The 70,837-nt window shown below is 47.3% G+C and overlaps 2 protein-coding genes across 2 annotated transcripts; one reads left to right on the top strand and one right to left on the bottom strand.

Annotated features, from left to right (window-relative positions):
- The first annotated feature begins 6,109 nt into the window (after window positions 1-6,109).
- MYBL2 (MYB proto-oncogene like 2) lies at window positions 6,110-38,075 on the top strand. The gene is made up of 14 exons (XM_058287124.2): window positions 6,110-6,348; window positions 10,547-10,640; window positions 13,872-13,943; window positions 14,728-14,820; window positions 16,237-16,457; window positions 21,779-21,941; window positions 24,053-24,340; window positions 26,473-26,886; window positions 28,583-28,722; window positions 33,061-33,157; window positions 34,031-34,144; window positions 35,532-35,636; window positions 36,874-37,023; window positions 37,568-38,075. Exons 1-14 carry the CDS (start codon window positions 6,329-6,331, stop codon window positions 37,694-37,696), a joined length of 2,100 nt encoding a protein of 699 aa, XP_058143107.1. The 5' UTR covers window positions 6,110-6,328; the 3' UTR covers window positions 37,697-38,075.
- An 8,283-nt stretch (window positions 38,076-46,358) lies between these two features.
- GTSF1L (gametocyte specific factor 1 like) lies at window positions 46,359-47,287 on the bottom strand. Its single transcript, XM_004474632.3, has one exon. It carries the CDS (start codon window positions 46,903-46,905, stop codon window positions 46,444-46,446), a length of 462 nt encoding a protein of 153 aa, XP_004474689.1. The 5' UTR covers window positions 46,906-47,287; the 3' UTR covers window positions 46,359-46,443.
- Window positions 47,288-70,837: the final 23,550 nt, after the last annotated feature.

Here is a 70,837-nt window from a genome sequence, read left to right on the forward strand (position 1 = left end):
TTCCTGTGCTTATTGGGCATTAATATATATCTTCTTTAGAGGCACTGACTTTTTAAATAGACCAAATTAGGTCTGTTTCAGCGTCCTAGATTTATGTGAGTGTTTCATAATGGTATCTGTTAACTTGTTAAGCTGGATGTTAGGTCTAAAGGCTTGACTAGCTTTGGATTATACTTTTTTGGAAGAAAATTTCACAAGTGATGCTGTGTATAATGCCAGATTATTAGTGAAATTAAGTTTACTCACTTGGTTAAAATGGTGAGTAGGGGCGTTTTTTGATTAAACAGGAGATGCAAATACGCCCCTTTATCCAGGTTGTTGTTCACATAGGCGCATGAATTTATCTTGGCATATGAACTGGTTGAGATAAAAAGTTAACAGACTTTTGAACAAATTGTTTCAACTTCATTCTTTGAAGAAAAAAAAAAAGTTCCAGTCCTAGCAGGTAACTGCATAAAAATAATCCTAGAGTTATTTTGTTGAGTCCAAATAAGGCTCTGATTAGAGAACTTTATTCAAATTGAAGAGGAGGTAACAGAAGGGGTAGGTAAGTGGAAGTGACTGAATCTCCTCTCACCAAGAACAGGGAAAAAAATTTATGTGGCGTCTCGTGCTTCTTGTATCTACTGGGTGCCTGTTGCTAAATTATCATTTACAAAATCAAACTGCCTTATTGAGATTTTATTTTAAATTTATTTTTTAATAAAAAAAAGTTTTAAGTAGTTAATACTTGAGTGGTAACTTAAAGAATGTTGAGGGGTAAAAATCCCATCACTTCAGCTATCCAGTTACCCTCTCTGAAACCAGTGATTCCCTGCCTTCAAGAGATAGGAAGAAATTTATATTTTAAATTAAAAAGAATAACATCTCCTTTAGGTGATATAGTTAAAAAAATATATATGTATATGTATTTTTTAGGTACCAGGGCCAGAGATTGAACCTGGGACCTGTTATGTGGGAAGGGGGCTCTCAACTACTGAACCACACCGGCTCCCCAGAGTTGGTTTTTATCTTTGTTTTTTTAAAAAGAGGTATTGGGATCGAACTGGAACCTCCTACATGGGAAACAGGCGCTCAACCACTTGCCCTATATCAGCTTCACTATACTAAATTTTCATTGTGAAGCCTACCAGTGTTTCATCCTAGGGCTGCCCTCCCCCAGCTCCCAGTCTAAGCGGGAAGAAAGTAAGCTAAGAGTTGCATAAAGTGACAAATAGCATGAAGTAAACTTGCAGTGTTAAGCAGCTTATTCAGGGCCTCTGATCCGTACTGAGGAGTAAGGGACAGCTCGAGGTAGAATGGGGTCAAGGGCAGAAGTGATGGCTGAACACGAACTCCGATTACCAACGTGATGTAGGAGACTAGTGATAGATTGCCCCTGCTCCCGCTTTCCAGAGGCGCAGTCTCTGGAGGCGCGGAGCGAGCCCAAGCTGACAGCAAGACAGCAACAGGAGGGAGCCGGCCGGAACTCCCAAGACCGCAGTCCAGGCTCGCAGCCACACCTCCAGAGCGGGCGCGCCTCGTGACGTCAGGAGGCCGCGAGCCAGCCGGGCGGGGCGGCTCCCGTGATGCCTCGCGCTGCGCCCAAGCCGGCGCGCGGGCTCGAATAGCGCAGCAATCTGGGGTGGGGCGCGGGCTGGTACTAATAGTGAGGCGAAGTGGTCTGACAGCGTGGGTGCTGCTGCCAGCCATGGTGTACGCCTCCTTTCGCTGGGGGGGGACCCTCAAAACAGGTCACCGGTCACAAGCCCCGAGTCACCCGGCAGGTGGCGAGAGACCTGATTTTCCGTCTGTGTGGTTTCCACCGGCCCCTGGACGAAGCCTTGGTGTCCTCTGGAAGGTTCCCTGCCTGTGTGCCTAAATCTACTCTCTCGCGAGCCCTTCCCTACCTGATTGCCGAAAGTGGCCATAACAAGTGTTTGCGAACGACGATGCCCTATAAGGCCTAAGGTAGAGGTAAAGGGTCTGGAGCTGGACGTCGGGTGTTGAACAAAGCACAAGGCATCTGCTGAATGTAAGGGATTTGGATTAAAGGGTTTCTAATAGTACAAGTTTTCACACTTTACAACTGCAGAAAAGAGGACACAGCACAAGCTGACATTAGTCTGGACAACCGCAGGCAAGGTTGCCTATTCTGCTCTGGTCAGTGGCCCCAAAGGACATACAAATTGAACATATCCGTTACCTATCAAAATTTCCTTGTGCCCCTCTGTAATCCTCTCCCCTACCCCACAACCATTGTCACTTTAGATTAGTTTATTACTATAGATTATTTTGCAGTTTTAGAATTTTTAATAAATGGAATCATGCAGTAGGAACTCTTTTTGTCTAGCTTCTTTCACTTAGAATAATTGTTCTGAGATTCATGTATATTGTATCAATAGTTCATTCCTTTTATTGACAAGTAGTATTCCATTGTATGGATATACTACAAATTGTTTATCTAATTACCTATTGATGGACATTTGGGTTTTTCCAGTTTGGAATTATTACATATGAAGCTATTAAGAAGTCTTTGCATGGATGTATGCTTCCATTTCTCTTAGAGAAATGCCTAGGAGTGAAATGGCTGGGTCATATGGTAGTTATATGTTTGTCTTAAGAAACAGCTATTACCACAGTAGTTTTTAACAAACTAAACTTTTTCAAAGTAGTTGTACAATTTTACATTCCCACCAAAATGTTTAAGAATTCTAATTTCTCCCCATCTTCACCAACATTTAGTATAATTAGTCTTTTTAATTTTAGCTATTTTAATAGGTGTATAGATTCCACTGTCATTTTAAATTTGCATTTCCCTAATGACTAATGATGTTAAGTCTCTTTTTATGTGTTTTTTTTTTGCCACTGGATATATATATTAATTTTTAGCATATATATATATATATATATATATTTTTTAGGAGGTAGTGGAGATGGAACCCAGGACCTCATATGTGGGAAGCAGGTTCTCAACTATTTGAACTACATCCACTTATCCGCTCCCCTGGATATATATCTGTGTGTGTGTTCTTTTTATTTTTATTTGTAATTTTTATATATATATATATTTTTAAGATAGAGTTTGAGAGAAAACCGACAGTATTTACAGATGGATCAGATAAGTGATACGAGAGGAAGAGTCAAGGATGACTTGAACTTCTTGCCAATCCTTGAGTACTTCCTAATCCTCCTCCCTACCATGCAGTGGCTGCTCCCTCTGCCTGAAGTGTCATTCCCCACAGTGGCCACCTTGTTTTAAGTTACTTAGCTCCAAAGAGCCTTCAGTGGCTTCCATGGGTGGGCACCCACAGTCCTTGCAGTTTATTTTCACCCTTATAGAGCTAATTTTCTGTTTACCTCTTGTTTTCCCTACCAGCTAATAAGCTTCTGGAGAGTATGGATGGTTTGGATTGTCTAATTATGACAGCCTAGCCTCAAACATTTCAACATATTTTCAGAAACAGTACTTTCCAAATATACATTTCAAATAGTGGGTGCTGTGCTTCAAGCTGTGTGGTCGTGGCAATTTAACATCTTTGTACCTAATTCTCTTTATCTTTAAAACAGGGATCTGAATGGTACTTGCCTCACATAGTGGTGAGCATTAAATAAAAGATGAATGTAAGGCTCTTAGTAGGGTGCCTGCCACATGTTGTCTTCCCAAGTAATAATTGAACTATTTTCTGATCTGAATACTTTGCTGGTCCTTTTCTGGAACTCAGAGATGGGTGCTTTGCAAATAGCGTCTTTCTAAGAAAAGCAGTTCTTTGTTTCCAAGGCTCTCTTGATGTTCTGTATCATACAAGACAAAGTTCAAACTTTAACATTTAAGGTCATCTCAGTTCTGGTCCCTGCCTTCCTTACTCTCCAGCGAAAATATTAGTTTATAACATTGCACTCACTCAAATTTTTAAAAAATGTGCGAAACCCCTTCTGTAAGTACCTGCCAAGAGCCAAGCATTATGATAAAGATCTAAAGCTAAAAATATGAATATGGGGCTGCCTCTGCCCTTGAAAGAGCAGTAAAATTGTGGGTGGAGGAAGTGTGGTGGGAGGACAAGGATGATAAGGTGGGGGCTCAAGAGGTAGAGAGGGAAGACTGGGCAGAGGGCCATAGGATACTACTTAACATAAGTCAGTTTTTATTTTATGTCCAGCTTGTTGCTAGCCCCTGAGATTTAATCCTTATATTTACAATACGGGGGAAGGCCATGGGTTTGGAACCTGGGGTGGAGCAGACTTGTCCTCCAGGGGCAAATTGTGGAATGATCAAGTGGCTGGTGCCTCCCTACTCAAGAAGGGCATGGTTAGGAGCCTCCCAGCAAAGGGCAGCCTGTGTGATGTCAGGCCCAGAGACCATCCTCTGGTGAGGCTGCATCTAGGATGTGGGGAGTCCTTTCTCAGGGGCTGTTGTATGATATTCACTGGAAAGGGCACACTGATAGAGATCACCAGAGCCCACCTGACACCAGGGTAATCTTGCTGCCTGAATGCCGGCACTGACTCCAGGCTCCTCCCACTCCAGTGACTGGCAAAGGGACCCCAGTTCCTGGTTCCAGGTGTATTCGGCTGCTTCCTGCCTCTTGCTTTGGGTAAATATCTTGTCCCAGCTGCCAGGTCTTGTCCCTTCCTGTCCACTTAAGAGTGTGTGCTTGTGTGCAAAGGGTTCCCTGGACCTCAAAAAGACAAATGTGAGGGCTGCTGAAATGTCAGAATTATAGTAATAGCTAATCATAATAGCATACTTACATGCCAGAGACTGTTGTCAGTGCTTTACACATACTAATTTATTCAATCTTACAACCACCTATAAGGTAGGTACCACTAACATGATTAAGAGCATAGATATTAGAGCTAGACAGCATAGGTTTGAATCTCTGCCATTTACTAGCTGTGTTATCTTGGGTGAGTGTCTACCTCAGTTTTCCCATCTGCCAAAAGGGGTTGCTGTGAAGATGAAATGAGTAAATGTTTACAAAGCACACAGAACAGTGTCTGGTGCAGAGTAAAGCCTGCATTTCTGATAAATCCCACTTTTATAGATGAGAAAACAGAGGCATAGAAAAGTGAACTTTTTTTTTTCTTTTTGCCTAAGGTTACACAACTAGTAAGTGGTAGAGCTGGAATTCAAACTCCAAGCTGTCTGACTGAGTAACTGAACTTTTAAATATTATGCGCTACATGAATTACTTTATGAGGGAAGTGCATTGGGGAAGCTCTGAATTAAGTGATGCAGAAGGTTCTAGCACTTGTGAGGTCAGTATTTCTTATGCTTGGTAAATGAAGTTACCTCATTTCCCTGTTGGCCAGGAGTAGATTCTGGAAGGGGTCCGTGGTTTTCACCTGACGGGCAAAGGGGTCCGTGGAACAAAAAAATGTTAACCCCTCCAGTAGACATTTACCTGGGACCTCTGTCAAGTCTTGTGCTGCCAGCCCTGGGAATACTGGGGTAAATTGACAGGCCGCTTTGACCTCAGGATGCTCACAGTTCAAAGGGGGAATCGACCGCCACAAGCGAGCAAGCAGATTGTAGGCAGTGGGCACCAAAGATAAAGAAGAATTAGGCAAGTGGGAGGGGTGGAAAGTGTTTCTCGCCCAAATAATGGCCCAAGGCAAGGAGGAGAGGAATTTTTCTTTGTCCCTGGGCAGGCGGTGATCCGCAGAACACTCTAAGCTTGAATATGGAATAAGGGATTTATCTGGAGGGATAAGAGAGGGGGGTTTAAATTCTGGAGAGGTAAGGTCAAGCTTGCATTTCAGAAGGGTCGTTTGGGCTGCGAGGAGACGCAGAGGCTGGAGAGGAAACGGGACGATGAAGGCACTGCCCTGGTCTAGGTAGCGGCTGTGGGGACCGAGAAGCGCGGCTCGGACTACTGCTTTTGCGCCCAGCGTTGCGCCTCTCTCACCTTCCTCTGTCCTCCTGGGCCGTCCTGGACCTACACTTGGCCTGAGCCAGGCGCCAGTCACACGGCAGGCAGCCAGCGGCGAGACGCACGTCCCCAGTGGCCCTTGCCGCCTCCGCCCTCCCGGAGTCTCTGCGCCTCTGTGGCCCCGCCCAGCCCCGCAGGCCCCGCCCCCACGCACGTCCTCCCGCCCGCGCGCCAGGCCCGGGAGGCGCCGACGCGCTTGGCGCGAGATAGGAAAGTGCTTCTGTGCGCGCCGGCGGCACGGCAGCCCCCATGAGCGGGCGGTGGGACCTGCGGCCACACTGACGGCGCCGAGCCCGCCCGGGGGCCCGGAGCAGCCGGAGCAGCCCGCGTCCTGGCCCCGGCCTCGGCCCGGCTCCCGCGCTGGCTGCGGGCTCAGCCGGCGGGCGGCCGGACGCAGCGCGGCCCGGGCCGGGGGAATGTCTCGGCGGTCGCGCTGGTGAGCGGAGCAGGGCGGTGGGCTGAGGGTCCCCCTCCCCTCCCCCCACCTCCACCCACGCCTTCGCCGTGGCCCCTGGGTGGGGGGAGGGGGTTCCGCGGGAAGTGCTGCCTCCTGGGCGGCCAGAGGCTGGGGCGCGCGCTAAGCCGGGGGGCTTTTGGGGGCCCCTCATTCCGCTCTTCGGGCCTGCTTGGTCTCGGAGTTGGGGCGGGCGGGTCTCCTGGGACCCGGGCCAGGCCCTGCATGATGTCATTTTGTCTCCCGCCTAATTGTGGTGTGGGGGTGGGACGGCCTTTACAGGGGAGGGAGGCGACCCCTGGAGAGGGAAAGTGACCCTCCAAGTCACAGCGGGTGGAGGCTAAAGCCTGGAAAGCACTTGTTCAAAACTAAGTTATAGTGCAAATTTACGGGTAGACTTTTCTCCTTAACATTCGGGTAAGGAGAGCACCCCACGACCTCTTCCGCAGTCTAAGAAGGGTGCTGGCAGGGGGCTCTTTTGTCTCCTCCACCTGGCCTCCGGCCCGGATGGCCTTAGTTTCAGAGACCGTTCTTCCTGTCCCACACGAGAGTTTTGGCTTCTGGGGTTGAAGGTGAGGGGAAGAGAGACTGATGTGTATCAAGACCGCTTTGGGCCAGCATCCCCTGGGGTAAAGGCAGGAACTGCCATCTCTGTTCTACTTATTCCCCAGAGAACAATTGGCAGAGCCCAGCTTGGAGCCAGGTCAGTGGGCTCCAGATCCCTTTGTCACACTTGTGTGCCTGGGCCTGAGCTCTGGGCTTGTTGGCAGTCTGGGAGTCATGGAGGACAGTGGTGTTCTTCCCAATTCCCTCCCTGGATCCATTCAGCACAGATGACGGTAGGCTCTCTTCAGATGATGGTGTTTACCTTCTCGTTCTGAGGATATAGACCTGTAAAGCCCTCAGAGCTAGCTTTCCCAAGAGTGCCTCTCAGCAGGGAAGTCTGATCCCTGGGCAGTGGCAGAGTTGCTGGCTCAGAAACTGTCCTCCTCAGCCACAATTTCCTAGGGCAGTCCCAATTCTCAGGAGTAGTTTTCTGGTTCCCGTAAGTACTGGGGCACTTGTCAGATCCTGCTTTATTTTGGGTTCAGGAAGTGTTACGCCAAGGAATGACTGTCCCCAGATGGCCCCCAGGTTATCCACAGTTTGTTTTTTTTTTTTAAGACTTATTTTTTCTTTATTTCTCTCCCCTCCCCGCCCCCTCCCAGCCCCAGTTGTCTGCTTTCTGTGTCCATTCGCTGTGTCTTCTTCTGTGTCTGCTTATATTCTTGTCAGCTGCAAAAGAATCTGTTTCTCTTTTTTTGTGTGTGTATCATCTTGCTACTTCAGCTCTCCCTGTGTGCGGTGCTACTCCTGGGCAGGCTGCGCTTTTTTCGTACTGGGCTGTTCTCTTTATGGGACGGACTCCTTGCGCGTGGGGCTCCCCTACGCGGGGGGATACCCCTGCGTGGCACGGCATTCCTTGCGTGCATCATCACTGTCTGTGGCTGTCTCAATACACGGGTCCGGAGGCCCTGGGTTTGAACCCTGGACCTCCCATGTGGTAGGCAGATTCTATATCTGTTGAGCCAAATCCACTTCCCCAGGTTATCCACTGTTGATCTCCCCTGGAGCTTAGTGAAGGAACCCCCTCCTGTTTGAGGGATGGGTCTCAGACCCTAATACCCCCACCACTTTATCTGGTTTCTTGGTCATTAGCTGTAACTCTGCCCCGGTGTCCTAGTTCCTGCTTAGCCTCTGACTTACCCTGACCCTGGAACAGAGTTCTGCACATCGAAGAGCAAAAGAAAGGATATGTTAGACTGAAATGGCAAGTGGCTTAACACCATGAACCTCAATTTCCACATCTGTTAAATGGGAATAATGACAACGTGTATGAAGGGGACAGCCAGTACCATGTAAGTGATAGAAGTATATTATCTCCTGGAATTCTACTTCCCAGCCATCTGAGATGCTGTCCCATTAACAGAGCATTGAAGCACCCAAGTGTTCACCCAGACATCTTTCATCCCTGAAGGAACATTTGCTGAGCTTCTCTTAGGAGCCCCATCTTGTGCTGGGTGCTGGGGGAGCAGAGATGGTTTATTTCAACTAGGAGTCTGGGGCAGCTGATTATAAAGCCAGTTTCATTTTGCTTTGCTTTCTTTTTGTCTGCTATGGGCACTCTTTTATTTACATGCAATGTGACCATAGTGGTTTGAACTGTGCTTATCCAAATCCAAATGTGCTTTAGTTTTGAAATCTAAGCAGGATACATGTTCCATTGATTGCTATGGGCTGACTTTCACTTACAATAAATGTGATCATTTTGCTTTTAACATCATGTATATTTTCTGCCTACTTTGCAATGGTGGGTGGGCCCATGTAGTGGGGTGCAAATGATGGGACAAAGCTGATGTAGTTAGGGAAGTTTGCTTCCTCTCCTATTTCTGAAAATTTTACTCGAGCATTTCTTATCAGCTAGTAGACAGCAGCTCTGCACATTTATTCATTCACTTGTGTATCTAGCCATTCCCTGAGCAAACAGTTATTAAGGCTTCCAGTGCCACCCCTCATCGTGGCCCTGCGGATCCAGAGGTGGAGCCTACCAATGATGGTTGTCAAGGACACAAGACAGCTGCAGTATAAGGGCCTACATTCTGAGCTAGGGAGGATTTCCACATGCTGTGGAGTGACTCTAGAAAGTGATGCTGAGTTTTGGAAAAGAAGAAAAAAAGAATGTGGACCTGAAAGGAAGCTTTCTTCCTTCCTTTAAGCACAAGGCCTGTGTTTACCCTGGCCATAGGGAGATATCTTGGCTTTTCTCAGTTTTATCAATGCCTGAGTTAAGAATATATCTAAGGGGAGTGTATGTGGCTCAAGCAGTTGGGTACCCGCCTTCCACATGGGAGCTCCTGGGTTTGGTTCCTGGTATCTGCTAAAGAAAATGAGCAAAAAATACTAAAAACCATTGAATTGTAACACTTAAAATGTGTGAATTACAAGGTTTGTGAACTATATGTCAATAAAATTAAATTTAAAAAAAGAATATACCTCAAAGAGGTGATGTGATGTCGGTCCCTGCTGCCTGGAGTTGGGAGGTTACACGCCTCCTATGCACACCTGATATCCCTGGAGATGGATGGTGTGATCTCCATTTTCCCAACTATAAACCTGATAATTAGGAGCGATTTGGAAAATTACCTGTTATAGAATTTAAAAATCCATAACTCTCTGACTTTCCATAAACTATGCCTGCGTGTAGGATTGAAAGGGGGTATGCAAAAATGGAAATAGTTACTGAGATAATGTAATGTATTTTCCCTAGAGAATTACTATTTTCTTAAAATCCTGTTAAAATCCCAGTGTTAATGATTTTTTAAAAAAAGATTTTATCTTATTTATTTCTCTCCCTTTCCCCCCCCCCCAGTTGTCTGTTCTCTGTGTCCATTTGCTGCGTGTTCTTCTTTGTCCGCTTCTGTTGTTGTCAGCGGCACGGGAATCTGTCTCTCTTTGTTGCATCATCTTGTATCAGCTCTCCGTGTGTGTGGCACCATTCCTGGGCAGGCTGAACTTTCTTTCACACTGGTGGCTCTCCTTACGGGGCGCACTCCTTGCACGTGGGGCTCCCCTATGCGGGGGGGCACCCCTGTGTGGCACAGCACTCCTTGCGTGCACCAGCACTGCGCATGGGCCAGCTCCACACGGGTCAAGGAGGCCCGGGGTTTGAACCACAGACCTCCCATGTGGTAGACAGACACCCTATCCATTGGGCCAAGTCCACTTCCCTGTTAATGATTTCGTACATCATCAGCTTTAATACATACATAATCCGTGCAAAGTAGTGGGTATTCTGAAAGATAAAAAAGTTTGTTATAGCAAAAAGAAAATATTGAGTGGGAATCTGGTTTTGGGTATCAATATTAACATTCTTGGTGAAACCTTTAAATTTTTTGGATACCTTTTGAAATCATTAGGATTTTTAAGAAGAAAGGAAATAGCCTATAACACCATTTCATTAAAATTAAAAATAAAAAAAGTAGGGTAGAAGTACCTACATTTTCAAAGCAGAGAGGAGTAAAAGCCTGTCTCCCCCAAACCTTCCCTTAGAATTGACAGGTCACTGCCAACACAGTGTCCATCCATCAGGTGGCAGTATGTGGAGATACATGCTCTTTACTTTAAGTTGCTCTTTCCACAGCGAGGAGCTGGATGAGCTGCACTACCAGGACACAGATTCAGATGTGCCAGAGCAGCGGGACAGCAAGTGGAAGGTCAAGTGGACCCACGAGGAGGTGAGTGCTGCTGCAGCTTCGGGGGATGATGGCAGCTGAGGGGCTGGATGAGAGCTGAGCCTTGCATGTCCAGCTGATGCCCTGACTGGTGGATGAAGAGGAGAGGGTGAAAGAAGCTGAGGGATCCTCTAGTTCTCCCACATGCCTCTGCTCAGAGAGTTCTTGGGGACTCTCAGTTCTGAGGACCCTCAGGAGGATGTGGTCCTTTGACCTCAGGGACAGCAGTCGCTGTTGTGTCTTCTGAGATGCTGGCCTGTATCTGTGTCATGGATGTTGATTATGCTACTAGTTTGCAGACCACCCCCCCATACACACACTTTTTCTTATTGTATTGGATCTTTTGCCATGAAACTCTGAACAGAGTTTCTTCTGGCCACATCTTTTTTGTTTGTTTTAATCAGTTTTGTTGACGTGTAACCTATATGCAATCAAAGGCAGCCATTTCTAGTGAATGGTTTGATCAATTTTGACAGACGCCTGTATCTGTGTAATCACCATTCTGATTATCCCAAAAAGTTCTCGTCACTCTTTGCTGGCCCAGCCCCAGGCAAGTGCTGATTCAATCAGTTCAGGGGACCCATGTGGCTCAGTGGTTGAGTGCCGGCCTCCCACATCTGAGGTCCAGGGTTCAATCCCCAGCCCCCGTACCAAAAAAAAAAAAAGAGAGAGATTTAAAAAAAAAAATTTCTCAGTTCAGTTAGTTTTGCCTGTTCTTGAACATTCTATAAATGAAATCATATAGCTGTGCTCTTTTGGATTTGCCTTCCTTTGTTGAGCCTAACTCTAGTGTGATTCAGTGATTTGTTCATGTTTATTGCTGAGTAGTTGTCCATTGTTTGGGCATAAAACAATATTTCACTTATTTTTTTGTTTTCCTTTTTTTTAGGAGGTACCGGAGATTGAATCCCGGACCTTGAACAGGGGAGGCAGTCACTCAACGACTGAGCTACATCCACTCCCATATTTCACTTGTTGTTAGACATTTGGGCTATTTCCAGTTTTGGGCTGTTGTGGATAGAGCTGCTTAAAGATTCTGTACATGTCTTTTTGTGGATATGTTTTCATTTGTCTTAGGAAGATAGTTTGGTATGGTAATGAAGTAGGTATGTTTTTTATAGAAACTGCCAGACCATTTTGCAAATTGGTTATAAAATTTTATACTCCTACTGGCCTCATCTTTTTATTTTACTTCCGTTTTTGTAGTTTTAGGTCTAGCAAAAAAAAAATTACTGCACTGAGTTGCAAAATCCTGTTAAATCTTGAAAGATGTTTCTTCAGAGAAGTGCTAAGCAAACCTTTCCTGTTTATCCCTCTGTGGATCAGGGATTATATTCAGCCCTGGGGGCTTAGAAAAATAAGACCAGGTTTCTACCCCAGAGCAGCTCTGCCTGGGATGGAGAGAGAAGATTGTCCATAGCCATGAAAAGTGCTGTAGTCATTCTCAGGGTGGCAGGACCCCACGGGGGCAGGGACATGTGTGTTAGTCTCACCGTTGTACCCCGCTGCCTTACACTAAGTAGGCTGCTGGCACCAACAATTGTTGAATGAAAGGCTATCAAAATACATTTAGAGATTCCTGTTGTCTGAGGAGGTTAGAGAAAGGTTCATAGAGAAAGTGTCTTTTGAGCTACAGATAGAAATTTGAAAAGTCAGCAGTGAGGGGAAACAGCAAAATGTTCTTGAGGGGGAAGAGTGGTAGATAAAGGTGAAAAGAATGATAGTGGTAGATGAAGTTGAAGGGCCTTGAACGTTGTAACATTGTTCAGCTGGCAGTGGGGAGCCATAGATTTTTTTTTTAAGCTAGGGAGTGACATGAATATAACAGGGCTTCAGGGAAGCGAATCTTGTATGTGCAGGATGATAAGTAATGGGGGCAGCCTGGGACTGAAAGATCAGTGTGAGAGGTAGGCAAGGTGCTGCACCTGCTAGGCAGGAGGTGGTGGCCATGGAGAGAATACGGAGAAAGCTTAGGGCAGTGCAGGGATGGAATTGACAGGTGGAGGAGGCCCATGGATATGGGAGGAGCTAGAGATTGGAAACTGTGAAATGTCCATGCCAGGTGTCAGGAAGGATGGTGGTGCTGGAAATGGACATGGGCACACGGGAAGAAGAGCTGGTGTGAGCCCGGCCAGGGTTGGCATGGAGGGGTGCTGGGGATTGGCCGCCCGTCAGTGGGTATGTGGTTGCAGGCTGGCTCAGCTGAAGGATTTGTGAGGACTTTGCCCAGCCTGTGCTAGGCTAGGGCCAAGCTGCAAATGAGGGCCAGGATTCCTATGGTGGACACATGGTGTGTGTGTATGTGTATTTTTAAATCAATCTGATTGCAGTATGCTTTATGTACAATCAGAGACAACCACTTAAAGTACAAGTTGATGAATTTTGACAGATACCTGAAACATTCTTTGTGCCCCTTTGCTATCCATCCTCTGTTCCTGGCTTTGGACAACCACTGATGGGCTTTTGTTCTTTAGATTAGTTTGTATTTTCTAGAATTTCAAATGCATGGAATCATATGGTATGTACTCTTAGGTCTGACTTCTTTCACTCACTATGATTTTGAAAGGTCTCATGGTGTTGTATGAATCAGCAGTTCATTTTCAGAAGATTTTAATAGGTACTGTTTCGCCTTTTAACAGCTCTTGATTCTGCCGTGTCTCCCTTGTTCTGAATCCCTGTCATCTCTGGCCTGGGGGATCCGTGCTGGCCCCCGTCATACACTCTGCCCTGTTACAACCCCTTTCCCACCCTGCAGCAGCCAGAGTGAACTTCATAGCAGGCACGTTTTCCCTCTAGACCAGTGACTTTACCTGCTCTAGAGGCCCACGTCAGTCCTGTGTATGGCTCGGCCTCTGCCGTTCTCTTCAGACTCCTCTTGCATCCCACTCGCCATTTGCTTCCTGCATTCCAGCTACAGTGGACTTGCTTTGAATCTCAGCTCAGTCATCATTTCCTCAAGGAATCTTTCCTGAATATTATTCAGGTCTCCCTGAATAGGTTGTCACTGTGCACCTCATCATCATGCCCCCACACTGGGTGGCTGTATTTGTGTCGTGTGAGCCTTTGATTGGTGTCTCCCTACCTCTAGACGGTCAGCCCCACGAGGTCGGGGCGGCTGTGCTACCCACTGCTGTGTCTAGTGCCTGGCCCATAGCAGGTGCTCTCCTCAAGGCTGAGTGGAGAGGGCTCCGTCGCCAGCAGCAGCAGGGCTTTCTTTCTTTCCGGTGTTGGCAGGATGAGCAGCTGAGGGCCCTGGTCAGGCAGTTTGGACAACAAGACTGGAAGTTCCTGGCCAGCCACTTTCCTGTGAGTATGACCCTTCTGTGGCCCCTCCCCTAGGAGCAGGGCTTCTGGGCTCTGAGTGACCAGACCATGTGCCTTGGACAAACTCTGCCAAGGAGAAGAAAAGGGGAGTTTCTTACCAAGCTTGGCACTCTGCCCCTCTCCCTCCCCTCCCCCCAAAACAAACAAACAAACCACAACACCTTCCTTAGAACCTTCTGTTCTAAACCGGAATTTGAGGTACCCTGACAGAACCTCGTCATGCCTGGTGGTCTATAAGCTCTGTGCCATTTGAAGCATGCAATCAAATTTGCATTTCTTTCTATAAGTCAGGAGTGACTTAGTTGGTTTTCATTTTCTCAACGATGAGACTGAAACCGAGGGGAAATGATACTTTGGCAGGCTTCACAGTGAAGCCTCTGTAGAGCTGGGTGGTGACCCCATATCTGGGCACTTAGAGCCTGTTCTAGAAGAGTCGAGGATCCCTGACTTGCCTTCCACGGTTTTTAAGGGGAGTTCAGGGCTCATGATGGCAGCCCCCTTGTGCTAGGATGGTGGGAGGTGGTTTCCCACAGGTGGCTGAGTTTGCCAGGTTCCATCCTTCCAGACCATCTTTTAGCAGAGGGGAATCATTCACATTCTGGCAGGTGTGCCGGCATGTAGTGTGTGATGCTTGTTGGGAACAGGGCACAGCCCACCCGAGTTATGCCCGGCCCCGGGCCATGGTCACCTGAGCCTGGTGCTCAACCAGGCTCTGCAGTTTCCAAGAGCACTCACGGTTTCCTCCGTGTTCTCCTTCTCATCTCAGAACCGCACTGACCAGCAATGCCAGTACCGGTGGCTGAGAGTGTTGAATCCAGATCTTGTCAAGGGGCCATGGACCAAAGAGGAAGACCAAAAGGTAACCACTAGAGCACCGCCTCACATGCAGTACAATCCAGAGTAGGCCTTTACCCACCTGGTGGTTGACAGGCTGCCCTTCTGTGTTGGCGGAAGTGGAAAGCTGCGTGTTGAGGCATCCTGCTTGTCTGGACATTCCACAGTGCCTCGGCTTTAGCACGGGGTCCTACATCTCAGGGTGTCTCCAGGCCTCACCACTCTAGCTGAGGGCTCTTGGGCAAATTCCCCAGCTTCCCTTTCCTCCTCTGTAAGATGGGAACAGGCGTGTTACGTGCCTTGAAGAGCTATTGCAAGGGTTCGACAAGATGCTGCATGCGAAGCAGTTTGCACAGTGCCTGACTTGTGCTAAGCACTCAGCAGACGGTAGCTATCAGAATCATTTATTATTATAATTCTTACACTATGTCATGCTCTTCACGGCACAAAGCCTCACCTGTCTTTTTATGTTTTGGAGCCCTGTGGCAATCTGGTGAGGTGGGCAGAGGGGAGGTTATTCAGGTTGTTCACGCTGCTTGATCGGGGGGAAACCAGGGTTCCAAGTGGGTCGGGGATGCCCTGAGTTAGGAGGTGTCGGCAGCCTGACCCTGCACTACCTTTTGGCATTTCCTCTCCCTCGGTGGCTTCTCCCGGATGTCTGTTCAGAGGAGACTTTTCCTCTGTGGCAAGCTCAGCTGAGGCAAGTGAAGGAGGGGAAGAGAAGTAGATATTTTTTAATTAGTTCTAAAATCCTCTTATAATTTTATTAAATCAAAGGAATGTGAGCTTGCTATAAGGATTCAAGCCATGCTGACATGAAGCGTAAAGTATTTCCTCAGTCACCTGCTCTTGCCCCAAGTGTCTACCCTGGGTTTAGTCAGACCTGCCTGTGAGCATGTGTGTGTCCAGGGTAGAGGGCCTGCCGTGGGCGGCTGCAGACCTTGTCCTCTGAACCGGGGACCGTGGCTCAGGGCTGCATTCTCCTGGTTTCCATAAAGTGCTGGAGGGGCTCACGGCAGCCCCAGACGTGGCTGGGGGTGGGAGGTCTACCCCTGCCTTACTGCCTGGGGTCCTGCTGGGGGAGTGACCTTGGGTACAGTGAATTTGGCCTCCTGTGGGCAGGTCCTCCTCTGCCCTCTGTTCTCTTACTTAGGGTGTCGGGTGCGTGGGACCTTAAAGCAGGGGGTAGGTCTCCAGGTCCTTGGTACTAGATCTCCACTTGAGGAGTCTCCAGCACTCTTGGCTGTGGTTTATTCAAGGCACTGAGTGCCAGAGACCTATAAGATCTCCAGGCAGGTGCCCGGAGCCACACAGTCATCCTCTGAGCGGCATCACCAACGGTGGCTCCCGTGTCACCCAAGGGGTGGGGTCTGCCACAGACACACGGCCGTGGCTGCGGGAGGGGCAGGCCCCGCTGATTTCACAGAGGCTTTTCTCCAAGGTCATCGAGCTAGTCAAGAAGTACGGCACGAAGCAGTGGACACTGATCGCCAAGCACCTGAAGGGCCGGCTGGGGAAGCAGTGCCGTGAGCGCTGGCACAACCACCTCAACCCTGAGGTGAAGAAGTCTTGCTGGACCGAGGAGGAGGACCGCATCATCTGTGAGGCCCACAAGGTGCTGGGCAACCGCTGGGCCGAGATTGCCAAGATGCTGCCAGGGAGGTATGTGCCTGGCGGGGGCGTGGGGGCCAGGCTGTGCAATCAGTGTTCCCAGGAGCTGCAGTCCATGCTCGTGATGGGTGAGAATCCGAGGGGGATCTCCTCTAGTCCCCTAACTCCAGCTCGGCTGCGGAGGCACGTACAGTAGCGGGGAGGGGAGCATCCCCAGGAAAGTCCTGACCCCCGTCAGCCTGGAAGGACAGGTGGTGCCAAGGGAGGCCTCAGGCAGAGATCAGGAGGAGTTGGGTCACCTTCGGAGGTTCCAGGTGGACATAAATTTTGGGGGGACACTATTCAACCCACAGCCCCTTTGGAAATTATTTTGACTTAGAAGTTTTACTTTCTAAGCACTCTATTCTTATTTTATGGTTATAATAGCTTATTTCTCTCTGGATGTTTCTGGAAAACAGTCTCCCATCCCTCCCACTTCACATTGTCCGTTTCCTCTGCTTTTGTTTGTTTTGCTAGTTAGAGGTTCCCTCCAGCGGCCTGCTGGTCTTTGCCTGTCCACCCACATTTAAGCCACTAAAAGTGGTTTGGGAGCCCACGGTGTACAGGCAGGGCTAATCTGCGATGGGTGTCTCTGCAGGGTGCTTGGGCAACCAGCCGGTCTTTTTGGGGAGACTCTAATCATCCTTCCGTGGGACGCTTGCCTCTGGGGTTGTTCACTCTTCCGGGGATGAATGAAACCCTCAGGCTCTTGGCTGAGATGCCTGGGCCTGGCTGTTGGGAGTTCTGGAGCAGGGTGGGGAGAAGGGGGCCAGGGCCTCCCATTCCACATGCAGGCTTTCATTTGTCCCATCTCAGCTCTGTGCTCCAGCCCTGCTCTGTTCATTTGCCTCTTCATTTTTCTGGAGAATAAACCTCTCTTCTGCCCTCGAGGTTGGGGCCAGGATCTGGGGATCTGAACCATTGCTGTTTTCAGCCCCTGCTTCATCGCCCCTGCCCTGGGCCTGGTCCCTCCCTGCCCTCAGCCTCCCAGGCTTCTATGGGGAGTGCTGGAAGACTTGGGTCCATTCCTACCAGAATCTTCTTCTGTTGTCACTTTGGTTTCATTCCCTACTGTTCTGTGTTGGCTCCTTCCCATCTTCTGAAAACTTGTAAAATATCTGTCTGTATCCTGCTGTCTTTTATCCTGTTCTCCTTGTCCTTTTTTTTACCTTGTTTTTTAAATTTTTTAAAAGTTTTAAAACTTAATTGCCTTTTTTTTCCCCAAAGATACATAGATCACAAAAAATATTACATTAAAAAATATAAGCGGTTCACATATACCCCACCCTCCACCCCTCTCCTCCCACATCAACAACTTCTTTCATCATTGTGGCACATTCATTGCATTTGGTGAATACATTTTGGAGCACTGCTGCACCACATGGATTATAGTTTAAATTGTAGTACACACTTTCCCCCAGTACATTCAGTGGATTATGGCAGGATATGTAATGTCCAGCACCTGTCCCTGCAATATCATTTAGGACAACTCCAAGTCCCCAGAATGACCCTATATCACATCTCTTTTTCCCTCTCCCTGCCCTCAGCAACTTGTGGCCACTGTCTCCACAGCAATGATAGTGTCTTCAATTGTTAAAGTTACAACAGTTATATAGTAGAATACCAGTTAAGTCCACTCTAATCCATATTTTATTCTTCCATTCTGTGGACCCTGGGATGGTGATGTCCACTCCACCTCTATATCAAGAGGGGGCTTAGATCCTACATATTGATGGATGGGATTCTCCTGCTTGCAGTTGTAGGCACTCTTGGCTCCCTGGTGTGGTGGTTGACCATCTTCACCTCCCTGTTAGTTGACCTGGGTAATCCAATGAACCAGAGAGTAGGAGTTGCAACTCTGGTGAGTGCCTATTTGGCTTCTTTGAAGAAACTGCCCTTGCTGCTTTCCTTTCCTACTGCTTTTTATTTTTAATCCTTTCTTCGTCATGTCCCTTTACGTCTGGAATGGTCTAGTTTTAAAACTTAAGCCTGAGTGTATCATCCTTGGGAGTGTATTCCCCTGACTCCTGGGTTGAAGGCACATTCCTTGTTCCCCGTGTGGCCTGGTTGGTTCCAGCTGATACTCCAGCCTCGCCTTGACCCGCCGTCATCCCTGCTTGCTGGTAGAGCTTTAGCCGCTCTGCCCTCCTTTCATTTCCACAAGCACGCTGAGTTCTTTTCTGTCCCAAGAACTTCCTTGTATTATTCTGTTGGCCCGAAACACTCTCCTGCCTTGCTCCTGTTGCGTCGCTAAAGTGTTCTCATCCTTTGGTTCTTGATGGGGTGTTATTTCCTCCGAGAAACTTTCTCTGCCCTTCCAGGCTACGTTCAGTGCCTGGTGTACCTCTCCATAGAGCCTATTCCTGTCTTCTGAGAGTGTGTACCCCAGTTTAGTGAGACATAGTTTAATCCACGTCCCCCACTAGATTAGGCTCTGTAAGTGGCAATAGCCTGTCTTATTTGCTGGTGCATCCCCAATGCCTGGAATAATACCTGCACTTTGTGGGCGCTCATACATAAGCGAGCAAAGAATGGGGCGCATTAGAGCTTGGGATGCCCCAGACTCTGATCTCAGGGTATGGGGGACTGGAAGGTGTTTTGGGTCAGGTTCCTTAGAACCTGTACCTGAGACACAGATTCAGGTACTCATGATTTAATGTGGAATGGCTCTCATTTGTAAGGGAAGGAATGGAAAAGAATTGGGGAAGGACTGAGCAAGGATGGGGCCTCAGATAAGTCCAGCCTTGGCTCACAGTATGCTCTGTGTTTGTGCGGGTCCACACATGTGTGTGTATGTGTTTGCATATTGTGGAGTTGTATCCCTGGAAGTCGGGACTGCTGTGGGCATCTTTGGTTGCATCTTCCCAGGATAGTTCTCCAGAGAAAGTCATAGGTAGAAGCCTGCTCATTTGCTAAAGCTGCTTAAAGTAGATACCATAAAATGGGTTGCTTTTAACAATAGGAATTTATTAGTTTACAAGCTTATAGTTTTGAGGCTGAGGAAAACGGTCAAATCAAGGCATCATTAAGGCGATACTTTCTATCCCTGGCTCCTCTGCCACATGGCAAGGCACATGGCCGTGTCTGCTGGTCTCACCCTTCTCTTCCAGGTTTCATTGCTTTCCCCGTCTTGCTTCCGTGGCTTTCTTTCTCTTCATCTGAATTTCATTTTCTTACAAGGGACTCCAGTAAGAGGATTAAGACCTACCCTGAATGAGGTGGGTCACATCCTAAGATCCTACTCACCAAAAGATGCTACTTATAAAGGGTTTATACCTACATAAGTGGATTAACTTTAAGAACATACTTTTCTGGGTACATACCCCTTCAAACCGTTGCAAAACCATTGGCAACAGCACTCACAGCTGGAAGTCGAGTGCCCTGTGGGTGCGGGGGATCTGGGCGGGCAGCAGCCACACCCCTTGCCCTTCAGCCTCGGGTCCTGGTGCCTGCAGCACAGATGATCACAGCTCCAGGCCTCCTCTTGGACCAGTCACTCAGGGAAACTCTACATCTCTGTTCACATGTCAAGGGAAAAGCACGCAGCTTGGAGCCTCAAGGAAGTGCCTACTGCGTGTCAGTACTTCTTTTTAACTTTATTTTGTACATTTAATAATTGAAAATATAAACAATTAAAAACTAAAAAGAAAACACAGTCGGATAAAACACATTTCTCAATTAAATGTACTGGATACCTATAATTTTTTTTTAATCTTACAATATATTACACAGTATATTTGGTTCATAGTAATGCACTCATACAGTATCTGTCTTTTTGTGTCTGACTTGCTTTGCTCACCATAATGTCCTTCGGATTCATCCACATTGTCATATGCTTTACAACTTCATTTCTTCTTACAGCTGCATAATATTTCATTGTATGAATAGACCACAGTTTGTTTATCCATTCCTCTGTTGATGGGTTTTTCCAACTTTTGGCAGTCGTGAATAATGTTGCTATGAACATCAGTGTACAGGTGTCTGTTCGTGTCACTGCTCTCAGTTCTTCTGGGTATATACTCAGTAACAGTATTGCAGGGTCACGTGGCAAGTCTATATTCAACTTGTTTAGGACCTGCCAAACGTCCTTCACAGTGGCTGGACCATTCTGCATTCCCACCAATAGTGAATAAGTGTTCCTGTCTCTCCACATTCTCTCCAACACTTGTAGTTCTCTGCCATTCTGATAGGTGTGAAATGATATCTCATTGTAGTTTTGTCAGCTCTTCTCTACTGCTATATCATATGCTTCTATGCTGCTCTACTACAATCTGCTTCTATACTACAATACTGTTATTTCCATACTACTAGACTATTACACACTTTAGTATTACTGTACTACTCTGAATCTATGCTAATTTACGCTATGCTTTTATAACTCCTAGCACTCTATTTTATTTTTGTTCCTATACTGCTATGCGTGTGTCTCATTTAATCTTCAGTGGGTGATGGAGTTGAAGTAGTTTTCTGATTTTCTAAGTAAAGAAAGTGAGGCCCAGAAAGGTTGATAGTAGCAGAGCCTCTGTCTTGTCTAGCTCTGCCTTCTTTGGCTGTTTATCAGTCTGGGTGGTGAACAAGGCTTGCCATTACTGTCACTGTGAGCGTCCGGACACGGGGGAGCAGCAGCAGTTTGTTTATGGCTTCTGGAAACTACAAAAGGGGCAGGAAAGAGGATCTACATTTCAAACACATATATTTTTAAGATCTATTTATTTGTTTGTTTATTTGTTTGTTTCCCTCCCCTCCCCAGTTGTCTGCTCTCTCTGTCCATTTGCTGCGTGTTCTTCTGTGACCACGTGTATCCTTATCAGCGGCACCGGGAATCTGTTTCTTTTTGTTGCGTCATCTTGCTGTGCCAACTCTCCGTGTATGCGGCACCATTCTTGGGCAGGCTGCACTTTCTTTTGTGCTCGGCAGCTCTTCTTACGCAGGGCACTCCTTGCGCGCATCAGCACTGCGCGTGGGCCAGCTCCACACGGGTCAAGGAGGCCCGGGATTTGAATCGCAGACCTCCCATGTGGTAGGAGGGTGCCCTATCCATTGGGCCAAGTCCGCTTCCCTCAAATACATATTTTTGGTTTTATACTTTGGCAATGGCCTGAGCTATACCTTTTCTTATTTTGCAGAGGTGTGTGAAAGTGCTCTGTAAACCATTAAGTGCTGTAAAACTGCGAGACTTCATTTTAGAGCTGGATAAGACCTTAGAATTCATCTGGTGGAGCTCTTCATTTTATAGCAGAGGGAACTAAGCTCAGGGAGGTTAGTCCCCTGCCCAGTGGCATACTGGCCGCAGTGCTGTGTGGGGTTCAGAGGTCTTCTGCTTGTCCCTTCAGGACAGACAATGCTGTGAAGAATCACTGGAACTCCACCATCAAAAGGAAGGTGGACACTGGAGGCTTCCTGAGCGAGTCCAAAGACTGCAAGCCTCCCGTGTACTTGCTGCTGGAGCTTGAGGACAAGGACGGCTTCCAGAGTGCCCACCCCACGGAAGGCCAGGTGGGAAGACTGCCCAAGGCGGCTCAGCCTCTGGGCTTCGCCGTCTAATTTAGCTCTATTCTTCCCTCTTCCCCTATCCACAGCTGTTCTTTTGTTTCTGCACAGGGACTGCCATGGCAGTGTTTCTCACTGGGGCCTTCCCAGTGAAGTGCACTTGTCTGCCCGCAGGTCAAGCTTAACAGCAAGTGGGGACTTCAAATTGAGAGTTAGGCTGAAGAGGTCCTGAGCCTCCTTCTCTCCTCCTGGCCAGCAGCTTTTTTTTCATCCGTTGCTCTTTCCAGCCTTTGAAAACTGAAAGCATGTTTTCAATTAAAAAAAGGTTTTTTGAAGTATAATTTACATGCAGTAAAATCCATTGTTTTTAAGCCCACAGTTCTGAGTTTTGGCAGAAGTACACTGTTATGTAACCACCACCACAATCAAGATATAGGACCTTTCCATTGCCCCCAAGTTCCCTTAGGGTCTTTTTTGGTCAGCCCTCCTCCCACCCCAGCCCCTGGCATTGCTGATCTATTTTCTATTTCTGTAACCTTGCCTTTTCCATAATGTCATATAAATGAAATTACATAGTATTAAGTTTGCAATTTTTAAAACGAAACCAATGCACATGTCAGAAACCTCTGACATACTTCTCAGCAAACTTTTAAAAAAACTTATTGAAGTATATCACTCATACATAAACAATAAGTCTATAGTAATAGTTGTGAACTTACAAAACAAACATATATAACATCATACAGGACTCTCATGCCTCACCCTACCACCAATACCTTGCATTGTTAAGCATTTTTAAATAATGATTAAAGAGCGTTATCAAAATATTACTACTAACCAAAGTATTTTTCCCCCAACCCACCCTGTTATTATTATCTTTATATCATTTATATGTGAACATATATAAATAAGAAATGTATAGTAAAAATTGTGAACTTACATCAGCAAACTTTTTATTTATTTTTTTACTATATCTCTAATATTTTCTTAAAAAATAAAAAAAATTGAAGCAAATGTGGCAAAGTATTAAGATTGGATGATGCTGGGTGCATGGTAGGTAACACAGGTGTCCGCTATACTATTTTCTAATCTTTTCTGTAATCATGAAGTATTTAATGATTCCTCCTACCTACCTTCTTACTTAGATAAAACTTTTTCACAGCTCCGAATCTCCACCCTGCCCTGCTAGAACATTGTATAATGGTTTGCCTTTATTTCTTGGTTTTTCAACTTTAGAGACGTGTCTCTTGATATCCTGATAGAAATGCATCTTTGGGGTAAGGATTTCAGAGAGAGAAAGGTATAACATGAAAAGTCCCTCCTCCCTGCCCCATCACAGAAACCTGCTTCTAACATTTATTATGTATGTAAGTAATGTGTTTTCCAGCGTTTTTCCCATTCTACAAAGAAATGGCACCAGCAAAGGTGGGGTAAGGTCTTTCAGTCTCTGGAAATCCTACTTTGCTGAAAGTCAACCCTCTATGGACTTTACTTTCATCCCTCCAATCCCATCCATGCAGAGAAGTTACAAGAACAGTACAAAGAACTCCTGTGTATCTTTGACTGGATTCATCGTTTCTTAACATTTTGCCAGATTGGCTTTCTCTCTCTGTCGATGTATTGCTTTTTTCCATCTGGGCCATTTGAGAGTAAGTTGCATACATTGTGCTCCCTCACCCCTTAATATTTCAGTGTGTATTTCCTAAGAATTAGGTGCACAATATAGTCACATCCACTTTGGGGAAGTTTGCATTGATTCAGGACTTTAATCTGTAGTCCATATGAGAGTTTTTCCTGTCCAGGAGCCAATCCAGGATCACACATTACATTTAGTTGTCATGGCTCATTGGTCCACTTCCATCTTTTGTTTGTTTGGTTCTTTTTTCTTTATTTTTATTTTTCAATTCACTTTCACTTTTAATAGCTGTCAGCCTTTCTTAGTCATTCATGATATTGATATTTTTGAAGTATACAAAACCAGCTTTATAATAGCACTTACAGTGGGTTCATCTAAGTATTCTTATTATTTGACTCAGGTTACATGTTTTTAGCTAGAATACTGCAGAGAGCACGTTTCATTGCAAAATCTCCAGACTGTGTGCTCTTGTGTCCATCAGGAAAGTCTTGTGGCCACCTGGCCCCTGGCACCCCTGGCCATGAAGGAAGAGGAGAGCAGCGAGGAGGAGACTATGGTCGCCACCACTTCTAAGGAGCAGGGGCCTAACCTCACAGAGCCAGACGGAGCGCGAACGCCAGAGCCCATGGCGGAGTTCTCCAAGCGGGACGACCAGGATCCTGGCTTCTCGTCAGAAATGAGCCTGCCCTACAAGTGGGTGGTGGAGGCCAACCTCCTCAGCCCTGCCGTGGGGTCCAGCCTCTCCGAAGCCCTGGACTTGATCGAGTCGGTAAAGTGGGTCACCCACGGCGGGGCGCGCTTCACCCATGGGTGCGCGTCCCTCGGCGCTCTCTACCCGCACGTCTTTCCTGAGCCGTGGCTGCACGTGGGGCCCTGAGCCAGGGACGGGGGTGCAGGTAGTTGCCGTGCAGTCCCTGCCCTCTGCGTGCTCTGACTCGTGGGGCCCAGGGTGGGCTGGGCAGACTTCCCAGAGGAGCAGCTCCTGCATTGTGCCTTTGGGGTGCCTGGGGCCCATCCTTGCTGGAGAAGGTGACACCAGAGAGCGTGGTGTTTGCAGCTCCAAGCATTGTCTGGTTTCCTGGGAGGCACCTGGGAAGGTCCTGGGTTGGGTTCGGGTCTAGGTCTGGAGGTGAGGTGGGCTCTGATGACTGGTGGGGCCAGCTCCGGTCCGTGCTGTGGATACCAAGCCCCTTTGGAGAGAGCCCCTCGCTGGGGACCATGCCCCTGGCATGACAGCCTGACTCGTGCCCGCCTCAGCCAGGCCTGCGCTGTGGAGCAAGCCACGGGAGGCCAGGGGCAGTGGGGTTCAGTGGGCAGCACCCTGCCTCCTTCCCCTCTCCTTGCCAAGAATAATGATGCTGTTTATGGTGCCAAATGCCAGGCCCTGAGCCTGATGTCTAGTCCTCACAGCTTCCCCGGGGGGCATGGCCTTCACCTGTACCTTGTGGATAACACTGAGGCTCAGAGAGGTGAAGTGGGGTCTTCATTGCTGTGCTGTGCTCCCACCCTTCTGCCCAGCGAGGGATTGGGTGGTTCTCTCTATGGGGGGGGGGGGGCCGGGGGGGACAGGGGGAACCTGCTCAGATCCTCTGTGACTAAGGAAATAATTAAAAATGCAGGAAAAGGGGAGCAGATGTGACTCGAGCGGTTGAGCACCTGCTTTCCAGATGGAAGGTCCCGGGCTCAATCCCTGGTGCCTCCTAAAAAAAACAAAAAAGCAAACAGCAAGCAAACAAAAAAACCAACTCGGGAACCGATGTGGCTCTGGTTCACTGCCAGCTTCTCACATAACAAGATCCCTCAAAAAAAAAAAAAAAAGAAAAAAGCAGGAAAAGATTCATAATTCAAGATGCTCGTAAGATGTTATTTTTAATTTTGAAAAATTATGGAAAAAAAAACTGGATGTCCAACAGAAGGGGAATAGTTAAGTCACAAATATATTTATTAATGAAATAGTTATAGCCATAAAATTATGTTTTATCAAAGTTGAAGAATTCTTACCATAATAACTGCTAACATTTGTTAGTAATTAACATTTAATTCCCAAATAAGGGAGTTTGGTACTTTTGTTCTTCCTGCTTTACAGATATTTTATTTTATTATTATTATTTTTTTAAAGATTTATTTATTTCTCTCCCTTCCCCCCCCCACCCCAGTTGTCTGTTCTCTGTCTATTTGCTGTGTCGTCTTTGTCTGCTTCTGTTGTCGTCAGTGGTATGGGAATCTGTGTCTCTTTTTGTTGCATCATTTTGTTGCGTCAGCTCTCAGTGTGGTCAGCGCCATTCCTGGGCAGGCTGCACTTCTTTCGCGCTGGGTGGCTCTCCTTACGGGGCGCACTCCTTGCGCGTGGGGCTCCCCTATGCGAGGGGACACCCCTGCGTGGCACAGCACTCCTTGCGCGCATCAGCACTGCGCATGGCCAGCTCCACACGGGTCAAGGAGGCCCGGGGTTTGAACTGCGGACCTCCCATGTGATAGACGGACGCCCTAACCACTGGGCCAAGTCCGCCACCCAGATATTTTAAATGGGAAAATAAAACAGGATCTACAAATGATTTGTATAAAGTTTAAGAACATGTAAAATACTACATACCATTTAGGGACACACATAAGTGGTAAGACGATAAAGAAATGCATAAGGATGATAAATAATATTGCTTTAAAAATTTTTAAATAACAGGGCGAGCAAACAAATGCCCAGTATAATTTCAGTGATATTTAAAAATTTGGATGTATAGACTTGGAGATACCCATGAGGAAGTGCAACAAAATGTTGCTGATGGTGTTCCTGGGCAGTGGATCTTACTTTACACTTGGGTCTTTTCCTTTAGCGATGGGTCAGGTGGTGTTTGCTAGTCCAGAAGCAGTAATTGCAATCATCTGTCACTCCCCCTCCGGCAGGACCCCGATGCCTGGTGCGACCTGAGTAAATTTGACCTCCCTGAGGAGCCGTCGGCAGAGGGCAGTGTTGACAGTAGCCCCATGCAGCCCCAAGCACCCCGCCAGCAGCAGGGACTGACGCCCCGCCAGCCTGCCGCCCCAGTGCCCAGCGTGACCGAGTACCGCCTGGACGGCCACACCATCTCAGACCTCAGCCGGGGCAGCCGGGGCGAGCTGATCCCCATCTCCCCCAGCACGGATGTGGGGGGCTCGGGCATCGGCACGCCGCCCTCGGTGCTCAAGCGGCAGAAGAAGAGACGTGTCGCTCTATCCCCCGTCACGGAGAACAGCGCCAGCCTGTCCTTCCTGGATTCCTGCAACAGCCTCACCCCCAAGAGCACGCCCGTCAAGGCCCTGCCCTTCTCGCCCTCCCAGGTGTGTGCGCCTCACCTTGACCTCTCCTTGGGTTTGGTTTACGACCCCCAGTGCCCGGTTCTGGGCCTGGTGCACAGTTGTGCATTCGTTCAGAAGTGTTCATTGAGCATCTGCTGCGTGCTGGGGATTCAGGCAGATCAGCCTAGCCCTGCCCTCCTGAAGCTTACTGTGGTGGGAAGGCCAGTTACTAAAAAAGGTCCAAATAAACGTGCTAGATGGCTTAGGGGGCCGTGGATGCAGCGTGTCCCAGGGTCCAAGAGGACTTCCTGTGAGGAGGAGGAATTACTTGGATAAGGAAACTAGGTGATAACTGGGCAGGAAGGGGAGGGAGAGACCCAATCCATGTTTGTTAGAAGAATCAATTTATTGAGCACCTATTTCATAGCACATTTGCCAGCACTAGGGGAGCAAAGATGAAGATGAGAGAAGCCCTGCTCTTGAAGAGGGAAGTGTTGGGACAGGCTTGGGTGGGGTGTGCTGTGATAGTGATGACAGAGTTGCAGAGAACTCATCGTGGGCAGGGTACTGCCCCCAGGACCCTGTTTGCAGTCTACACATTTAGGAGAGACTTGAGGAGGGTGCTCGGTTTTTCCTAGAGGTAAGGGAAGAGGCTCCGAGACTTCCTGGAATGCAGAGTGTGAGCTGGATTTTGGCATCAGGGAAGGGTGGCATGTGCCTTGTGAAGTCCAGAGTCGGGGAGGCAGAGAGCCGGGCAGGGGTCTTGGCCAGCTGCAGGTGTTCCCTAGGGGTGTGACCTGCCCCCGGGAGGTGGGCTGTGAGCAGGTGGACTGAGGGGTGGGGAGAGAGGCAGGTCCTGGAATTCCCATGACCCCCAAGAGGAGCAGGGTGGACTGACGTATGGTGTATCTTTGGGTCTGCCCCCTCCTATGAGGATGTGAGCTGGTGCCCAGGGGTGATGCCAGAGGTGCCAGAGGAGGCCACCCCCTCATCTGTAGAGGGATCGAGGCCAGGGCACCATATTGGGGTGGCTGGAGGTGTTCCAATTGAGGCCTGTTGGCCGGCAAAGGAAGCTCGAGCCGCCTGAACCACAGCCCAGGATGATGGGGTATGGGGGCTGCCCTGCTCCAAGGGACCCCATGTAGAGCGGGGGGCTGAGGGCTGCAGATGGTTTTCTGAGCTACCAGCACCTTCAGGGCTTCCTCTCTGCTAGGAAAGAGTGGGTAGCACTTTGAGCATGGCATTTTGTGTTAGATTGGGGTTTGGGTCTCGCCTTGAGCAGTCAGTGCAAGAATCAAAACCTCTCTAAGCCTTGGTTTCCTTTTCTGTAAAGAGGGAATGGTAGTCATACCGACATCTCAGAGTATGCAGTTATTTCAGTGAAGTGCTTAGCAGAGCCCCTGGCGGAGAAGGGGCTCTGCAGATGCTGACATCACCACCCCCCGGATCATCATAGGCCAGTTAGGAGCTGGTTTATTCAGAGAGGGAGCTGCTCTCTGCAGTCAGCTCTCTGCCTTACTACACCGTCAGTAGCAGGTGGCAAAAGCTAGGGTTAGAGGACAATGGTGAGTCCAGAGGTCGACATAACCCCTGACTCTTGTCCCATGTGACCTGTGGTCCTTGTTCTTGGGGTCAGAGTAGACACAGTAGAGAAGGGGCTCAGGGGCCTCACATCCTCCGCCTCAAGAATCCACATGCAGGTCATCAGTTTTCCTTGTTTTCTTCCCTTCTCTGGCAGTTTCTGAACTTCTGGAACAAACAGGACACACTGGAGCTGGAGAGCCCCTCGCTGACGTCCACCCCGGTGTGCAGCCAGAAAGTGGTGGTCACTACACCCTTGCACAGGGACAAGACGCCCCTCCACCAGAAGCATGCTGCGTGAGTGCCGGGCCCGCCCGCCTCACTGCTGCCCCCAGCAGTGGCAGCCAGGGCACCAGCATCATGGCTGGGGCACTCATAGAAAAAACTTTGTTTAAAGAAAACTTCCTTTCTGGCCACCTTGCCTCTTCATTTTTGTTCATGTAGTTTGGTTCTTTATTTTTGTTTTTCATTAGTGTTGGTTTTTTTAAAAAATTTATTTATTCTCCCCGCCCCCCCCCCCAACGTTGTCTGTTCTCTGTGTCCATTTGCTGCGTGTTCTTCTTTGTCCGCTTCTGTTGTTGTCAGCGGCACCGGGAATCTGTGTCTCTTTTTGTTGCATCATCTTGCTGCGTCAGCTCTCCATGTGTGTGGCGCCACTCCTGGGCAGGCTGCACTTTCTTTCGCGCTGGGCGGCTCTCCTTACGGGGCGCACTCCTTGTGCGTGGGGCTCCCTACATGGGGGACACCCCTGCGTGGCACGGCAGTCCTTGTGCACATCAGCACTGTACATGGACCAGCTCCACAGGGGTCAAGGAGGCCCGGGGTTTGAACCGCAGATCTCCCATGTGGTAGGCAGACGCCCTAACCACTGGGCCAAGTCTGCTTCCCTCATTACTGTTTTTTACCTTTTTAAAAAATTTCTCTCTCCCCTTCCCTCCCCCCACCCCCCCAGTTGTCTGTTCTCTATGTCCATTTGCTGTGTGTTCTTCTGTGTCCGCTTGTATTCTTGTCAGCAGCACTGGGAATCTGTGTCTCTTTTTGTTGTGTCATCCTGCTGCATCAGCTCTCTATGTGCGGGACCACTCCTGGGCAGGCTGTGCTTTTTTCGCTCAGGGCAGCTGTCCTTTTGGGGTGCACTCCTTGTGCATGGGGCACCCCTATGCGGGGAACACCCCTGCATGGCACAGCACTTCTTGTGCACATCAGTACTGCGCATGGGCCAGCTCACCACACAGGTCAGGAGGCCCAGGGTTTGAACCCTGGACCTCCTATATGATAGGCGGTCGCTGTATCAGTTGAACCAAATCCACTTCCCTTTATTTTTCACTTTGATCATTTTCTAATCTCAAGAACGGATTGAGTCCATCCTGCCCCAACAAACTTAATCTCATCTGCCTTAAGTTTCAAGTCACAAATTCATTGTTTGTGAGCAGCCTTAGAGTAAGGAAAGAAGTGCCCCAGTTCTTGGTCTCTCCAGGCAGTGAAGCCAGCTGGGTGCTCTAGTGGCCATTGCTTTGTCCAGCTCTGGCCACAGAGAAGTGAAGACTGTGTCCCTGCCTGCCAAGCTGGCAAAGCACCCCATTTCACCTTCAGAAGCCTGGACGGACTGCTTACCAGCAGGCGTTTATGGAAGTGCTTCCTCATGTTGTCATAACTCTGAATTCCATGGAGAGAGAAATGCTTAATTAGTCTGCTTGTTACATTTGCTGTGGAGAGAGCATCGCTATTTATTATTTCTTGTGTAAATTACATAATTCAGGAATCAAATGAAGAATTTTAGCCGTCACAGTGATTCCTAATTTCAGAAAGGGTTTGTGTATTCCTTGGTTAGAAATAAGTCTAAGCAGTTCATCTAAGGTACAACATAGATACATTTATGTATTTTCTCCATTCAAGCCAGAGCGCTGGGCTTAATCTGAGTCCTTAAACAGATATGCTGGAACCACAGCAGGCATTTGATACTTTTCCTTTTCCTCTTCCTCCTCCACACTCCAAATCTGCTGCTGCTGCTGCTCCAGCTTCTACACAAAGAAACGTGTCCAGTGCTTTTCGTTCTACTCTATAGGTCCTTATTTTCATCTGGTATCATTTTCATATTGACTGTTATCCTTTAACATGTTTTGTAGTCCTCAACCCTGCTGATGGGCCTACTGGTGATAAATTCTTTCAGCTTTTGTATTTCCGAGGTATAGCTTAATTTTTGAAAGAGATTTTTGCTGCATATAGAATTCTAGGCTGATAGGTTTTTTTGTTTTCCCCTCAGTGCTTTAAAGATGGTTGTCTGTCTTGTACCACCTTCTCCTTCTCCTCCTTCTGCTCCCTCTTTATTAAAGAGGAGAATTTAAATTTGTGAATTTTTTATTCTTTTCTTGGTTAGATCAGGTGTTTTAAGAGTTTTCAGACAGGGTAGAATATGGATGAGGAGGGTGTGAGGACTGTGGTTCCTGAGTTTTGGCCCTTTTGTTGTTTTTCAGCAACTAGGAGCAATAACTTGGCTGGATATGGAAATCTCAAGGGAGACGTGTTTGGTGTTTGGATCCAAACCTGTGGACTCTCTTTCATTTTCTCTGTGGCATTTGTGTTGTGAAGTCTGATCCCTGCCCAGCTGTTACTCCTTAGTAAAGTCTTTTTTCTGCCTAGAACCTTGTAGTGTATCTTATTTTTTTTTTTTAGAGATTTATTTTCATTTATTTCTCTCTCCTTCCCCCGCTCATTGTTGGCTCTCTGTGTCCATTCGCTGTGTGTTCTTCTGTGTCCACTTGTATTCTTGTCAGGCGGCACAGGGAAATCTGTGTCTCTTCTTGTTGTGTCATCTTGCTGCATCAGCTGTCTGTGTGTGTTGCGCCACTCCTGGGTGGGCTGCGGTTTTTTCACATGGGGCGGCTCTCCTTGCAGGGTGCACTCCTTGCGTGTGGGACACCCCTATGTGGGGGACACCCCTGCATGGCACAGCACTCCTTGTGCACAGCAGCACTGCGCAAGAACCCTGGAATCCTCCATATGGTTAGTGGACGCTCTATCAGTTGAGCCACGTCCACTTCCCATGTAGTGTTTTTTAGATGTTCCTGAAATTTGCCAGGCTTTGTGTAGGTTTAGTGCCTCAGTATTATCATTTTCATTCCTGGTGTTCATTTCATTCTAAAGACTCAAACCTTGGGCTGAGAAAACGTTATGCCGTTACACTTCCCTGTTTTTGTGGTGTCTGTTCCTTCTCCTTCTGCCTTTGGAGGACCCTCATCCACAGGCTAGGTGTGTCTGTGTCTCTTTTTCACCTTCATATTCCTATTTCTTGCCTTAAGCTATTTTCTTCTAACTCTGAGAGAATGGTTTTGTCTTTTTTTTAGGAGGTACCCGGATTGAACCTGGGACCTCATACATGCGAAGCAGGCACTCAACCACTGAGCTACATCCGCTCCCCATGACATTATCTTCTGATTCACCAAATTGATTTTCTGCAGTTTCACTTGCTGAGTCCTCTGGTTTACAGGATTGCACTTTTCATCTCCAAGCAATCTAACATGCTCCCTTTCAGGCTGGCTTCCCTTAGTTGTGTAACATGGGTGTACTCGCAGTTCTTGCTGGTGCTGTGAATTACAGAGGATCTGGAGTTTTTCAGGTTTCCTGCAGAAGCTCCAGGTCACATTGACATAGTTGCTCCCATGGCTCTCAGTCATCCCTTTACTTTGAACTGCAAGATATTTAAATTTGACCATAGTTTATCTGTCTTTACTCATCTTTGCAGAGATTGGTTTTTGTGCCCCATGGGGAAGATAAGAAAGGTTTAGAAAGAGATTGCATGAATCGCTTTTAATCTCAGTCCTAAGGAAGAAAGAAAAGAATGGTTTGTGCTTGTTCCAGTTTTTATCGCCCCATGTGGGGTTGGAGCAGTCGCCAGAGGCAGGGTGTCCAGGAGTTGACCTCTACACCCGAGTTCCTAAGTTACAAGGGTATTTCCCCTGCCCTTTACCTGCCCCGGTCACACCTTAGGAGCCAGACCCCTGGAGGTCATGTGAGTCTAGTGTCCAAGTCGTGTGACCTGGGGTTTCGTTCCTGTGGGCAGAGTTGAAGTTTGCACACAGCTGACTGGCTCTAGCCCTGGGCCTCTGGGCTCTTCCATCACAGGCAGGATTGTGCATTGGTGCAGCCACATCTGATAGACGCTTCTTGCTCTGTCTGCTTGGGGACCCCACAGCCTTGTCTGGTTTCTCTGTACTAAAGCCTTCCCTCTTGCTTATTTTCTCCACTGAGGTTACTGGGAGGAGAGTTAGCCTGTGCCCGGGCCCCCATCCTGCCCCGATGTCTCCCTTACTCGCCTTTCCAGCACTGCTGCCACCTGCAGCGTTCTCAGCCACTGTTTGTCCCTCTGGGTCTCCTGGCCCCCTCTCAGAGTTGCTGCTTAGACTCTTCCTGCTCTTTTCTGTTTCTGAGGACGGCCTTCCTCTAAGCCCCTGATTAAGGCCTGTGGGAGTGGGAGGTGGGTGGGTGAGTGTGATGGGAAGAGGACGCGTGCTGGGGGTTTACCGCCTAGCACTGAGGCCGGGGTCCAGACGGGGGGAGGTGGGAGCCATGGGCAGCCTAAAGCCGAGGGCTGGCGTCTGCCTCCCACCTGCTCTCAGCCTCCTCTGGCCCCTGCAGGTTTGTCACCCCAGACCAGAAGTACTCCGTGGACACCCCCCACACGCCAACCCCCTTCAAGAACGCCCTGGAGAAGTATGGACCACTAAAGCCCCTGGTATGTGGCGTCGGGGGCTCTCTGCGCACAGGGCTCGTGCAGCTCTTTACAGTTCACAGAGCCCTTTCCCTCTGAGATCTCATCAGCCTCTTCCCCTCGCCTCTCCTGCCTCCCTCTGCGGCTTGGAGTCCTCATGTGAAAACCTGGGCTTGTGGCTTTTCTCGGTGGTATGGGAGACCGTGTCTGTTAAATGGGTTTGCTAAGAAACATCACAGGGATCGAGGCGAGGGCTCCCTGGCCTTGGGGAGTGGAGATCCAGCTCTGCAGTGTTCCAGTAACCGCTGCTCTCCAGCCAGGCTTGAGGGCAAATCTTACAGCCTCGGTGACTACAGTTAAAATGTGTAGGAGCTTTTTGCATGACTTCTGAAGTGTCACTGAGCCCCACACCATCACTGCTTGGTGGCCCTCTCCCTCTGCTGGTCTCTACTATCTGAGGCTGGAGAGATGGCTTGGAGCCCCCAAGCCTGAAAGGGAAGCGGGATCAAGCGTCCCCCGTTAGCATGGAACAAAGGGGTGAGTGAGCTTGGGCTCTGAGTTGGAGACTTGTGGCCTCAGGCCAGGCTGGTGACTTTAAGGTGCAGCATTGTGGGTTATTCGAGGACGTGGGCCTGCTCCAGCCCGTGGCAGGTGCTCAGTGAGTTGAGGTCACCCGTCCACTTGTCCACGTGCGTGGCTCATGGTTACTCATGATGGGGTGTGAGGTCGGCTTCCCGCCTGTGCCACCAGGACAGCTGAGGTGGGACTGGGTCTGCCCTGCCGTCTGCGGGAACACGCCCCGGCCTGCCCCGTGCCCCACCCCGCCCCACCCTCACACAGCCTGGCTGCAGTGCCTCACACGGGCGGGTGGTCCCTGCCCCTGCCCCGTGCCCACAGCCCCAGACCCCACACCTGGAGGAGGACTTGAAGGAGGTGCTGCGCTCAGAGGCTGGCATCGAGCTTGTCATCGAGGACGATGTGAGGCCTGAAAAGCAGAAGAGGAAGCCAGGGGTGAGCAGCTGGTCAGGGGGAGGGAGGGCCCCTTGTGGGCAGCCTGGAGCCGTGGGACAGGTGAGGCGGGACAGTGGGGTGGGTGGTGGGTCTGGAGGCAGGTGGCCAGAGGGGGTCCTGTGAAGTTGGGGCTGCAGCCACCTGCCATTTGCTGAATGAAGTTGACCCAGGGAAAGCTCTGGTGTCTCTGGGACTCTCCTTCATCTCTCCTCCAACGATTCACTTAACTTATTCAACAGACATCGGGTTCGACCTTTGGTGGTGGGCTCTGGGCTGAGCGTGATGGGTAGAGCAGCAAGGAGACCCAGACAGGGTCCCTCCTTCCTGGTGTTCAGAATGCTGAGACAGACACTGAACAAGCGCGCTGAGGCCTCTGGTCACACATGGTGTTAGGTGCTGTAGGCAGGGCACATCCTTTAGAGGGAGGCAGGTGGGCGGGGGGAGGTCAGGAGGAGCGGGCCAGGCGAGAGAAAGCCATGCTGAGCGCCTGGGCCGCAGGGTGCAAGATCAGTTCGAGGTGAGGTTGGAGAGCTATCAGAGGCTCTGGGCAGGGATACTGAGGCGTAGGGATTGACCGTGCCAAGACCTGCAGAGAAACTAGCCCCAAACCAGCCTCCCTGCATTGCTGCTTTTTTAGCTTTCCTGGTGGTGGGCAAATTCCTTGTGTCTCCTTTGTCTTTGTGGTCCTCATTTTCCCTAGACAGCCTTCCTCGACGGGGGATGTCAGCGGTGCCCACTGCAGCTCCGCAGCCAGGGCGGGTGGGTGAAGGTGGACCGTCAGGCCGGGCCACCCACTGTGCTGGGGCCCCCCGGGCAGAGGCCGGTGCCGGCACCCGGCAGGCCTCCTGGGCGCAGGCAGAGAATGCTGGCTCCCTGGCCCTCAGGGTCAGTGGGTGGTTCTGCTTGGGCCGCGCTCTGGGTTGGGACCGGGCCGTTAGTCCCAGAGCTCCCCCCTGGCGTTGGAGCAAACCCCTGCCCTCTGCTTCTGAAGCGTGCAGTGCTCATTAGCAAGTGCTTGTGGAGGAGGGCCGCCCCGCAGTAGAGCCTGGACGATCCCCGGCCCGGCTGTGAGGGGGCTGCTTGGTGGGGTATGTGCTTGGTTTCTGGGAGGCTGTGTTTGATCCATTTGGGGTGAGGAGAGGGCCTCCTGGTGGGTGGAGGGTCCTGCTTGTGTCTCTTGCTGTTGCAGCATCTGGCAGGACTGAGTCTGCCCTGGACACCGAGTTTGTAGTGGGGCCAAGATCTTCTGGGTCCCCCCACCCTCGAAGGCAAACCCTGCCAGCCAGGCCTTGTTCGGAGGCTGTGCTGCGGCAGGGCCTGGTTCCCATGGCGACCCACATGGGTCCCCGAGGCCTGCCCTTACCGCCTCCTTCCTCCCCACCCCCAGGTACGGCGGAGCCCCATCAAGAAAGTCCGGAAGTCTCTGGCTCTTGACATCGTGGATGAGGACATGAAGCTGATGGTGTCCGCACTGCCCAAGGCCATGTCCTTGGTAAGGGGGTGGGAGAGGGGCCGCCCCACCCCACAGCTGCAGCAGCTCTTCTGCCTTCAGACCTGTTGAACTGTGGAAAGGAGCCTGGGGATGCCGTGGTCTGCTGGTTCTCGGACTGTGCTTCTGGAGCCCTGCAGGGAGTGGGTGGAGAGGGAAGGGTGGTCTGGGGTCCCAGCTGGGCTTTAGTTGGCGCATCCCTGCCTGTATCTTTCACAGCTTTGATTTGGCAAGGCTTGCATTGCTCAAACACGCTTGAGCACCCTCGACCTGGGTCCCCCGCAGCCCTGCCTGCAGTCAGTGCCTGGCTTCCAGGTCCCGCCAGGTGGTGGGTGGCTCCCTCAGTCCTGGGAAGGCTGCTGTCCTCAGGGGTAGGGGGTCGTGGCCTCTGCAGAGTGCAGGTCCCCAGAAGCCTTGCCTCACTCTGTCTATCCCTTGCAGCTGGCAAAAGGGTGCGCCCAGCTTGTCTGGCACCCAGTGGGGAGGCAGCAAGAGGGGTGGCGGGAGTCACAAGGCAAAGGTGAAGGGTTGCCCAACCAGATCTTGCAGGTACAGCTGCAGGCACTCAGTCTGCGGAGGAAAGCCCCTGGCCCCGATCCCACCAGGGTGGGGCCACCGTCGCTCAGCCATGTCTGCAGCCCGCTGAGGGCAGGGGAAGTTAGCAAGCGGTTGTGAGCTCTGGCCTTGGGGTAATGTCCCTGGGTTTGAGTCCTTACGCCACCGCTTGCTCTCTGGGACCTGGGGGCTCCTGGAACTTCAGTTTCTGGCTCTAAAAAGAGCACCGAGGCCAAGACTGCCAGGAGGGTAATGTGCCGAGCAGAGCAGGGAGCCTGGGAAGGCACACGGGGGTGCTCTGTGCAGCTGTTGCTGGCATCGTTCTGACACTTCAGGATATTTCTGCTGCCAGAAGAACTAGAGAGCACCCTCTTCTCTGCCTGGGCTGGGGGCACAACCGGCATCACTTAAAAGGCCAAGCATTTATTGAGCCTTTTTTTAATAATTATTATTACTAAGGGCCAGTTTCTGAAGTTGGCTCTTTACACATATGTCCTTAATCTTTAAATGAACTCCCTGTCTGAAAGAGGAAACTGGAGCTTGGAGAAGTTACTAAGATCTGACTAAGGTCTGAGCAGCCAGCATATGTCGTGCTGGGATTTGGTCTTGCAGGCTTCTTTCCTCCCACTAAGGGGTCTCTGGCATGTGGCAGAATGGTGAGCCTATGATGTGGTTTTGGTTTCAGCCAACAAATGTCCCATCGAGCTCCTCCAGCCTGCCCCTGCCAGGTGTTAAAGAAGACAACAGCCTGCTCAACCAGGGCTTCCTGCAGGCCAAGCCCGAGAAGACTGTGACAGCCCAGAAGCCCCGGAGCCACTTTCCAGCCCCTGCCCCTGTGAGTGCTGGCCACGAATGCAGGTCATCCTTGGGACTCCCCCTGCCACCCCTCCCGCTGCTCACCTCAGGGCCTTTGCACAGGCTCTTCCCACTGCCTGAGTGCTCTTCCTGTTGTCTTCCTGTGGCTGTGTTTGCCTAGTGAACTTCTGCTTCAGATCTCAGGCCTAGCGGGGAAGCCTTCCCTGCCCCATGCCCTGCAGAGGCTCCCCTGCCCAGCCCCCCTTGTGTGGCAAGCATCTCACTTGTAATTATCTCTGTGGTTTGCTTAATGGGTGTCTGTCCTCGAGGGCACCCTGGGCTACTGTCAGCCCTGTGGCTCCTTCACCGTGGGCTCTCCTGGCCACATGTCCTGGCCTAGCCTCCTTGCCTTACTGCCAGGAAGCAGGCTCAGAGAGGGGGAGCCACTTCTCCAGGGTCACACAGGAAGACCTCTGGCTTCTAGAGAGGGGGAGGGCAGGAGAGATGGCCCCGACCAGATCTCACCGGGGTTCTGCTGGACGCATTCCCCCTGCACGGGCGGTGACCCTTTTGCCTCCCCCCAGATGACCCGCGCCTGGAAGACGGTGGCCTGTGGGGGCACCAGGGACCAGCTCTTCATGCAGGAGAAAGCGCGGCAGCTGCTGGGCCTGCTGAAGCCCAGCCACACGTCCAGGACGCTCATCCTGTCCTGAGAGGCGGGGCCGGCCGCCTTAGCTCATGTTTACAGCAGGGAGGGGTCCCGCTCAGGTGACGATGGTGCTGCCTCCCAGGCCTGCAGGGGGTCTGCTGCTGCCAGCCCCTGCCCTGCGACTCAGGTGGAGGCCAGCACAGCCACACCGCGGGCCCGTCTCCAAGACCAGCTGCAGGCGGCTCCTGGTGCTAACAGAACAAAGCCCCTTCCTGGGCCTGCCCGGTGCTCCCCCCGGTGACAGGGAGCACCGCCAGCCTCTCCAGCCCTGGCCAGGCCCCACCTCGTCTCAGGCTCCTGCTTAGGACGGCCGGGGCCGGGGCTGCTGCTGCCCTCTGCGCCTGTTGGTATTTTTTTGGAAACAATAAAACTGCTTTTCTCTTTGTGCTGCTCTGGACTCCCCCTTTCTCCTGGTCCCTGCACGTGGTTCCCCGGTGACTGTCTGCAAGTGGAGAAGGATGTGGGGCCTTATCAACAGCTTGGTCTGTTCCCCTGGGGGCTCTGGATCTTTACCCCCAGATGGCCCCAGAGAGCTGGGAGCCGAGCTCATCTGACCACAGCCCAGGAGCAGTTTCTCTTGTCCCTGCAGCCGGTGGGTGTCTGCAAGGCTCTGAGGAGTCTGGGCTTTGGGGTGATGGGGTGGGGTGAGCAGAGACTAGGGGTGGGTGGGATGGTGCTTTAGGACCTTGCTTGGCCTCCGTCTCAGCTGATCTGCTGTGTGGCAAGTGGAGTCGGACCAGCTGGAATGAGTGGCAGGCGGCTGACAACCTACTGGCCAGAGTGGCTAAGGCTTAGCAGGAGGTTGGGTGGAGCCAGACCCTCCTCCGGCAAGGGCCTAAATTCCTAAGGCAATGGCAGCAGCCACCAGTTTGCCCTGGTGGTGGCCCAGTGAGCAGACTACCATTATAACTGGGAGGAGTCCCTGGGATGTGAAGAGGGACGGGCCAAGCCCAGAGGTGGGGTAGGAAAGTGTGTCCAGCAGAGGGGCTCACTGCTGGGTGTGGCCGTCACTGGGAGCCTGCAGTCAAGTGGTCTCGGGTGACTATGGACAGGGCACCTACCTGGGGCAAGTCCATGCCTCAGTGGGCTCCAGAGCCCATGGGCGACTCTAGAGAGCAGGACTGGGAGTTAGGGCTCCCAGGCTCGATCTGGCATCGCCCTGGGCTGCTGAGCTCACGTGAGGTCCTGTCACTCCTCAGTTGACAGGACCCTGCCCACATCCATCCCCTGTCCAGTCACATAGTCACACCCCAACTTGAGCCTGACCACATCCAGGTTCCCACTCCAGTGCGGAGGAGGGGGGTGGGGTTCCCACTTTCCATCCCGCCTCCTCCAGCCCTTGTGACCAGGCCCTTTGCTCCAGCCAGCGCCTGCCCTGCCTCTGGGAGGAGGAGGGTGCATGACAGGGAAGGGGCCCTGGAGCAGTGCCTGGCATCTAGTAAGTGCTCAATAAAATTTCATTGAGTGAATGATGGCAACCTAGAGACAGTGGCATGCTCTGGCAATTCGGAGAGCTGCCCTCTTCCTAAGGCCACGGGAAGACCTGACTGCAGTGTGACCAAAGGGTCTGAGAGCTGTGTGTGTGTTTGATAGAAGCCTCCACTTCATGCACTCCAGCCACCCGGCAACAGCCCTTCCGAGAGCCCAGAGGCCACTTCCCACAGTCATGACCCCCTCCTCACAGAGACCAGGCTCCCTGTTCCAGACCAGATCTGGGGTCCCCAGCGCCCTGCAGGGGACTAAAGCGACTCCAAAGACCTGATTCACAGTCCATGTTCATGACTGATGATTCTGGAGCTCCGGAACCAGCTAGTTGATTCTGTTTTGTTTCAATTTCATGTTTGGAATTCCAGGAGAAGCTACGGACCGGACTGATAGAGGCCCTGCCAAAATGACTTGGCTCTGGCGCCACCTGGTGGTCATTGTGTATGCTCAGGCCCGTAGTAGGTCCCAGGAGACCACTGAATTCAAGCTTTTTCTGATTTTGAGGTCCCCTTCTCAGCATTTTCATCAGTGGTTGTCTGACCTTTGCTTTAGCACCTCCACTGATGGGGAGAGAGCTTTCCATTACTAAGTTCCATTGATGTACAGCACTGGGGAAGAAAATTACTGTCCAGAAAACATTTTCCTCCCTGTAATATTAAAGCAATAGGAATGACTTGGGAGCAGGGGATCCAGAGGAAACTGGATTGTGAGGAAATCGGAGTCCCAGGACAGGTAGTTAATAGTTTAGGATTAGCCTGAAAGTCTACTGTCTGAATTAGCCACTTTGTTAGCAAATGCTTGTGTGGTTCAATTCTAAATAGTCATTTCCAAAGGTGAGCAAGCCTCTGATTTAATGAGTGATGTAACGCAATCTAAAGTGAATTTTATGTTTCCACCTTTGGCCTGTTGTGTTTGGAAGTAACAAAGGCTGAGTTTCGGTATAAGCTGAAAATCAAACTTGGCTGATACAGTAGACCAGCCATCTCAACTGGTCAAGATTAAAGGGTTAAGAGTTATATTTGCATGGTAGCAGGGGCTGACCTGTAGGTATTCAGGTTAAAGTACATAAGAAGGGGGTGGTCTAACAACAGACACAGAATTTGAGTTAAATGACCTTCAGAAAGTAGTAGTTGGAAGCATGTCTCTCTCCCCTGAGACAGTCTTTGAACCCCATCCAGTAGGTGCTCAGTAAATGTCTCATCTTAGAATTAAGGCAAGTGGCAGAGAGAAACTCCCAGGGCAGCTAGGAAGAGAGGGTGGGGAAAGCTTACATTTTTTTTTTTTAAGATTTATTTATTTTCTCTCCCTCCCCCCCCACCCCCCCCCCCCCCCCGTTGTCTGTTTTCTATTTTCTGCGTCTTCTTTATCTGCTTCTATTGTTGTCAGCGGCACGGGAATCTGTGTTTCTTTTTGTTGCGTGATCTTGTTGTGTCAGCTCTCCATGTGTGCAGCACCATTCCTGGACAGGCTGCACTTTCTTTCGCACTGGGCAGCTCTCTTTATGGGGTGCGCTCCTTGCATGTGGGGTTTGAACCACAGACCTCCCATGTGGTAGATGGATGCCCTAACCACTGGGCCAAGTCCACCGCCCAACATTATTTTTTATTATTAACTTTTAGCTTAATTCCACTGTGGTCAAGGAATATAGTCTGGGTAAATGTCCCTCATGCACTTGAAAAGAATGTGTCGTCTACAGGTCTTGGATGCAGAGTCCCATTTTTATCAGTTAGGTCATTTGTTAATCCAATTGTCCAAATAGTCAATATCCTGTTTTAATCTGCTTATCTTTGTAGGCCTAGCTAACCCCTTAATGACTTATTAAAGCATATTGTTTTAAGCCATTGAGTATTGGGATGGTTTGTGGCTATAACTAGCTGATACAGAAGCTAAGACTTGTGTGCACTAAAAAGTCCCTGAGGAAAATGAATAACATACCCTGGGCTCAGCAGGGTTGGGAAGAACTTAGGGGATCCTGGGGTCCCCAGAACTTTGCTGGAAAAGAATGCAGTGAAAGATTCTGAGGTCCAAAGCCATTGTAACTATTCTTGTTATTGACTGTTCCCCAGCAGGCACCTGAGGAAAGAAGAGGCAGGAGCAGAGCCTCTGCAGAGAGGCCTGATGTGAATCCCAGCTTGGATATTGCTAGTTTTGAGTCTCTTTACGGCCCTGAACCTTGATGTCCTGAGCTATAGTGTGGGGATAATCCTTTCCCTTCCAGGAGAGAACACTGGGACCGTTGATACTCAGAAAACATGGGCTGTTGTTATATGATCACGAAGTGCTTTATTCCTTTCTTATGTACATAAACCCTGCAAAGAAGTTAGTGTCTCCATGTGTCAGTTGAGTGAGAAGTAGTCAAGATGGGGATCGAGTCTGAACTTGAGTCCAGCTTTTGACTTCAAGGCAGCCCTTCACCATGCCCATTCTGTGTAACCATCTCTTTCATTGGTTCTGGCTAAGGAAGGAGTGTGATGCAGCAGAAAATGCATAGCATTGGGTGAAGTCTACATGCTAAAAGGTGCACAAATCACAAGAGCAGAGTGAGCACCTGTAACCAGCACTCAGATCAAGAGCTAGAACCCTAGGGAAGCGGACTGGGCCCAAGGGATAGGGCATCCGCCTACCACATGGGAGGTCCAAACCCCGGGCCTCCTTGACCCGTGTGGCACTGGCCCACGCGCAGTGCTGATGCGCGCAAGGAGTGCCGTGCCACGCAGGGGTGTCCCCGCGTAGGGGAGCCCCCCATGCAAGGATGTGCCCCATAAGGAGAGCCACCCAGCACGAAAGAAAGGGCAGCCTGCCCAGGAATGGCGCCGCACACACAGAGAGCTGACACAATAGGATGACGCAACAAGAGGAAACACAGATTCCCGTGCCACTGATAAGGATCGAAGCAGTCCAAGAACACACAGTGAATGGACACAGAAAGCAGACAACTGGGGGGTGGGGGAGGGGGGTGGAAAGGGGAAATAAATAAATAAATACATCTTTAAAAAAAAAACTAGAACCCTACAGCACCCTGGGAGCTCCTTTCCACTCCGCTGGAGATAACTGCCATCCTGACTTTAAGTACTATAGACTTTTTTGCCTTTAAAAAAACAACAAAAAAGCATTTTTTTTGTCTTTAAAAAAACAAACAAACAAAAAAACTGCATCCCACCCTATGCTTTCGAGATTATTCATGTTAATTTGAATAATTATAGTTAATTCCTTCTCCTGGGTACAGAGTATTCCATTGTGTAACTTTCCACCATTGTTTTACCCATTCTCCTGAAGGACATACAGCTTGTTTCCAGTTTGGCTATTACAGTTAGTGTGTCATGAACATTTTTTTTTTTTTTTAAATTATATCATTGGTGTGGAGACAGTAGGACTTTTCTCTTTTTTTAAATTTATTCATTTATTTCTCTCCCCCCACCCTCACCCCCACCCCGGTTGTCTGTTCTCTGTGTCTATTTGCTGCATCTTCTTTGTCTGCTTGTTGTTGTCAGCGGCATGGGAATCTGTGTTTCTTTTTGCTGCGTCATCTTGTTGTGTCAACTCTCTGTGTGGGCGGCGCCATTCCTGGGCAGGCTGCACTTTCTTTCGTGCTGGGTGGCTCTCCTTACGGGTGCTCTCCTTGCGCGTGGGGCTCCCTTATGCAGGGGACACCCCTGCGTGGCAGGACACTCCTTGCGCGCATCAGCACTGCGCATGGGCCAGCTCCACGCGGTTCAAGGAGGCCTGGGGTTTGAACCGCGGACCTCCCATGTGGTAGACAGATGCCCTAACCACTGGGCCAAGTCCTCTGCCCCCTCATGAACATTCTTGTTCTCATCTTTGGTAAACCCATTTACACATTTCTGCTTTATCATATCTAAGAATAGAATTGCTAGGCACGGGTTCAATTTAATTAGGCCACTTACCAGCTTTGTAAACCAGGCAACTTCTCTTAGACTCACTCCTCATATCTTTATACCGGAAATAAAATATTACTTGTCCCTCAGTGTGTGGCCAGGACTAAATAAAGTCACATCTGCAAGGCACCTGGCCCCAACTTAGCTCCCCTTCCCGTCCCCCTTCCTCCCGCCACACCAGAACCTCCTCTGCCCCACGACGTGGCTTTTCTCACCAGGTTCCTCCTTTGCCGCGCACTCGCACGTGAATTTGGAGAGCTTGTCTGCTGTCCAAGGCTGCAGACCCCTTTTCCCCAGGCCACATCCTGGCTCTCTTTTGTGACTCAGTCACTGGCGCCAATGGCAACATTAGCTAACTGTGGTCACTGTCACCCCTAACGAGTGTTTTTATGATTGTGCTACCGTCTGTCCGGCAGGCGCAGGGCGGGCAGGAAAAAGGACTGAGAAGGGGAGGGACAGCAGGCCGAGAGCCAGCTCAGCAACTTAGAGCACCTGATCCTCTCTGGCCTGGCCTTTTTTCCCTGGAACTAGACAGATTTTCCCTGGAACTCCAGACAGGAGTTTTTCTCTTTCCTTTTACCAACATGCATATAACCTAAAATATTCCCCTTTCACAGCATACAGAAAAGGAGTTTTTCCTAAATCCCTGTATTATTCTCTTACTCTTCTAGAAACCCCTCAGGCCATGTGGGTGAGTGGGTACAGTGGGGGCTCTGCCCACTGGCGGCTCTGGCAAGACAGAGTCAACTTCTAGCACTTTGTAGTGGTCTCCTGGGGCATTGTGCTGAGGATTCTAAAGGGAATGTCTGGGCTCAGTGCTGGGATTGATTCGTCATGTCTTCTGTTGCATGCATAGGAGGTGGGGTTACGTCACACATGTTACATATTTACTTTCTTGGTCTAAAGATGTAGGCAAATGTTGATCAGGTTGGAAATGTATTTGATTTACTGAGTTAAATAGAATGTGGTTTTTTAAAAAATAGGCTAGTTAAATCCTTTTGTATTTATTGTGATTATTGATCTCTTTGGAATTTTTCATTTCGTGTTTTCTCTTTACTACTCTTCTTGTCCTTTCTTTTCTTGGTTTAATTTCTAGTTTTCTGTATCTCCCTGTCTCCCCCCCCCTTTCCCTTGCCTGGTTTGGAAAATATGAAGTATTTCTCTTATTTTAAAGGCTACCCTTAAACTTTTAATATATATACTTGTTATCTAATGCTTCTATGCTCCTGTACAATGCCCTCCCTTAGCCTTTTTATTATTGTCTCAAGCTTTTATTTTATCCTTCTACATGCGAAATTGATTATTTTGTTGGTTGATATATTTTTAAATTTACTTATTAATTCTCTTATGCCATGTTTTTTTTTCTTGCTGAATAATACCACAATTATTACTACTAATAATTGGCATTAATTTAGGGATTCCTATGTATTAGATACTTCTTATAATCTTATATGTGTTAAGACTCAATCTTCTTCACAATCTTATGAGATTATCATCTCTATTTTGTGGAGGCAGAAAAAGAAATCAGAGATGTCAAGTCACAGCTCAAATTCTCGCAGCGAATAAGTGGTAGAGCTGGAATTCAAACCCAGGTAGTAGGGCTCGACTCAATTCTTTACTCCATCACGTTGCTCTTCACTCATTTAACCTTTTTATTTTGAAATTCTTTTAGATTTACAGAACACTTGCAAAGATAGTACAAGGAATTCCTTCTACCCGTTAATGTAAACATGTAACAAAGGTCCATTTACCAAAACTAAGGGATTGACATTGGTACAACACAATTAACTTTACTCAGATTTCACGAGTTTGTCCAATAGTGTCCTTTTTCCTATCCAGAATCCTCCAGGATACACATTGCATTTAGTATAATTTTTAAAAAGTAGAAAGAATGTTAGAACAACCCCCATTTACCCATCACCCAGCTTCAGCACAGTAAACGTATGACTAATTTTGTTTCATTCATTCCCCAAACTAGATTAATTTTTCTTTTTTCCTGGTCATGTCAGCCTGTAGTTTACTCACAAGTAGATGCCCTCCACATACTTTATTTCCTCTCATTTTAACATTGCAGTTTTCTAGCCCATGCTTTTTATTAACCACAGAGCTTTTAAAGTCAACACCCAGAACTACTTCTCTCTCTTACTTTTTTTTTTCTTGCCAGGAAGAAATATTTATTTAATATGTGGTGGAAACACCAGGGGTAGCCAAGTTATGATTACCTTAAAAAAACCCTTAGCAGTTAAGATTTCCTCCTGGAAAGCTTTTGAAAGACTTGTATCTTCCATCTGATGTTTTTTTAAAAAGTCTATTTTAATTGTTTGATAATATATTTACATTTCAACAATCAAAAGGCAGTACAGGATATATAAGACAAGGTCTCTCTTCCCTGTTCTGAAACTCCTAATTCTCTTCCCTGGAGGCAAGTGATAGTCATTTCAACGGCAGAGGTCAGAAAACTTTTAATGTAGGGGATCAGAAAGTAAACATTTTAGCTTTTGGGGGCAGACCCCTGTTCCAGAGTATCCTTCGAGAGAAATTTTATGCAAAGACAAACATATATATATACATATAGGTTCTCTCCCACAACTCTGCCGAAATGGCGACATAATATATGTGTGTATATCTATATATACTGATCTGGATTTGGTTTTGATCAATTAAATCATGGATTGGCAAACTGTGGTCACACAGGCCAAATTCTAGCTTGCTGCCTGTTCTTTTAAGTAAATTTTTATTGGAGCACATTTTTATTTGTTTACATATTGGCAATGGTTGCTTTTGTACAACAATGGCAGAGCTGAGTTCTTGTGACAGGGACTGCATGGGCTGTACAACCTAAAACATTTACTACTGGGCCCTTGAGAGAGAGTTTGCTGATCCTTAAGTTAAACAATGTCTTTACCTTTCCGTATAGTAGTGAAAGAGTTGCCTCACTCTTTTTCATGACTACATACTATTTCATTGCTTGGCTGCTCAGAAATTAATCAGGCCCTCCTAATGAATATTTAAAATTGTGCATGGATATTTAGATTGCCTTTGGCCTGTTAGGTCTACAAATAATACTACGACGAATATCCTTGTGCTTACCTCATTTTCCACACGTGTGAAACATTTCCAGGATATATTCCTAGAGGCAGAATTGCTCATTGAAACATATGTGCATTGCTCATTTTTATAGCTATTGCCAAATGTTATGAGAATGCCCTTTTTACCCCACCACTGTCAATAAACCTTTTGAACCTTACCAATCTGCTAGGTGGAACAAAACATATCCCAGCATCATTTAATTTGCATGCCTTTTATTCTGATGAGTTGCATATCCTTCCATGCAACCAAGAGACTGTGTTTCCTTTCTCCCGCTGGCCGTTTACTCTCCTGGTCTGAGGATCTTCTGGGTGGTGGTCAGGGATGGCATGTCCTCTCTCTCTGACTCTCTTGTGTCACTTTCACAAACAAGCTTCTGGGGGACAAAAGTCTTAAGGACAAACATGGGGTAGCAGTCAGCACTGTCGACATTCCAGACGTCGGGGCTGGACAGCCCGGGGGACACCTGAGGGGGGTTTCCGTTCTGCTCTGGACTTTGAAGACTAACTTTGAGAAGATTCAGTGTGTCCTCCTCCTCCACGGTGCTTCTGTTGACACAGGCAGCTTCGTGTTCCTCCAGCTTTTTGATGGGCACGACGTGACAGGCATTGTATTTGCAGCTGGCCATCTTTTTGGCTTTTTTGGGGTTCTTTCTCCTGCATGATGCCAGGTGGTACTGAAACCTGTTGAGTGGGATTCGGTGGTGAGGGTCGTAAGGGCAAATTTCTAGGGCTTCTGGCTCCATATGCAATTAATTGTGCTGGAAGCAGAGTATCTCACTGCCCGGAGTCAAAGATGAGACGCTGTCGGTGGAAAAGCCCTTTTGTAAGAAGGGTGGGGCTGTCCTCTGCCCAGCGTTGGCTCTGGCTGGCGAAGGTCTCACTACCTCGTGTTTCCTGTTCTCCGTGACGAAGGGTGGTGGATTAGAAAAGGGACACGCTGCTCTCAGAAGCCGCTGCACAGGGAACAGGCAGAGTTAGCGAATGGAACACGAAGCAGAACTATATAAAGCAGATGCAAGAGTCAAAAAAAAACCCCCAAAACCAGAACACAGCAGCCCCAAGGCCATGCAGGGAGGTGAAGGAGATGCGTAGATGTGTGCTCACCCCTCTTGACTCGGAGGGCTGTGCTGTGTGACCTCCAGGAGCAGCCGGGCGTGGTCACAATGAGCAGCGACTCATCAGCAGCGACTCATCAGGAAGAGGCTACTGTTGTCCTCTGCTCGGGAGGGGCTTTGGGGAAGGCCATTTAAAACTGTCCATGGCATGGGTGCTGTTTTCTCTTAAAAATGACATTTTAACTGTTTTTAAGTGTGTAGTTCAGTGGCATTAAGTACATTCACAAGGTCATGCAGCGATTACTATTTCCTCACACCAACAGAAGCTCTGTACCCCTCAAGCAATGAAAGAGCTCTCCATTCCCTATCCCCCCCCCCCGTATCTTATCTTTCTTCCCCAAATGATTTTTTAAAAAATTGTATTGTGATAACATATATAAAATATAAACATTTCCAATTTTAACCACTTTCAATTATACTTTTCAGTGGTATTAATTACACTCACAATGTTGTGCTATATCACTACCATGTATGTTGCCTTTTAGCTGGAGAATCTAGTTCATATACTTTTTTTCCTTTTAGGAGGTGCCAGGAATTGAACCTGGGAAGCAGGTGCTGACCCACTGAGCTACACCCACTCCCTGAGTTCAGATATATTTAATATAAATATACATATATATACACACACACACACACACACACATATATATATTATATATATATAGGTTTAAATCTACCAACTTATTTTGTGCATTCTAACCTAGTCTTTGATATATTATCTCTCCTTTATCCATTATTTTGAATAGACCTTTTAAATAGACTCTACAAATGAAAACATCCATAAATAACTTACCAAGGTTTAAAGTTGATAATATTCTCATCCTCTTCCTGGAAAAACAGAAGGACTTTTTCTTAGTTTACTCTCCTCCTGACTTATTATGTTATTGTTCCCTGTATTTTCAGCCTCTTTAAAAACATCACTAGATATTATCACTATGGTCATTTTATATGGTCAATATTTATTTTCATGCATTCTCATATTGATTCTTCTCTTTGCTTTCTATTCTTTCTTTCATTTCAGATCTACCACATGAGATCATTTCCTTCTGCTTGAGTTTATCTTTTAGAATTTCCTCTTGACAAACTCTTAGGTTTTTGTCTGAAAATGTCTTAATTTCATCCTCATTTTAAAAAGACATATCACTGCGTATAGTTGTTATTTTCTTTCTTCAAGCTTTCTTCTTGAAGTTGAGTCTAGTTTCTTGTAACTTGCATTGTTGCTTTTGAGAATTTCTTCTGTCCACTGTTACCAAACCTTCTTTTGAAGGTAATCTAGTTCTTTTTTCTATGTCTATTTAATTTTTTTTTCTTTAGCTTTGGTTTTCTGCCATTTTCCTATAATGTTGAGCTGTAGATTTCTTTTTAATCAGTCCTTTTAATTTTTTGTTAGGCCTGTTGAAACTGTGGATTAGTATGTTTCGATAGTTTTAGAAAATTCTTAGCCATTGTTTCTTCATCTATTGCGTCTACTTAATTGTTTCTTTCTCTTCTCTTCCTGACACCCCAACTTTAGTCCTTCTCACTCTGTCCTTCCTATGTCCCTTTCTGTCTCTTCTGTACTTTTCCTCTTTGTGCTGCATTCTGGAGAATTTCTTCTAATCTATCCTCAAGTTCTCTGTTTCTCTTTTCTGCTATAACCAATCTGTTGCCAAATATGTCCATTTAAAAATTTTTATTGTGGTCAAATATATTTAACATAAATTTGTTGTTTTAACTGCTTTTAAGTAGGCAATTAAGTAGCATAAAATACATTCACAATGTTGTTTAACCATCACCACTATTTCCATTAGTTTTTCATCATCCCAAACAGAAATTCTGTACCCATTAAATAGGAACTCCCTATTTCCCCTTCCCTGGTAACCTGTAATCTACTTTCTGTCTCTTTGAATTTTTGCCTCTTTTGGATATCTCATGTAAGTGAAATCACACATTTGTCCTTTTGTGTCTGATATTTCACTTATAATGTTTTCAAGGTTCATCAATGTTGTCATGTGTATCAGAACTTCATTACCTTTTACTGCTGAATAGGTTTCCATCGTATGTTTTGTTTATTCATTCATCTCTTGATGGACACTTGGGTTGTTGACAGCTTTTGGCTACTGTGAACAATGCTGCTATAAGCATTGGCATACAAGTATTTGTTTCTTTGGGGGTATGTACCTAGAAGTGGAATTGCTTGGTCACACGATAATTTTTTTTTTTAAGATTTATTTATTTATTTATTTCTCTCCGCCCGCCCCCCCCCCCCCCGGGTTGTCTGTTCTCTGTGTCCATTTGCTGTGTGTTCTTTGTCCCCTTCTGTTGTTGCCAGCGGCACGGGAATCTCTGTTTCTTTTTGTTGCATCATCTTGTGTGTCCGCTCTCCGTGTGTGCAGCACCATTCCTGGGCAGGCTGCATTTGCCTTCGTGCTGGGTGGCTCTCCTTACGGGGCGCACTCCTTGCTCATGGGGCTTCCTTACGCGGGGGACACCCCTGCGTGGCAGGGCACTCCTTGCATGCGTCAGCACTGCGCATGGGCCAGCTCCACATGGGTCAGGGAGGCCCGGGGTTTGAACCGCAGACCTCCCATGTGGTAGACGGACGCCCTAACCACTGGGCCACGTCCGCCGCCCACATGATAATTCCGTTTAATTTTTTGAGGATCCACCAAGCTGTTTTCTATAGTGGCTGCACCACTTTACATTCCACTAGCAGCATGCAAGAGTCACATCCTTGCCAACATTTGTTTGTTTGTTTATGGGTTTTTTTGGTAATAGCCATCATTGTGGGTATGAAATGGTACCTTATTGTGCTTTTGATTTGCATTTTCCTAATGACTAATGATACTGAGCATCTTTCCATGTGCCTGTTGGCCATTTGTATATCTTCTTTGGAGAAATGTCTATTCAATTCCTTTGCCCCTTTTAATATTGGGTTATTTGTCTTTGTTGTTGAAGGTTTTTGGGTTCTTAACTTTGGTTTTTATATTTTACATTTCTAGAGGTTTTGGTTCCTTTCAAAACTGCTACATCATTCAAAAAAATTTTTTTATAGTACCTTTTTCCATGCAGATATTTAAAGACTGTCATCATTTCTTTAAGCATGGTAAGCAAAGTTGTTTTAAAATCTGTGTCTGACATTTTTGGTAGCTGAAGTCTGCCTGAGTCTTTTTTTGCATGTTTTCACTGATGTACACTATTCCTTTGTGTGCTGGTTGTCTTTGATAGCTTGCTATTTACTATCCTTGAAGATTTGCTTGTGGGGGTTACCCAAAGCCCAGGATAGATGTAGCTGCCTTCAGAAAGGCTTTTTAGGCACCCGGGGTGCTGCAGGCTGAGGTCAGCTGAAGCCCAGTTCTCGGCTTCCTCGTCTGAGTCTGGTTTTATAAATGGGTGCAAATTGGCATGAGGGCTGGTCTGTGGCCACAATTCTCAGGAATGCTTTCCCTAATCTCTGCTTTGCTGAGGGCCAGTGGTCTCTTTGGGGGCTGGGGCGGGGGAAGGTTTAGCTCTAGCCCATACTTTCCTGAAGATGGAGCCTTTGGTGTTGCAGCGTAACGTGGGATGGGCCCCTGTAAATTTCCCCACCTGGAGTGGACCCTGCTAACTGTTATCCCTTCTGCCACACACAAAGTATTAGCAGATGCCTCGGGGCGTAAGTGGTTCTGGCCCTCTGACATTCCACTTATCCCTCTTATTATATGTTTTTAACTATAAATTGACCTTGAGTTCCCTACCATTATGCTGTCTCTCAAGCTCTGAGGCAGTTTAGTACAGGGTAATGGAGAAGACGAGCCACAAACAACATGGTGGACAGGTAACATGGCTGACAGGCAACACGGCTGACAGAGTGCTTGGCCAGCAGACAACATGGCTGCAAGACCTCCTGGGCCTTTGAGGGTAAACTTCAGGTCCCAGTTGGCCCCGAATATTCCAAATAGGCCTCACCATTGGTCCCCACCATTGGTGGGGCAAACGATAACAGCTGGGGCCCCTCCCCTTAGCATAAGGAAGGCAGAGGGAGTAATTAACAGTTTAAAAGAACCACACGAGGCAGAGTGTGCTCTTTCTGCTAGAGAGGACTGCAACGAATCTTGGTGTATTTCCATCTTTCTTTCCCATTTCTCAGCAAGTTCTGTTCTTTCCCCCATTTCCCAAATAAATTCTTTTTACTGGCCTAACCAAACTGGTGTGTTCATAAATTTATTTATGCGTCATAGCCAAGAACCTAGAGGAGTCCAACAGTGCCCCATCTTCAGATCTGAGGGACTGCAGAGCAGGACCATATTCTTGAATGGGAAAACTCAACGTCAAATATAAATATCCTCCCTCGTTTAATTATATAAATTACAATCTCCTTAAATTAATTGACAAAAAGAATGTATTTCTAAATAATTAATTGTGATAGCTTTATATGATGTGCCAAGATCTGGTAGGCCTAGTCCCTGCTCATTTTTTTCTCTAAAAAAGTCTTGACTACACACAAAAACTTATTCATCTAGATCGGGTGTTGATAAACTAAGGTCCATGGGCCAAATCCAGCCTGTCCTCTGTCTTTATAAATCACATTGTTGGAACACAGCCACAGCTATTTGTTTACACATTGTCTATGGCTGTTTTGGCACTAGAGTCAAATAATTGCAGCACAGACCATGTGGCTGTAAAGCCTCAAATGCAACTATCAGGCCCTTGACAGAAAAACTTTGCTGACTCCCTGTTTTTGAGGAACATGACAATCAATTTGTCAAGACCTTCCCACCTCTTTAACTCAATTTACTGGGGGTTAAAATGCAGGCAGTCTGGATTTGAATCTTCCTTCCCACCACTTACCAGCTGTGTGACCTTGGGAAATACACACGCAGAACATAAGGTGTATGTGTGTGCGCGTGTGGGAGTATGCACAAATAGTGCCTTGTATCTACTAAGCTCTAAGTGTCAGCTATGAGGATAGAGACTTTCAGGTAAATTTTTAGGCCTTGCACATTTTTGTTGAATTTAATCCTAGGCGGGTGTTTTTATAGTCTTTCCCTTTTTTTCTGCCATTGTGAATGGCACCTTCTCTCTCTCCCCACCCTGGCTCCTGTGCTCTGCCCCTCCTGAGCCTTGGTCCACATCATTGCACAGCTGCACTGGGACCTTGCATCCATGTCTTGTTACTATCATATGAACTGTGGGTAACGGAGCAGGATGACCCTCACTGGTGTCTGTGTGAGGTTGTAATGGAAACCCAGGGGTTAGACAAAGATGCTAGAAAAGGCACCTTTCACAACCTTGTCATGTAATTATGCTGGATGAGCCAGTCAGGATAGGTAAGGTTAGGTTGCAAAAACATACAGCTCCCACACCTGAGTGGCTTAAAACCATAGAGGCCCATGCCTCATTCCCATTTCATGTCCAAAGCAAGTTGCCAGGAGTGGGGAGGGGAGTGGGGATTTGCTCACTGTGGCTTCCTTTGTGCACTGGCTTTTAAAGCTTCCACCAGCAAATGATAAATGTCACTTTCACTGACATTTCATTGTCCAAAGCAAGTCCTGCCATATCCAACTTCCAGGGTTGGGAGGTACAGTCCTACCACATGTCCCGAGCAGCAGAATAGGAATCTTATCAAGACTCCTAGCGACTTCCCCAGGCTGCCCTTCTGATCTGCAAGTATTCATTTCCCTCTTCTCCATGTATACAGAACACGGTCCCTCCTCTCCAAAGGAGAAAACCCGAAGTCCAGGTCACACTGGGGGGGAGCGGCCTTGGTTATTGCTCACTGGGGACTCCTTGAGACCCGGCAGGCCCTGGCCTTAGATGGGGAATTCTAGCACCTCCAAACAACCTGTCTCCTGGGAAGAATCAGAGGCCCAAGGAATCGTGGTCACTGTCCCCCACCCTCTGCCCAGGTGTATCTCCTGCTGCGCTCCGCTGACAGTGCATCCTTGATGGATTGTAACTTCTCTACCATTTATGGGACAGCGTGTCCATTTTTGCCAAGCTTGCAGCCCAGTGTTGGAGGTGTTCCAGTGCCTACTTTTACCTCCCCAGAGCCTGGCGTCGTGTTTGCTGATGATGCTGGCAGTGACTTTTTTTATCCCCAATCCCATAGCATGTTCCATGCTTTTGACCACGGGTGGCCCAGGCTCAGATAATTCAGGTCAGATAATTCAGGCCTATGTGTGGAGTATGTGGAGTATGGAGATCACAAGGAAAGCACTTTGTCCGTCACTGAAACCCATGTAACGAGGATGGAGGAATGAGCTCTTGCAGGTTTCTTTGTGGCTAAGGACAGACATTTAAGATTACAGAGGGAGGGTTGTCTGTGCTTCTCACAGCCTTCTGGAATGGTCCTCAAGCCTGAAGCCCTTCTCCCAGCGTCTGCTCCGGGCCTGGGGCCTGACTGGTTGCTTTCCGTGGCAACACGAGACAAGCATAGTTAGCATACCCAGCTGGCTGGGCAGCCCTTCTCAGCCTGCATTTACGCAACCATTGCATGAGCAAAGTCAGACCTGCTCCTCCTGCACTACCCTCCTGCGCTGATGTCCATCTTTAGAGAGGCTGCAGACGTGGAAGAGGAGGCTGCAGAGAGTGCAGAAACAATGCTTGCTGAAAATAAAAAACTGTGTGTCCCGGTCAGCAGAGTCAACATCGACTGTTAGAAGATGGGATGGAAGCTTTAAGGACTCGAGTCATTGCCAATCTGAGTTCTTCAGATTGGGGAGACACCTGAGGGCATCAAAGTCAGCTTGTGTCCCAAGGCAGGTGACCCCTCCAGAGCATCCCTGGGGGATGGTCATGCAGTGATGGGGAGCTCACTACCTCCCCAGACAGTTCAACGGTAAAGATTCTTACCCTGAGCTGAGACCTGCCTCCCCCAACCCTGCCTCCCCCCCCCCCCCCCCCCGTTTTATCAAATAGTGTTAACTCTGCCCCAGGGACATCCCGCAGGATGTCAGGATATCCCCAGCATCTACATGCATTAATGCATGCCGTGTGTGTGTGTGTGTGTGTGTGTGTGTGTGTTTGTGTGTGTAGCACTAGAGGGGGTGTGTCCACTCTGATTCTGGCTCCTAGAGTCTCCCTGCCATGCCCAGGGGACAGGTATGGGACTGCACAGGTGGTCCCTGCCAGGACTCGAGCTCTGGCCAGGACTTGCCCACGCTGCTCCTCCCCATGGGCCACGCCTTGCCCAGGGGTTCTTTAGGTTTCTTCCCATTTGGGCTCCTGCTTCTATCCCTTTGATCTGGGAGCCTGACTTCAAAAACTCTCTCCATGGCATGATGTCATTGTGCTGCCACACACTCCTCAAACCATAGCTGCACACTAGTCACCTGGTTCTGGTTAAAACACCGGACCTGGGAAAGTTGGGTTATCTTTGTCAGATTTTTGTGTCACATCTGTTCTAGATTTGTAAAATCAATTGGACTGTTTTCTATTCTGTTTTCTAGAATGTTTTAAAAAGCATAGGAACATTCTTTGAAAGTTTGAAAGAACTCTACTGAACTATCTGGCTGGTGTCCTCTTTGGAAATAGTTCCATGTCATCTGTTTTAAAACAGATACCTTGATTTTCTACTTTTCTTAGCAATTTCTATTTTCTAGAAAATCATCCATTTCACTGAACTCGCCATATTAACTAGCTTACCAAGTATATTCATTTTTTTTTCAGATTTATTTATTTTATTTTATTTAGTCTCCCTCTGCCCTTGCTACTTGTGCTCACTGTCTGCTTTCTGTGTCCATTTGCTGCATGTTCTTCTGTATCTCCTTGTCTTCTCATCTTCTCTTTAGGAGGCACCGGGAACTGATCCTGGGACCTCTGACATGGGAGAGGGGCACTTTATCACTTGAGCCACCTCAGCTCCCTAGTTTGTTGTGTCTCACACTGTCTTTCCTCTGTGTCTCTTTTTTTGTGTGTCAGTTTGTGGCACGGGCCAGCTCACCTTCACCAGGAGGCCCCGGAAACTGAACCTGGGACTGCCCACGGGGTAGACAGGAGCCCAGTCGCTAGAGCCCCATCTGCTTCCCACCATATATATTTAGTATTCTTTTACTTCGGAAACTCTTCTCTGTATCTTTGGTTAAATTTCCTCTTACTTTTCTAATGTTGTGTTTTTGTGTCTTCTTGATCACTTGCTGTCCCCTCCCTTCATTTGGCTTGCTGCAAGGCTAGCTGTTTTCAGGTATTTATGAGCAACTGAGTCTTAGATTGATCACTTCTACTCATTTTTTATGTTTTCTATTTCATTAATTGTTACCTTTATTTATTTATTTATGTTTTGTTTTGTTTTTCTTTCCCCTTACCCCCCCCCCCAGTTGTCCTCTGTGTCCATTTGCTGCGTGCTCTTGTCTGCTTCTGTTGTTGTCAGCGGCATGAGAATCTGTGTTTCTTTTTGTTGCGTCATCTTGCTGCGTCAATTCTCCGTGTGTGTGGCGCCATTCCTGGGCAGGCTGAACTTTCGTTCGCACTGGGTGGCTCTCCTTCGGGGGCGCACTCCTTGCATGTGGGGCTCTCCTCTGTGGGGACACCCCTGCATGGCACAGCACTCCTTGCGCACATCGGCACTGTGCGTGGGCCAGCTCCACACAGGTCAAGGAGGCCTGGGGTTTGAACCACAGACCTCCCATGTGGTAGACAGACACCCTAACCACTGGGCCAAGTCCGCTTCCCCTGTTACCTTTGTTTTTAATTCTCTCCTTTGGTTTATCTTGTTGCTCATTTTCTAGCTTCTTGAGTTGGGTGCTTCATTTATTTTCAGACTTCCTTGTTTAATAATAAAAATATTTAGAGTTATGAGGGGTGCTTTGGTTACATTTTGTAAATTTCATGGAGTTCCAGTTGTCATTATGTCCTGAATGGCCTATATAATAATTGCAGTTTTGTTCCCTTCTTTGATATGAGTTATTAGGAATAAATTTCCAAGTAATTTGATTTTTTAAAAATCCTCTTGTTTTTAATTTATGTTTTTAACTGCAATTGTGGACAGGTAATGTGGCCTGAAAAATGATTGCTTTTTGGTACCTCTGAGGTTTTCTTTCTGGCCTAGAATGTCATTGGTTTTAGTCACTTCCTTATGATGTTTGCATTAATGTCTTTTCTGGTTGTAGGGAATAAAGTCTGATCTGTATTTATTAAACGAAGCTTAGTTTTCCAAGCTGGAATTCCTTGGGACATGAATCCTACGAGTCACTGTGGGAAACATGGCCTCATATCTCTCCCCTGGAGAGTTCACAGCACCATTAGCACAGAGCCAAGAAGCACCAAGGTAGAGCCACCCACACACCTTCCCTCAACTCAGTGTTGCCTGAGTGTAACCTTTTCTCCTCAACACCTGTTACTGCCTCCAGCAGCTCCTCTTCTGTGGCACGTATTTCAGAAAATGCCACTGTAAGGTCTTTTCCTCATTTCTTGAGGAAAAATTAATCAGTCCTCGTTCCTCAGGTTTGACCCCTTCTTTTGAATTTCTGTGCCTACCCGTAAGTCCTGAGGTGCTTCTCTGCTCATTTTTGTAGAAGGAGGGGGTGGAGTGAGGACTAAGTGGCCTGTGTCTGATGCTGAGCAGGTCTCAGCTGAGGCTGGATTTGCTGTCGCCTTGCCCATCCATCTTAGAGGCCCGGCTCTCTGAGGGAAGCGACCAAGGAGTGAGGCCACAGGGCGACAACTCTCCTGCTGGGCTCAAGGGTTTCCTTCTCTGTTTACTCTTACAACCCACTAGCCCCAGGAGCAAACCACCGTCATTCCAGCATCGGCAGCTGCAGCACGTGGGCCAGCCCTCTGGCACGTGCCCTCCCGCTGCCTGCTGCTGTGAGCTGGCCAGTATCGTGCCGTCCTGCTGGGGATGCGGGTTTCTCAGCTTGGGGCCTTCCAGAAGCAGACCCTGAGACAAAGAGTCAGGTGCAAGTAGGTTATTGGGGATGTGCAGGTAACACCTGCAGGAGAGTGAGGAAATGAGATACATTTATACATACATCAAATACATATATTAAAATAAGAATGAGACAAAAACTGTAACAGCATATATAAATATATTTATCTTTTCTAAAACTTTTAGTAATGATAAGAAAAACCCAGCAAAAACTCTCTTTAGATAAATGGGTAGAAACTAGTTAAGGACTTAAAGTTGGCAAGTGTGAAGTCAGCTGCCCAGGGGGTAGCTGAAGCCCGTTGGGGAAACTGGGGGAAAGATGCCAAGAGAGGAGGAGCTGGGCACTTGCACACCAGCTCCAAGAGCGACGTTCGTTGACGGCTCTTTCTGGGGGATTGTTAGCTTCTCTGTGCTTCCAGCCCGCTGAGCCCTGGGCAGTTCTGGGAACCAGAGCCTGCAGGCACAGCTGGCTGGAGCTCAGGGAAAAGACCTGAGCAGGTGGGGGGCACTGGCCGCGTCTGCCACGTGCTCCCTCCAACGTGCTCCCAGGGAAGGTTTTTTCCTTCTTATCTGCTGACTTCTCAGGTGGTCAGTCCAACAAATGCGTAATAACAATCAGATTTTTAGCTTTAAGGAGCATGTTTTTTAAATTAATTATTTATTTTTTAAAAATTAGTTTTCTCTAATGGGTTAGACATTGTGCATTCTGTTTTTATTTTACAAGATGTTTTTTTTTTTTAAATTAGAGGAGCAGGTTTACAGAAAAATCATTCACAAGATACAGAGTTCCTGTAGACCACCCTATTATGAACACCTTGTATTGGTGTGGTATATTTGTTACAATTAATGAAAAGACATTTTTGTAATTGTACTGTTTATGACAGTCTGTTATTTATAATAGATTCACTGTGTTGTACAGTTCTGTTTTTTCAAAATCTTTTATTCCAGTAACAAATATACAAACTAAAATTTCCCCTTTTAACCACATTCACATATATAATTCAGTGTTGTTAATTACATTCATAATGTTGTGCTACCAACTCCCCCATCCATTACCAAAACTCTATGATCAACCCAAATAGAAATGATGTACAATTTAAGCACTAACTTTAATATTTTAAATAGTAAAATGTTGAAACCATTTTCTCTACTTATCACAGCAAGAATGAAACCATATCTACTGATTTCCCATTGCATGCATTTACTTTCTCCTACATATCTCATTTTTGTTGAAAGAATTTAGGATTTTAAAAACCAGATGATTGTGATGGTAGCATTAATAATATGTTATTTTAATGTATTTTGTATCTTTAGTTTTAGTATTTATTTCTAACTTTTGCAAAAGTTTTCCTCATTGTTTGTAGTCAGCTCTGTATTTTCTCCATCTAGTTGCTGATTGCTAATTTCTTTGTACTACCTCTTTCCCTATTTTTTTAATTTACCAGTTCCAAAAGGGCATTTGATTTATTTAACTTGATTTATTTATGTATCTAATTTGAGAATTACATTTTTAAGAGATCATCTTCCATATGAAAGGTAAATTGTTTTTTTTAAAATTGTTTTGTTGAGATATAAATTCACAATTCTAAAGTGTACATTTCAGTGGATTTTAGTATGCTCACAAAGTGGTGCAACCATCACTACTATCTAATTCCTGAACATTTTATTTAAGGAGGTGCTGGGGATTGAACCTGGGACCTTGTAAATGTGAAGCACGCGCTCAACCACTGAGCTCCACCTGCTCCACCGAATATTCTAATTACTCTAAAAAGAAACACAATGCCCTTTAGCAGTCACACACCATCCACACCCCCCATCTCCCATCCTTACAGCAAGCTCGAATCCGCTGTCTCTATGGATTTGCCTATTCTGGACATTTCGTATAGCTTGAATCATATAATATGTGGCCTTTTGTGTCTTGCTTCTTTCACATAGTGTAATTTCCTCAAGTTTCATCTATGTTGCAGCATATATCAGTACAGGACCTCTTTCTGATTCTTTTCCATTGTATGGATATATCACATTTTATTTATCCATTCATCAGTTGATGGATATTTGAGGTGTTTCTATCTTCCCTGTTCTTGAATTCTGTTTGGATTCCTCAATCTTATCCTCAGCTACTAGGCCACTGAATTATTTTTTTTTTTAGGATTATTAAGATATGCTTTATATTTTCATCTAGCAGTTTTTTTTAAAAGATTTATTTATTTATTCCCCGCCCCCCCCTCCCCCCCCCCCGTTGTCTGCTCTCTGTGTCCATTCGTTGTGTATTCTTCTGTGTCTGCTTGCATTCTCATTAGGCGGCTGCAGGAACCAATCCTGGGACCTTTCGGAGTAGGAGAGAGGTGAACATTCTCTTGTGTCACCTCAGCTCCCTGTTCTGCTATGTTTTCTTGTCTCTTCTGTGTCTCCTGTTGCGTCATCTTGCAGAGCCAGCACTCCACATCAGCTAGCACTCCTGCGCGGAGTGGCATTCCTGCACGGGGCAGCACACCTGCATGGGGCAGCACACCTGCACAGGGCAGCACTCCCACGTGGGCTGGCACTCTGTGTGGACCAACTCAGTGCATGGGCCAGCTTGCCTTCACCAGGAGGCCCTAGGCATCGAACCCTGGACCTCCTAGATGGTAAACAGCAGCCCAACAGCTTGAGCCACATCTGTTTCCCTCTTCTAACAGTTCAAAATACTCCTAGATGAATAGAATGGTCTACATTCATCCATGTGGATTTGGGCAAGTAAGCCATTGAATTTTGAAGTCCTCTAGGCTCCATTTTCTCTTCTTACTCTTAGCATCTGTATGTAGATAATTCCCGATGCACATCTTTAGATTGAAACCCTCTTCTGGGTTCAAATCCATGAATCCATCTGGCTAATCAACATGCCATTGGATGTCTCATGCGCACCTTACAATTCACCTGCCCCAAACCAATCTAAGAACAGTGTTCCATCCCTCACCTGGTCCTAGTTCAGACTTCCCCATCTCAGCGGACAGTGTCCCTGCTGTCCACTTCAACTCACTTCTGCAAACTGGGAGTCTTTTTTAAAAAAAATCTTAGTAGATTTTACTAATGCATAATGCCTGCTGCATCATGACGGAAAGGTTAAGGATGTCCTCACTTCAGCTCAAAGGTGCTCATTTCATCAATGTTTATATATGTCACTAAAATCTCCTGTCTCGTTCAACTTTTTTAAGGTTTTTTTTTAACAAATCAATTTGATTGATACATATTAATAATTAATAAAGCACAATTCACCCAAAGTGTACACTCATTGGTGTTTGGTATAATCATATAGCTGTGTATTTATCACTTCAATCATTATTAGAGCATTTTCATTATTTCAATAAAACCAGGAGTCTTGATTCCATTCTTTTCCTCCTTCTGCCATATCTAATCTATCACCAGGTCCTGTCATTCTTAACTTCTGAACAACCTTTCAATCCACCGAGTTCTCTTCATTCCCGTTGCTGCTGTACTAGTCCTAGCAACTACACCTCCTGCCTTATAGAGTAGTTGTCTCCTATCTGCCCAAATCTCTTATGGCCTCTCTCTGTCTAGACCAGACATAGACACAACTTCTAGAAATCCAGAGAGGCTTCCACCCCTGATTCCCATTGTTATTGAGGCCAGACCCCTTGGGTGGCCCCCAGGCCCTGCCCTGTCCCAGGGCTGCCCACCTCCAGCCGTGCCGTGAGCCGTTTTCCTCCCCTCTCTGCTCCCCGGCTGCACAGCCTGCCTCCTCTCTCTGGGGCTCTGTGACCCTGCCCGCCCCACAGGGCTTGGCCTCTCCTGCTTGGCTTTTGTCTCCTGCCTTTGCCTGGTTGAGCTACTTTATCCTTCAGAGCTCAGCTTCCCTGGTGAGGTTAAACTCTCGATCATTTGCCTTCTTACTCCACATAGTACTTTCTTTTTCCTTCATAGCACTTTCTGACATTTTGTCGTATCAGAAAATGCAGGGAGTTCATCTATAATCCCAGTAGAAATTTCCCAGACCACATCTTTGGGGATGAAAACTGATTGACCTCACTGTTTTTTCATGTGTAAACTCATATTTAAACTCATCACAGCTTTTAGGTTCTCATTTCCAGTGAAGTTGGGAAACAAACTTGTAAACACAGAGTAGAGCAGTCACTTTACTCAACCAGGACACAAAGCAGGGCAGGACAACGAATGGGGGTGGAGCTTGGGGGTAACAATAGGCAGCACACCTCTTTGATTAAATGGACGGGGAGACTGAGGCCCAGGCAGGGGACAGGGTTTGCCTAAGGTCACGCAGCAACCGACTGGGGGAGCGCGAACTTGGCCCCAGACCTCCTCATTCCCTTATTAGGGCCCATTGCTCAAGACCGTTGTTTTAGTTCCTCCCCAAAACAAGCAATTTGACCACTCCTTCTCACTTGAAAACTTTACTGTTTTTAAAACAAATCAGACAATGCAAAAATGTAAGAAGAAGCAAATAACATTTTGGTATCTCTTCTTCCAGATTTCTTTTCTAAGTATGCATGGATGCACACATTTAATAAAAATGAGAAAGCCTGGACGGGCACCTGCCAGCTCTTGGTGGGACCTGCACACAGGGAGTCAGAGGCAATGAATGCAGGGAAAGAGGGGGAAACACAAGCAACAGGGCAGAGGGAGAGAATGGTCTGCGCTTGAGCCAGCCTCAGTTTCCTCAGGGGCTCCTCAGCAGGGTGACTGTGAGGAATGAAATGAGAAGTTTGGGGAGGTCCCTTTAGCCCCCTGGGCCTGAGCATTCCCGTGGGTGCTGGGAGTGAGCCCCTGCCCAAGGTTTCCTGGAGGGGGAAGTGCTTAGTGATAGCTGCGCTCCTTTGTGCAAACTCAGGGCTTAGTGATTGTCCAGCTGTGGTGTTTGGGTCCTTGGAGCAGCCTTACGAGGGGCAGGTGATGCCCGTACACCCCCACCCCCCAGAGATACATGAATGGGTATTCAGTGGTGAGAAAATTCCACTTTTGTTTGAATAGTTACAGGTTTGTGTGAATCAGCAGGGGTGATGATAAACTTATCGGACAGTGGTGTGGCTCAGGTGTCCACCAACTAGCAAATCAGCTGACACTGCCTCCAGCCGCACAGAGCAGAACCAAGAAGAGACTGATGTCCCCCCATCTCCTGGTGACTGGGGCGCCGGCTCCCCACCTAGAGTGGACGCTCACACTGCCGCGCAAGCTGACCTTTGTGCCTTGGCCTGGGGTCCCAAGGGAGTGTGGTGGGGGAAGGCTGGGAGGTTGGGGTGGGAGGGCTGCTGCCTGGGAGGCCCCTTGATGACCCGCCTGCTTCTGGGTCTTTATCAGGTGGGGCTCGTGGCTCTGCCCAGCTGCCTCATCAGGAGGCAAAGGGCCCTTCCAAGGCATCCCAGAAGCCCGCAGCTGTGCTACCCTTCACCTGCTGCTTAGCAACGTCATTTATTTCCAGGTGTGCGTTTTGCAAAGTACTTGCATTTCACTGTTTTTAAATTCATAGCATTTTTATGATGGGATATAACATTTAGAAAGAAGTGCATAAAGCTCACATATAGATTGTGACCACTTCCCAGGTTAGGAGGAGGAGCTGGCTTCTCAGGAGCCCCCACCAGCCTTTCCCAATGATAACCTTCCTTCTCCAGAGAAAGCCACTACCCTGACTTTACAGCAACTGTTTCCTTACTTTTCTTTATAATTTACACTCCTGGATAAACCATTGTCTACTTTTTGTTTGCAAAATGATACATATTAAATATATATAATTTTTTTTAAATTTAAAAAATTTAGGCAAACTTTTATTGTCATTGTTTGGTTTTGCTTTTATTTATTCCTCTATGTCCCCTTCTCCATTCATGGTGAAAAACCTTTTTCAATATACTGTAGATATTCAAGTTTTTCTATTGAAATAACTTATTTTACATAAATACATTTAGAGAATACGTTGAATAGTTCAAAATGGTGGCAGTGTTAGCCAAAGCACTGGAGTTTTGGAAACACTGTGTTCTATTTACGAAGCGGAAACACGTCTTGGAGAGGCCAGTGGAGGACCAGGGACTGGAACCCGGCGGCTCTGCCCCCAGGTCGCCATGGGCAACATGGACATCACTGGCTGCTCAGGGGGCGCCAGCGGCAGGTGTCTTTCAAGCCCAGCTGTTGCGGCGCCGCCGCTTACCACCAGAGGGCAGCACGGGTCCAGCTTCTGGCGCCCCCGGCAGCTGCTCAGCGAGCGGTGGGTTGGGCGGAGAGCTGGGCGGCTCCCTCGGGGTTCAGATCCACCTGGACTCATCATGGACCAGGGGACCCTCAAACGAAGGTCCGCGACCACCCCACTCTCTTCAGGATTAGCTGGGTGCTTGTTAACAGTATAGAGTTGGGAGCCGTCGTGGATCGACTGAATCAGTATCTTTGAAGCTGGGGTTTAGAGTGGGTCTGAATTAACAGGTTCGGTGTCTGGGGTGGGTGGGGGGGGGGGATTGGAGGGAAGAGTTATGCCCTGGGGAGTTTTGAGAGCATTGTTCTAGGGAGGTCGGCACTGCCTCCCAGGATCAAAGTTTGGGAGTGGTATGTATGTGTGTGTGTGTGCGTGCATGGGGAAGGGGATTGGCAGAGAATTATCACACTCAGTCACCGTGCCTGGGCTCCCATTCTGGCTTTACCTCTTACCTGGATGGGCGGCAAGCTTTTTAGGATTTTTCATCTATGCATCTCTGCATCCATCCACCTACCATCATTCCATCAATTCAACATTCATCATCCAAGCACCCACTCTCCATCTATCATCCATCATCCACCTATTCACTATCATCCATCCCCAACCTTCCATCTATCACGAATCCAACCATCCACCATTCATCACTATCCATCATCCAACCACCATCTGTCTATCACCATCCATCATCTATCCACCATCGGTCACCCATCCACCATCCATTTATCATCTATCCATTATCACCCATCATTCTTTCATTCATCCACCATTCTTTATCCACATCCATCATCTTTCCATCATCCACAATTCATCCATTATCTGTTCAATATATAGTACCTAAGCCCTTACTATATTTCCTTTCTAGGTGTGGGGATACAGTGATGGACAAAAGAGACACCATCCCTGCCCTCCTGGAGCTCATGCTTTTTTTTTGGAGCCAGATAATAGCAAATAACCCCACAGATACAAAATAAACAACTATAATAGCTGCTTTGAAGGAGATGGAATATTGAGTGCTATGTGAGTAAAGAAGAGCTATAGGTACTTGTGTGTGTGTGAGGGATTCTTCCCTTAGGAAGCTGTGCTGAATTGAGATTTGCAGGATGATTAGGAGTTAACTAGGCAAAGAGTCAGGAGAAAAGTGTTACAGACAGAAGAATCTTCATGTGCAAAGGCCCTGAGCTTAGAAGGAACTCACTGAACAAGAAAGCGAGAGAGTGGCTGGACCTGAGCCTTGGGCAGCAGGCTGGGGCCAGTTCCCCTAGGTTCTCAAATTTCTCATTTGCAGAATAGGGCAATAATGTCTGCCGCACAAAGAGAATTAAGTGTAACGATGAACCCCAAGTGTTTCATATAGTTCCCGGCATGCAATAGGTGTCAATTAACATGAGTCTGAATGTGAATGAGTGTGGGGCAGGCACTGGGCAGAGGGTACAGCCTGATTAGAGAGTGAACTGGGGGGTAGCTCTGGGCAGGTGTGGGGGGCCAGTGTTGCCTCAGTTGACTGCAGAGACCAGCTGAGAAGCATACGTTAACCGTGGTGAAAATTGCCATTGGCATCGCTCTCTTGTTGAAAACAAAGTGAAATTGGAGAACATACTGTTGTCTTTAACTAGGCCAGGATGACTAATTATTAGACTCATTTTCTAAAGGTTACCATATACAGACATGCAATTAGATGGAGAGAGGAGAGTTTGGAAACCTGATTCATTCTGAAACCCCAATAGATGGAACTCGTGCGCGGTTTCTTATTGTAATGACTGTGAATGCTCAGTTTAACTCAGCTGTCACCACAGGCATGATTCAAAACAAAATGTTTTGCATCAGCTCCACAGAGCATCTTGAGGCCGCTCATGACAGCGCTGGGACGTCTCTGCCAGATTGTAAAGTGTTGAAAGCATGGGAGCTGGAGGTGGATAGGGGAGGGAGTACCAGACGCCAAAACTGGAGACTCAGTTGAAGGCATGTATTGACCTGGTGGCCTTGACTGACCACCTCTCTTACTTTGCCTTCAGTTTCCTCATCTGGGAAACAAAGTCTAGATCAGATGGCCTTTGAGAGCCTTTCCAGTCTTGCCATTCTATAACATTTATTCGTGATGTGACCTTGGCTATGTCACCTTCACCTCCTGGGGCTTCATTTTCCTTTTGATAATTTCAAAGTTCCCTAAGCTGGTTGGTTCATTTGAGTCCCCACTGGCTGATCCCCACCTTTGAAGTCTGATGACTCAGTATTCCATTCCGTATTCCATTGAAAGTAAGTCACCTGTTTTTCTTTCCCCGTGGATCATAATCTGGGGATGCACAAGTCCAATTTTGTCCAATCTGGGGATGCACAAATCTAGTTTTGTCCAGTCTAGGGATGCACAAGTCTGGTTTTGTTCAGTCTAGGGATGTACAAGTCCAGTGTATACATCTGGGAATATGCATGAGCCCACTGGGGTCCAGTGTGGGCATGCGTAAGTCCACTGTTGTCCAACACTAACAGACCCAAGAGGTCCCTGAAGACCCCTTGGCCCCTTCAGAAATGACCTGCTAACTCTGGGACTTGCCAGGGAACATTCACAAAGCCAGTGTCAGGTCCAATCATGGACTGGGTCTTTCTGAGTGTGAAGTGCAGTGCTAGATCCTTGGGCATACATGATCTCTTTTCCTCTTCACATTGGTCGTTTGATGTAGGCATCATTTTTCTCACCTCTGACGGGCAGAGGGGCTCAGTTATTTTTCTGAGACCACACAAGTGAGTAAGGGGCACAGGTGGCGTATTAACTGAAGGCCATCTAATTCCAACACCTCTGGACTTTGGAAACTGACCCCACCATCTCATTAAACGCTTGTAATCCTTAGAAGCACAAACAAAGCCATTAACGAGAATCATGTTTTAGAGGCTTAGTAGAAAAGCCAAGAGGAGGAGACCTTGCAGGTAAGCAGAATGCCATGGGACTTCTCCAACCATCTTCCACGACTCACCTGGGACTTGAAGGCCCGTACACCTGCGTCTTGATTTTCCATCTACCTCTATCAGTGGTCCAATTCACTGGTACCAGAACATCACTGTAGCAGGTTGTATGCCATGCTCAGTCCACTTTCTTAGTAGTCTAAGGAATCTTCAATGGTGGTTTTGAAAATACATGATTTTTACTTTAAATATTGACCTTGGGCCTCAGTCAGACCAGGCCAGGTGCCACTCCAGGTGTGTGCTCCTGGCTGTAGTACTTGCCCACTGAGTATCTGACATCAAGAGTTGGTTGTGTCTGGACTAGAACCTCACTTCCGAACAGCAGGGTTGCCCACGAGTCAGTTACCCATGTCAGAAGTTATATATTTACCCTTACAGTTTACTCTGATCAAAATTAGAAGAATGGCTATATAATTCAACATAAGCCACTATTATTATCCATAATGTATTTAAGAATAAATGCACACTTTAATATTTAAATTTAAATAAACATAAATGGCTTAACACTGGTAAAATCTTGCTCAAAGTGGACCATTGGCCCACTCTAGGGATAGGTCTGAAGATGCCCCAGGTATGTGAATATGATCCTTAAACTATATCCCAAAATGACCACTTCTCATCACTCCCACTTCATCACTTCCATCCAAGCCACCAGCAAACCACTTGGACTATTGCAGTAGCCTCCTCACTAGTCTCCCTCCTCCAAACTTGCTCTCCCTGTAGACTGTTCTCCACACAAGAGTGGAAGGATCCTGTTGAAACTGAGCCACATCATGTCGGTCACCTGCTCATAATCTTATGATGGTTTCCCTTTTCACTCAAATTCTTACCATGCATACATGGTCTGGCCCCTGCTTAGAACTCTGTCCAGTCACTCCTTCATTTCTCACTTTGTCCCAGCCTGTCTTGTTTTTCAGCTATTTCCTCCAACGCATTCCCACCTCAGGGCCTTGGTACTTGCTCTTCCCTCTGCCTGGAATGTGCATGTTCCTCAGATAGCCACATCGCTCCTTTTTCTTACCTTTTTCAGGTTTCTGCTCAATTTTTAACTTCTAAGAGGGGCTTTTATTGGCCACTCCATCTAAAATATCAGCTTCCTTCACTCTTTATCCCTCTGCCCTGACTTATTAATATTTTTTTCATATTTTGTCCCCATTTGACAAAGGATGTGTCTATTTACTGTGTCCTACCCCCAGAATATAAGCTTCATGAAAGCAGGAGCTTTGCTTTGCTCACTGATACACCCCTGGAGCCAAGATCGGAGGCTGGTCTAGAGTAGGACATCAGTAATATTTGTTGAATTGAATTAAGCATCAAATGAAGGATGGAAGTGAGCTCTCATTGGATAAGCACCTTTGTCCATGGAGGAAGCACTTGCTGAAAGTTTCATGAGTCACAATTTTTCGTTTCCCTGTTGAGTGTATTTTGAATCCATTCACATGATAGATGGGAGCCACAGTATAATTTAATATTCCTTTTTAGTATATAGCTCCACACCATCAATTTCTTGAATGCCTTCACTTTTTCTCCATTTCCTCTTCTCTTCCATCACCAACATGAGCAGCTACCTTTATTTTCAGGACCATTTCTCCCAAAAAGTCAAGTTCTCATCACTTCCTGGGAGTAGTGGGGGCACATAAGAGGACCCAGAGAGGACAACAGAGCCCTGTGAGATGGGCCGGGCGGTTGGCTTGGCTCACTCATGGGCCAAGGGGCTTCCCTACCTTTCACACCTTCTGCACCCAGCCTTGCAGTGATTTGAATTCATTCCTCAACAGAATGACACAAGATCTCATGCCATAGTCTTTTTTTTTAACAAATCAATTTTTATTGAAATATATTAATAAAGCATAAATCCATCCAAAGTGAACAGTCAGTGGTATCCAGTGTAATCACATAGTTGTACATTCATCTCTTCAGTCACCTTTAGAGGATTTTTATTATTCCAGTTACAATAATACTAAAATACAAAAACCAACCAAACAAACAAAATTTATCACCTCTCAATTTCTCTATGCTTTCCCTGCTGTACAGAGCAGCTCTTCTGTTTCCTTCTCTCTAGTTTATTTGTATTTATATTTTGTAGAAACAGTCTTATATATGCCATATCATCCATGTTCATATTTACATGAGGTTTCACAACGTTATACAGTCCCATTTTATATTTCTTAGCCTTCCTTCTAGTAATATACATGCCCTTAGACTTACCCCTTCAACCACTGTCATACCCATGTAATAGCTCTGCTAGTGACAAACACCATGATGTTCTCTCACCATTTCCATTCATTTCTAAAGATTTACAAAGAACCTTTTAGCCAATTATGCACAGATTAACCACCGGCTTTCCATTCTCTAACCTCATTCTATTTTCTGGTGACCTATATTTTAATTATTCATTCCATGAGTTTACATAATACATTTAGTTCATAATAGTGCAGTCATACAGTATTTGTCCTTTTGTGTCTGGCTTGCTTCACTCAACATAATGTCCAACAGGTTCAACCACACTGTCATATGCTTCATGACTTCATTTCTTCCTACGGGTGCATTATATACTATCATATGTATACACCACAGTTTCTTTATCCATTCGTTATTTGATGGACACCTGGGTTGTTTCCAACTTTTTGGCAATTGTGAATAATGCTGCTATGAACATCAGGGTGCAGAGGTCTGTTCGTGTCGCTGCTCTCAGTTCTTCTGGGTATATACCTAGTAGTGGTATTGCCAGGTGACGTGGCAAGTCTATATTCAGCTTCCTTAGGAGCTGCCAGCAGTCCTCCTCAGTGGCTGTACCATTCTGCATTTCTACCAACAGGGGGAAAGTGTTCCTATCTCTCCACATCCTCTCCAACATTTACAGTTTTCTGACTTTTAATAGTGGTCAGTCTAATGATATCTCATTATGGTTTTGATTTACATTTCCCTAATCACTAGTGATATTGAATATTTTCTCATGTGTTCCTTTACTATTTGTATTTCTTCTTTGGACAATTGTCTTTTTAAGTCTTTTGCCCAGTTTTTAATTGGGTCGTTTGTCTTTTTATCGTTGAATTGTGTGCTCTCTTTATATATCATGGATATTAAGCTGTTATCAGATATATGATTGTCGAATATTTTCTCCCATTGAGTTGGCTGTCTTTTTCACCCTTTTGGTAAAGCCCTTGGAGGTACAAAAGTATTTAATTTTGAGGAAGTCCAATTTATCTATTTTTTCTTTTGTTGCTTGTGTTTTGGGTATAAGGTTTAAGAAACTACTGCCTACCACAAGATCTTGAAGATGTTTTCTTACATTTTCTTCCAGAAGTTTTATGGTTATTGCTTTTATATTTAGGTCCTTGATCCATTTTGAGTTATTTTTGTATAAGGTGTGAGATAGGGGTCCTCTTTATTTCTTTTAGATATGGCTATCCTGTTCTCCCACTACCATTTGTTGAGTAGACTCTTCTGGCCCAGCTGGGAGGGCTTAACAGCCTTGTCAAAAGATGTGAGGGTCTATTTCTGAGTTCTCGATTCAGTTCCATTTGTCAATCTGTCTATATACTAGTGCCATGCTGTTTTTACCACTGTAACTAAGTAATATGCTTTAAAGAGAGTGTCCTCCAACTTCCTTCTTTCTTTTTTTTTTTATATTTTATTTCTTTCTCTCTTCTTCTGCTCTCCCCCCAGTTGTCTGCTCTCTGTGTCCATTTGCTGTGTGTTCTTCTGTGACTGCTTCTATCCTTACCAGCGGCACCGGGAATCTGTGTTTCTTTTTATTGCATCATCTTGTTGTGTCAGCTCTCCGTGTGTGCGGCGCCATTGTTGGGCAGGTTGCACTTTCTTTACTGCTGGGCAGCTCTCCTTACAGGGCACACTCCTTGTGTGTGAGGCTCCCCTACGTGGGGGACACCCCTGCGTGGCACGGCACTCCTTCGCATCAGCACTGCTCCACATGGGTCAAGGAGGCCTGGGGTTTGAACTGAGGATCTCCCATGTGGTAGGTGAACACCCTATCCATTGGGCCAAGTCCACTTCCCTCCTTTTTTTTTTAAGACATTTTTCGCTATTCAGGGCCCCTTAGCCTGCCAAATAAATTTCATTATTGGTTTTTTGATTTCTGCAAAAAAGGCTGTTGGGATTACGTTGAATCTGTTAATCAGTTTGGGTAGAATTGACATCTTAGCAATATTTTGTCTTTGAATCCATGAACACAGAATATACTTCCATTTATTTAAGTCTTCAGTTTCTTTTAGCAGTGTTTTGTAGTTTTCTGAATATAAGTCCTTTAGGTTATTGGTTAAGTTTATTCCTAAATATTTTATTTTATTTTATTTTTTAGGAGGTACTGGAGATTGAACACAGGACTTCATACATGAGAAGCAGGTGCTCAACAACTAAGCTACATTTGCTCCCCATATTTGATTTTTTAGTTATTATACATGGATTTGTTTTCCTGATTTCCTCCTTAGATTGCTCATCAGTAGTGTATAGTGACTCTATTGATTTTTGCATATTATTCTTGCATCCAGCCACTTTGTTGAACTCATCCATTAATTCTAGTAGCTTTGTCATGGATTTTTCAGGATTTTCTAGACATAGGATCATAT

This window comes from Dasypus novemcinctus, chromosome 24 (assembly GCF_030445035.2).
Source record: "Dasypus novemcinctus isolate mDasNov1 chromosome 24, mDasNov1.1.hap2, whole genome shotgun sequence".
NCBI lineage: Eukaryota > Metazoa > Chordata > Mammalia > Cingulata > Dasypodidae > Dasypus > Dasypus novemcinctus.

What these genes read in the sequence shown, in the direction of transcription:
- MYBL2 (XM_058287124.2), top strand. Translation starts at nt 6,329, where the DNA reads ATGTCTCGGCGGTCGCGCTG. An exon ending in ATGTCTCGGCGGTCGCGCTG is followed by an intron (nt 6,349 to 10,546) that starts GTGAGCGGAGCA and finishes CTCTTTCCACAG; the next exon opens with CGAGGAGCTGGATGAGCTGC. An exon ending in ACTTTCCAGCCCCTGCCCCT is followed by an intron (nt 37,024 to 37,567) that starts GTGAGTGCTGGC and finishes GCCTCCCCCCAG; the next exon opens with ATGACCCGCGCCTGGAAGAC.
- GTSF1L (XM_004474632.3), bottom strand. Translation starts at nt 46,905, where the DNA reads ATGGAGCCAGAAGCCCTAGAAATTTGCCCTTACGACCCTCACCACCGA.